The sequence below is a fragment of the Myotis myotis genome, unplaced genomic scaffold, assembly GCF_014108235.1.
Source record: "Myotis myotis isolate mMyoMyo1 unplaced genomic scaffold, mMyoMyo1.p scaffold_m19_p_6, whole genome shotgun sequence".
Classification (NCBI taxonomy): domain Eukaryota; kingdom Metazoa; phylum Chordata; class Mammalia; order Chiroptera; family Vespertilionidae; genus Myotis; species Myotis myotis.
The window spans coordinates 88,098,092-88,168,917 of NW_023416368.1; the positions used below are offsets into that span (position 1 = coordinate 88,098,092).

General features: G+C 51.6%; 1 protein-coding gene across 1 annotated transcript; it reads right to left on the reverse strand.

Moving 5' to 3' along the window:
* Positions 1-1,012: 1,012 nt before the first annotated feature.
* Positions 1,013-51,910, reverse strand: LZTS1 (leucine zipper tumor suppressor 1). Its single transcript, XM_036314218.1, has 4 exons — positions 51,733-51,910; positions 8,854-9,329; positions 7,029-7,829; positions 1,013-4,581 (listed from the first exon to the last, which is right to left on the reverse strand). The coding sequence occupies exons 2-4, from the start codon at positions 9,196-9,198 to the stop codon at positions 3,910-3,912; spliced, it is 1,818 nt and encodes a 605-aa protein (XP_036170111.1). The 5' UTR covers positions 9,199-9,329; positions 51,733-51,910; the 3' UTR covers positions 1,013-3,909.
* Positions 51,911-70,826: the final 18,916 nt, after the last annotated feature.

A 70,826-nucleotide genomic window follows, 5' to 3' on the forward strand; every position in this document is an offset into this window, starting at 1 on the left:
GGCGTGGCTGAACTCCAGGGGAGGGGGCTACATGGGTGGGAACAGTGGGAGACAGGCCAGGGGGTGTCACCAGTGCAACAGCCTAGCAGCCTTGGGCCACACCGCGGAGGAAGACCCGACAGTGTCACCCCAGGCCCGACATGACCCCTTTGCCTTGGAATCTGACCGATGCGGGATCTAGTTCCAGCTTGGTCACCGACCTTCCTGGGGCTGGAGGCTCATGGCAGCCCGGCCTCCCTCCCTCGCCAACATGCTCCTGGCGCCTGTGTGGGCGGGAGGGACCCTGGATGGTGTGAATGCCTGTCCTGGGATGAGTTTCTTATCTTTCCCTCCTCCATGTCTCACCCTTGCCCCCAACCCCTGCTGCCTGCCACCTTCCCTGGACACTCTGATCAGTCCCCTGCAGAGGCACGGTCTTCTGTCCACTGTCACCTGTTCCACAGGCTGCCTCGTGTGCCCAATTCCCTTTCCACGGCACCTGCCACCTGAGTAGACCCCCGTGAGCCTAGGACCCAAGCCCAGGGAAGTAGGTGGCACTTGTCCAGGTAAATGAGGCAGGCTGACCGCGGGAGGCTGGCCAGGTGGCCCCTGGGGTGCCTGCACCTTCCCAGCTGGGAGGCCCTGGGCAGTGGCAACAGTGGCCACTCTAGACTCCTGCTGAAGTGGCCACGTGCAACAGACCAAGGGGCTGGCTGGTGAGGTGAGCATCCGGGCCGAGAGGCAGGGGAGGCCTTAGGTGGGGCTGGGGGAGGGGCTCTCTTTTGGAGGGGCCCCTCCGCCTTTGCAGAGGACCATGCCCCTTGGTCTCCTTTTCCAGGGCCCACTCATAGGTAAGTTGGTGCAGGGCCCAGCTGGAAGTCCAGCGTTCCCACCAGCCAACATCCACCTCATCAAGGCCTCCCACCATCCCCAGTGGGAAGGGCGGCACCTTTCTTGTTTCAAATGGAGGGGCCCCAAGGCTGCCTGGCCACAGCCGGGGAAGGAGGGTGGCTTGAGTAGATAAAAGCGGCCATGGAAGACATGAGAAATGGCACTCTTTATTCATAAATAAAAACATAAAACCACCAGAAATAGTTTACATGGCCAAAAGGGGCATCAAAAATAAAATAAAACGAAGCTGTCGAAAGCAAAGCAAACAAAACAAGAAGCAACCGAGAGAAAAAGGACTGTACATACTCTTCCGGACGCCAGCCCGTCCCAAGGCCGCCCGGCTGGGGATGCCGGCTCTGCCTGCAGACGCAGCAGACGCTCTACACGGGAGGGCGGGGAGCACCACCTGCTTGGGGGTGGGTGGGGGGAGATGGCTCCAGCTCAACGCCCCTCCTGAAGCTGCTGCTCCACCAGCCCAGCCTGCCTCACCTCCGGGCAGCCTGGCTAGGGCGGGACCAGGCCGGGGCAGGGGCAGAGGCTCAGCAGCTGCCTCTCAGGGAGAGAGGGCCCCCGGTCACCACAGAGCTCAGTGTCCACATGGGCGGAGTGTGCCCTGCAGTGGGCGCCCGCCCCTGAGTCTGGTCATCCCAAGTCCCCGAGGCAGAGCCCCCTCCTCCTCGCAGAGGTGGTGCGGCTGCTGCGCTCTCTGCAGACAGCTGGAGCGTTTTCAGGCCAGGCGATCTTGGGGGCGCGAGCAAGCCAGCCAGCAGGAGTGCTCAGAGGGAAGGGCCCTGGGCCAGGCTGCCTGCTCTGAGGCCCAGTTGTCCGACCTCCCCAGTCCTGCCAGCCTCTGCTGTCCAGAGCCCCGACTGGAGAGGCTGGGTCTGGCGGGCACGGTCCAGGAGAAGGAAGCACAGTTTCCACTGGGAGGGGACAAAAGCCACGCGGTGGTGAGGTTGCTATGTTACAAGTCACTGATGCACCCTGGTGCCACTGTGGGCCATCCTGGGGCCTGGGGCTGGTGGCAGCCCAGGGAGGAATCCAAGGGTTGGCTGGGGGCAGGGCTGTGGGGTGCAGGGCACGGTCATACCCTGGTTAGCACCCACCTCTTCTCAGGTGAGGGACTGCTCTTTGGGAGGGGTGTCGGGGTGTCTCCGGCTTGGGGAGGGGCCAGTAGCCCCTTTCTCTGGCCTGTGGGGCAGTCTCACTGGGAGGAAGGGCCCAAGGCCCGCTGGTGGAAATGGAGGGATGACGGCACAGCACAGGGCATGGGACACCTTTGACTGGGGTTCTGCACAAGGCCCAGTGGCCAGTAGGGCCCTGCAGGCAGGGAGGGGGCTCTTGGCCTGTGGATTCCAGGTTTAAATCTGGCTTATGACTAAGAGCCATGGCTTCCAATTCCAGAAACGCTCCTCCGTCGTGTGAAGGCAGCAGGACAGGCACAGCGTAACCGGACTCGGGGAAGGAATGTGGTGGGTCCTGGAGGGACCGGGGCAGGAAGAGGAGCAGCTTCATTCCCACCAGGAGTCTGTAGCTGAAGGTCAGAGGTCGGGAGACAGAGGGGGACCGGTGTGGAACAGCCGAGTGCCCCGGGGAGCCCCCCTCCCCCGACAGGCAGGCATGAGGCACGGGCACCCAGCAAGGGCTGGCTGTCCTAGGAACAGCAGCTGCGGCTAGAGTCAAAAATAGAACCTGGAACAGCCTGGCTGCCTGCTAGATCTGGCTGGCTTCTAAAAAGACAAGAAAGAAAGAAAAAGAAGAAAAAAAAATTCTGAAACAAGCAACTGAGAAACTCTACCTTTTCTGTGCTCCCCAGCGCTGCACATCCTGAGAACGGAGACCCCGCCTCCCCCGGCGCCGGCCCAGCTCCCAGCAGCTGCAGCCTCTGGCTTCCTGACAGTCCGGCTCTAGGGCTCGGGGTGGAGGGAGGCCCGTGTGGCCCTGGGACGTTCACAAGGCTGTGTCTCCCTGCCTGGGGCTCGGGCCCCGGCACTCTGGGGACCCCTCCTGACCAGGAAGGACTCTTGTCTGAACTTGGCCCTGGAGCCGTGAAGGGAGCAGGCGTGCCACTGCCCAGGTCGTCCTGACCATCTTAGTGGATACAGGTTATTCTGGATCCAGCAAAGGCTGGGTTCTTGGGAAGAAAACAAGTTCAAAGTAGCCGCTGGCCAACTTAGCCAGGTGGGGAAGCCGCGCCTCCAGACCCCACCAGGAACTATCCCAGGCTCTCCTTGGGACAGCTGGAATGCCACGCCCACCCGTGTCCCCGAGCCTGCAACCTTCCCTTCCCAGCACCTACCCAGGTATCTATGGCTTTAAGAAAAGTGGTCACTGAGATCAAAGGCCACCGGCTGCTCAGAGGCGGCTCACCATGTCAGCAGGCCCAGCAGGGTCGGGTCAGACTACTGAGCTTCTCCCTCTGCCCCTGGGGTCCTCGCTGACCGGGGCTACCCAGCTCTCCCCTCCTTTCTGTGGCCGGCATCGGCACCGGGGCAGCGCTGATGTGGCCAAGCCAGCTTCCAGCACCCCGCCCCAACCCCTGCGCCTCCTCAGCCAGAGGAAGAGCTCAGGTGATGACTGGGTCAGATTACAAGGATTCTGGTCACAAATGGCTTCGTTCTATTCCCAAGGCATCCCAGTGTGTCCGGGGAGAAAGACAGTGGGAAGAGAGGAGGTCGCTGACCTTCGTGGCAGCCACCACCATCCCTGGGGAAGGGTATCTCTAAGTATTTGAATACAGGCCAAGGTGTAGGGAGACCTTGACCAAATGATGGAGACGCCTGGCCCATCTCTCGGGAAGGCTAGAGGTCTGGTGGGCGGCAGAGTGGTGAGCACTGCGCCACGGGAAAGGGGAGGAAGGCCAGAGGCAGTCCCTTCTCTCCCCTCTGCTTCCCTCCCCGAGGATCCCAGGTCTGTGCCCGGGCAGGCTTCTCTCAGAGGCTCAGCTGTTGAGCAGGGAGGAGGGGAGGGAGCCCTCCTGGACAGCCCTGCATCCTGCCTCCCAATGCCGGTCCCGGCTCTCCCCTCCCAGGAGGCCCCTCAGATCTCGGTGGCTATGATGTCCTCGTAGGGGATGTCGGCCCCTTCAAGGTCAATCTCCAGAGCCTCCCCGGCCCCATCTCTGTGGGCCAGCTGCTGCAGGGCTTTCTCCAGGCGCTGGTTCCGCTGGTACATGGCCAGGTAGCTCTGCTGTAGCTGCTTCTGGTACTGGATCACCTTCTCTTTCTCCTCCTTCCAAACCAGCCGCTCGTGCTGGAAGCCTGAGGACATCTGGTCGTGGCCTTGCCGCTCCTCCTTGAGCTCAGCCCGCAGCCGCTCCAGCTCCCGCTGCAGGGCCGGGATGTCCTCGGAGAAGGTGGGCCCCGGCCCGGCCCCCAGCACCGGCCCCCGGGGCGTGCAGTCCCGCTGCAGGGCGGCCTGCGCCCGCAGGTCCTGCAGCTCCTGCTCCAGCAGGTTCACCTTCTCCCGCAGGAGCTCGGACTCGTTCTTCTTGCGCTGCAGCTCGTTCTCGCAGACCTCCAGCTCCAGGCCCTTGGTGCGCAGCGCGCCCTCCAAATCCCGCGTCTTCAGCTCCATGCCCTCCAGCTTGCCCCGCGTGTCCTTCAGCTGCGCCTTCAGACTGAGGATCTCACTGGCCTTGGCGTTGACCTCCATCTGGGACTCCTTCAGCTGCTGCTTCAGGAGGGAGATCTCGCCCGACTTCTGGCACACCTGCCGGGGGTCCGGTCGGGGTGGGAGAGAGGAGAGAGTGGGAGGTGAGAGGCCGTCGCCGGGGGCGGGCCACAGCTCCGCTGCCTCACAGAAGGAAGCTGTCCTGACAGCTCCCGGGCATGCTGGTCTGAGTGACCATGAAGGCCAAACCCCTCCTCGAAGCTCATTTCATTCTGTAGCCTGACTCGCTCTGTCCACATTCCTCCCTCACCCCCAACTCAGAGTCAAAATCCCAATCTATACCCAAGCCTATAGTCACGTGCAATCAATGACCAGAGGTTTAACCTGCCCACTGCTGGCATCTCCACCATCCACATTTAACATCAGTGGTATCGACTTCCATGTCTGCCCCATCTCCATCACCATGTTTATGCACATACTCTCTGACCTCACCCCTGCACACACCCAGCTCCCTTGTCCTCCCTACAGGACACGTTCATGCACTCACCCCCTGATGAGCACCGCGCCTGGCTCCGAGACAGGGCCCGGTTCTGATCTTCCGATCTACCAAACGATGGGCGACTGTGTTCTGCCTGCCCCCATGCCTCCCCCATTTCTATTCCTGTTCCCCAACAAATTTGGCCAAGATCCACGACCACCACCTAAGGCACGGAAGCAGACCGGTGCGTTTCTGGGTCTGGGCCATTCAGGGCCATGAGTGGCTGAGAAGAAGGCCGAGGCACACCTGGGTGTGTGTCACGGAGTGCGTCCCGCTGCCCCGGGAAGGCTGGTGGAATGAGCCTGGGGCCCGGGCCTCTCACAGGAGGGATTCTGGGAGCAAGACTGGCAGCCACCTTGACATTTCTCACTTTTTCTCAGAAACCCCCTTGTTGTCATGAACTACCCCGGAAGCATCGACTGGGACCAAGAAAGCCTTTCCAGGGCCAAGCCTCAATCTGCTTATGGAGGGAGCGGCAGGAGTGAGGGTTGAGGCTTGGGCCTGGCTTGGGATCCTGACTTGACCCTGAGGACCTGAGTGACCATTAGCGTCATGGCTACATGGTATAGGGATGAAATACTTGAACTCTGGGGCCAAGCTGTCAGGATCAAGTCCTGGCTCTGACACTTATTACGCGGTGGCCGTGGGCAAGCCATTTAACCATGTGCTCTTGATCACCACCCCTCTGTGCCTCAGTCTCCATAACTGAAAAGCGAGGATGAGGAACAGTACCTCCTCCATAGGGTAAGGAGCAGATGAGAGAACCGAGGGCCTGGCACTTACTAAACGCTCTACACATTCCTATTATAACTGTTTGGAGATACCTATGTTATTATAAATGTTTACTTTAATTTATTTAACTGACTGTTTCACTATCTAGCCTGACTGGACAACCTGGGAGCGAGGTCCACAGCCATGTCCAGCTCAGCTCCAGGCTGGACGGACCAGGAGGGATGCCCAATGCCAGAGACGCCCCCGGGTGTCCCCAGAGCTGGCTGAGAAACAATAACTGCGGGAGGGTCTGCTGTGCCCACACGGACATGGAGGAAGGCACTGCTCTCACGGCTCACCTTCTTTCCGCCCCAGAAAACCTGCAAACAGGAAGTGACACCCTCCTCCCCTGCCCAGTCCCTCATCCATCTCTCCCACAGAAGGGATCTTTCCCTCTACTACTGATAACACCTCATTCTGGCTGCCAGGATCAGTGCAGAGAGCTCTAGTGCAAACAGATGTTTGTGCTGCTAGGGTAGTGGTGCTGGTCCAACCAGACCCAGTGCCCCTTCAGTCCCTTTCCACACAGTGTTTGCCTGGGTGAGCCACAGAGCTGCTATGCACACACTCCCGCCTGTCCCAGCGCACCGCCAGGAGCCTCCCGGGGAGAAAAGCTGCCCTCAGGCAGCAGGATGGGGGGTGAGCTGGTTCTCCAGCAGCCAGATGCAGAGGCCTCACTGCCAGGGTGTCTTGAGTGTGTGCATGTGTGTGCGTGAGCCCTTGTCTTTCTGTCCTGTTTCCATCTCAGACACTGGACAGAACCCCCACTGCCACTTCTGGGGGGAGCAGTCCATCCTGTCCCTGAGACCTGCCACACATGGCGGCACTCTCACCAGTGGGTGGGGACCCTCCCCTCAAAAGTCACGCATCCTAGGCTCTCTCGTGGCTCTCGGACCGACATGAACTCGGGTATGGCCGTGCTTCCACTGAGCCTCCTGTGAGCAGAGGAAGTGAGCCGGCCCTCAGATACCCGCTGGGCCTTGCTTCTTATGGCTCCAGCCTCTTGGTCAGTGACTTGGTCAATAAATTCAATCCTGGGGGCCACGAGGGCCTGAGACAGGGAGAGAGTGAGAAGCGCAGACTGACTGCATCCCTAATACGGGAGTCCCTCGTTTGGGTCATGAAGCTGGCCCTTTAGCTCGGCGTGCTTGGCAGTTTGTGTCCACACACCACTGGCCGGGACCTGGAGGAGGGGAGGGGCCGGGCACCAAACAGGGCGAGCCCTCCCCAGTCTTACCTCCCACTGGGTCTCCTCCAGCGCGGGGCCGAAGCTGGTCTTCTCCTTCTCGTAGGACCGCAGCTTGCTCTCCAGCAGGTCCTGCTCCTTCATGAGGCTCTCAAGCTCCTGCCGGAGCTGCCGCTTCTCCTGCTGGAGCTGCAGCACCTGCAGGTGCAGCACCTGCTGTGTGCGCTGGCCCTTCTGCGAGGCCTTCAGCCGGCTGCTGCTCTTGGGCTCGGGGCCCTCCAGCTCCTCGGGGTAGCGCCACGGCCGCTCCTCGTAGGCCTGGCTGGAGGCCAGCTCCTTCTCGTCAAAGCTGCGCCGCAGCTTCTGTAGCTCGCCCTCCCTCTCCAGCAGCTTCTGCTCGAGCTCCTGGATGGCGCACTCGTCCGTGGAGATGGGCGAGCGCACGCAGGAGGAGCCCCTGTCCGCCTTGCTCGGGTGGGCCAGCTTGCTGCCGCCGTCGGAGAAGGACAGCGCCTTCAGGCTCATCATGTTGCTGTCCTGGAGGAGGATGCCCTGGGTGATGTTGTGGGCTGAGCCCCCAAAACGGCTGGCGGGCCCCACGGCGGTGACCAGCGGGTCCAGCTGGTAGCTGCTGCTGGTGCTGTGTGTGGGCAGGCTGGACATGGAGTTGCGGCCGGAGTCGGACAGAGCCCCGGAGCACTGGCCAGGCCTCAGCTCCTGCTCCTTGGGCTTGTCCGAAGGGGCGGGGTGCAGCTGGTGGCCGGTGCTCTCGGGGGAGGCGTGCAGGACGGCTCCTGATCGCGGCAGCACCGGCTTGAAGGCTGTGGGCCGCACCGCACCCTTCTCTGAGGCCTGGGGAGACAAAGAACCACATGACCTTGGGTCTCCCTGTCCACCCAGCCACGCGGCACCCTTCTTAGTCACAGCCCTAGGCGGCCTCGCCTGGTGCTCTGAGGCTGCCGAATGTGTTGCATTTCTCAAGGAGAAGCCGCTCTGTGCCATGAACTGCCACCTGCCACCAGCTCCTCTCAGCCTCCCGAGATGAACAGCTCCGGCTGTCCTGTGTGGTGCCGGCAGGGGCATGGGGCTGGGTGGGCACGGTCTCCCTGTAGAAGTCCCTGCTCACCTCTATTGCCCTTCCAGCAGACACCGGCGTGGCCTCCTCAAAGGGTTGGGAGGAGCACTTGACATAACCCTTTCCTTGTCATTTTCACTGGTAGAGCATTTGCATCTAGAATCCCTTTCATCTGAAAAGCTTAAGGCTCTATGCAGACACACGGGGCTTCCTCGGGTATCAAAGCCCGTGAAGTGCTGGGGCTGAAGTAGGAACATGGTTTTTGGCATCCACTGGTGGGCCCCATGAGAGCTTAATCTGGAATGAGGACTGGCTTTCTGGAGTATGTAGGACTCTTTTGCCCTCATTTCTGCTAAAGATGATGGCAAGAAACTCACAGCCCTCATCCAGCCAGCCAGCCAGCCGGCTCCTGGCCCGGCTTGAGACGAGCTGCCGCACCACCAAGCAGCACATGAGGATCTGCTAACAAAAGAAGCTGCCAGCTCTCCAAGCAGACTCTCCATCTGCTCTTCCGGGCGATACCAGAGCTCCCTCTCCTTCCCATGCACTTGGAAATGCTGCTGGTGGTCTTGCCTTGACCATCAGCTACATCCGGGAGCTCAGCAAGCCTTTCATTTCCCCCTGCTCTTTGCTGAATGGCTCACCTAAGATGGGCCAACCTTCGGTCTCTGCAGCGCGGCTGAGCATTTCGGACATCTAAATGTCTAGGTCACCGCCACCCCTCCCTGCCCTGTGTTCTCCACCTGTGTTGCTCTCCCTGCCATTCCAATCCACCCGCCCTGACCAGGGACCCCCACTTACCATTTCTAGCTGATTGGAGAAGGGCATGAGCTTGGGTGGGGTAGATGGGCCGAAGTCCACCCCAGCCTGGCCCCCCAGGTCCCCACTGGACAGTGCAGTGTAATCGGGGTGGTGGGCGCCCCGGGCCTTCTGGCTGACTTTAATGTAGAAGAAGTCTTCACTCTTGCCCATTTTGGAGCTGGACTTGCCATGCCCCGAGTCCTGGGAGAAGCCGAATCTGAGCAGCCCGTCCGAGTAGCGGTTGAGTTTCTTGAGGTGGGAGGATTTGCGCAGCTTGTACTGCGAAGCGCGGCAGTGCTTGCTGTGGAAGCCGTGGCCGGAGATGAGGCTACTGACGCTGCCCATGGTGACGCGGGGTGGGGGACAGGCTGGGCTGCGCGGGCACCTGGAGTGGCTGTGGCAGCGAGGGGCAGTCCTGGCTCCGGGAAAGGACTGCGGTCATAGCAAAGGCCTCCAGAGCCTGGGAGAGCGCGGATCTGGAAGAGACACAGGGCAGGAGTCAGCAGGGCTGGCCATGCGGTCCTGGTGGGACCGGAAGAGGAGTCCTCACTGCTGGCCCTGGCAGTGGAGACATGCAGACATGCATGCGTCTGAACAGAAGCCCAGCCCTGTCCCTAGGCTCTCTTTTCTTCCTTGTCCCCAGATTCAGCAGCATTCCCTTGAGGGTCTGCTTCCCAGGGCGCTATTCTGAGCGGGGGGGGGGGGACGACACTGCGCCTGTGCCTGGGGGCTTGTGTTCAGGGTAGTATGGATGGGCCACGGACAGCGTGCACCATCTCAAGTGACAGAGGTGCTATGGGATAAAGCAGAGCGCGTGGGACGGAATTTGGGGGGCTGTTTATACAGGGAGCACCGGGGTGGCCTCTCTGTTGGGGGTATCATTTAAAAAGACCCCCCAAAAATGGGGGAGCAAGCTGCATGGGAATGTGGGGGAGAGAGCAGCAGCTCGGAAGCAGCCCGCGTGCAGTCCTGTGTCCCTGCGGTGCGGCGTGCCTGGCACACGTGAGACCAGTAAGGAGGCCAGTTGGCGGGAAGCCAGTTAGCAGCAGGGAGGGAGGGGAAGCCAGGGGCTAGCAGGCCCGGGTCACACAGAGCCTGGGGCCCCAGGGCTTTGGCTGTCACTCTGTGTTACTCTGGTGGCTTTCAGCAGCGACACCATGATCTGACTGAGGCTGTGGAGGGCCTGGATGGACGTGGTGGGCCGATTATGCCAGGCGAGTGATACCATGGCTGGGCCAGGCGGTAGCTTTGGATTACACGTTAGATTTAATTTTAAGTTTTAGCTGACAGGATTTGCTACAGGTTCATATGCAGGGAGCAAGAGAAAGAGAGGAAGGAGTCTAGGCAAGTAAGTAGAGTAAGTATGTTTACTGAGATGCAAAGACCACAAAAGGAGCCAGTTTAGGATGAAGTGGGAGGAGAAGCGTCGGGAAGAGGGAGAGGAGTGCTGGAGAGTGGGCAGCAGGACGGGCGGGCGCTGTGTCGGCTGCAGATTTCTGTGTGAACGTTGTTGCGGAGAGAAGCCAGCTATGAGAGCAGAAGAGGCCACGGAGGAAGCGAGGGCAGGAAGAGAGAGAAGTCTGAGGATCCGCTCGGGTGGTAGGAGGTGAGGCGTGTGCGGAAGAGAAGCTGAGAAGCTCCCAGCTGATGCAGGAGGCCTAAGGGAGCCACGGAAAGAGGTCGTCCCGGAAAGAGGATGGAGCCAGTACCGCTGAAGTAAGATGATGGCTGAGGACTGGCCAGCGGATTTGGCCATGGGGAGGTCATCGGTGGCCCCAGCAAGAGCAGTTTTGGTGGAGTGGCGGGAAGAAAGGCCTGACTGGAGAGGGTTCCAGAGAGAACGAGGAGGGGAAAATTACTCCCTTGAATGTTGAGAAGTAGTGATAGGAGGTTTGGATTCCCAGTTATGAACCCTGCCTGCTATTCGGTTTCATATACTAATGCTAAGACACATTTTTTTTTAAAGTAATAGGAAGGCATCTTATAATAAATGCTGAAAACAATAACGATGACCTTGCCCCTCATTGGACAGAGGAATGAATACATTGGGACATCAATAACAACACATGATGATCCAATGAAGAAAGACAAAGCTACATGCTTAGTAAAATAGGAAATCAGAAGGACCCCGCACTCTTTATCCTACTCTAAATGATACTGCTAACCCTGAAGGGGCAAAAGATGTCCAGGCAGGTTATGGAGAGTTGTGTGTGCACAGTGGGAGGAGCCAGAAGACTCCTCAACTCTGCACGTGGAGGCTTGGATTCAACTGTGCATTGCTATCCTGAAGAATCAAGTGGTTATGCATGAATAAATGTGTTCTATGTTCCATTAGTAAAAACAACACAGCAAAACAAGTTGATGGTCTCTTAGAATCATGGAACCATAGCCATACCTACTCCAGAGGTTCATTATAAGGGATGTGTGAGATACCACCATAAGCCAATGGGTATGTACAAGGCATTCAATAAATGGTGGGCATTTTCATTGGTATCAATTATTATATTATTACCATTGTTCCCTCCAGCATTCATCAACCCTGTTATCTTCAACGCATCCCTTTTTCCAGAAGGAGTTCTCGCTTTTCCACATGCGACTTTCTTGCATCCCAATCCCTGACAGTGCTACCTACGCGTATGGAGTTCCTCTGTTCGCTTAACGGGTGACAATGACTAAATATACTTCTCGTCCCCCAGGTCACCCATCTCTTGCTTAGCTAAGACCTTCAGGGCCTTCAAGGCAAATATCCTTCTGTTTTCCATATGTAGGGAAGCTAGTTTAGGCCAGAAGACTCTCCTGCACTCTGCACAGTATACCCCTTGGGCAACTGGTGGCTTACTCTTCTCCATCCAGTTGCACATTTTGAGCATCTTTATGGGCAGTGTTGTGGAGATACGGCAGATCTGGATTTGAAAATCAACTCCTCTGAGGTTTCTTTGCTTATAAAAAAAAATAATCACTCCTTCAGAGGACCAGCATGAGGATGAAGCAAACCAACAGCAGTCAAGGGCAACGCTCGCCCATGGTAGGCGTGCTGCAGGTGTGTGATCAATGCAAGGACAAGACGGGAGTATTGCCCTCGAGAAGCGTAGACCAGTTAGATTATAACTAGTGACAGGCTCCACGGATCTATTTGTGTGCTCCATCGCCAGCTCCTCTCACCTGCACCTTCAGACAGACTCCAAATTTGTCTTCCCCAGTCTGAAGCGGCACAGCCATCACACACCCTGGTGAAACCCTGCCAGGCTTCCCATTGTTCTCAGAATAAAGCAGACTCCTCACCAAACCCCGCAGGCCCCTGGCAGGCCTCGGTTTTGCTCCAATCACATCTCACCCCATTCTTCCCCTGCTCATAACTACAGGTACAGCCCTCGACTCTTTTCTGTTGGTTGAACACATCTAGCCTTTTCCCACCAAGGGCCTTTCACCCCTGCTGTTGCCTTTGCTGACAAGTTTCTTCCCCCAGCTCTTTACACAGAACATCCTCTCATCCATTAGTTCTCAACCCAGATATCACCTCTGAAAAGTAGTTTTCTCTGGTTGCCCTGGAAAATTCCATCTCCCCCATTACTCCCTATTACCCCAATCTGTTCATTCTTTCATAACACTAGCTTAACCTGTAATAATCTTCTTTTTAAATGTGTGTGTTGTGAATGTATCCAACAGGATATAAGCTCCATGAGAGCGAAGCCTTTGCATCTCTAGCTCCTAAAACAAAGATGAGGAACATGAAGCACAGGCTCAGAGAGGTCGACATGGCCCCTTGTTATTTGGTGACCAGTGACCCTGGGGGAACCTCGACCCAAGTTCCATGAATCCGTGCTGCAGACACTGCTGAGGCTTTTAGGTGAGGCTCAGGGATGTTAGGGTCAGTCCTGGACAGCAAAGTGAGTTTCCAGGGTAGGGGAGAGAAAGCCTGGAGGACAACTCAAGGTCGTCACTTCTGGCCATGACTTCATTTCCCTTTTGGGTGGATGACAACAAGGTTTTGAGCACAGGTGAGCCCCTTTGCTCCCTGAGCAGCAGCCTGGATGCCTTGTGAAGCACAAGCACTGCCCTAGGCCCTAGGGGATGGAGAGGAAAAGTCAAATGATGCGGGAGCAAATGAGAGGAGGGGGTGAAGGATGGTGGCCTCTGGCCTCCGGCCTCCGAGTGCATCCTTAGCCCCTGATCCCTGCCCTCCCTCCACTCCCCAGGTCATGACACACAGAGGAGCTTTGAAGTTTGAGATTATCCCCAGATCCACTTGGAGCTAAACTAATTACCTTTGAATGCCTGGACTCGTTCTGTTTTTAACTTGGAGAGAACTTCAGAGAAAGCTTGGCTGTGGTCCAGCCCCAGTTTTCCGACCCTCCCAGCCCCGCAGGACTATCTCTGTGCTCACAGGGAAGGAGCACATTTTCATTCCTGGGAAACAGACCCCACTGGCCAGGAGCACATACTCAGGGTGGAAATGAGCACACAGATCTTGGCGATCAAGCAGGAGAGAAGGAAGAGGGAAGGACTGGGGAGGGAAAAGGAAGGAACCGTGGAAATCACACTGAGCATGTTGGAGTAACTCTGTTCTGCATGACCTCCTACTGACTTCAAAGAAGGAATCCAGCAAGAATTAGACTTCAGGTCCTAAGGGAGGAGAGAACAGCTAGTGGAAAAGGACCCACTCTCCCCCCATGTTATACTCAGAATCTGACCTCGGAGAAGTCAGGAGACTTCCCCCAGACTCAGTGCCAGCCCCTCCTTACCCTCCCTACCCCGCCCCCCCCCCCCCGGGGGCAAAAGACTGAGGCTGCTACACAAGGACAGACAATGATCTGGATCCTGGGGCACCCTCAGCTTTGGGATGCTTCTACTCCAGGGGTGGGCAAACTTATTGACTCAAGGGCCACAATGGGTTCTTAAACTGGACCGGAGGGCCGGAACAAAAGCATGGATGGAGTGTTTGTGTGAACTAATATAAATTCAAAGTAAACATCATTACATAAAAGGGTACAGTCTTTTTTTTTTTTTTTTAGTTTTATTCATTTCAATGGGCCGGATCCCGCCCGCGGGCCGTAGTTTGCCCACGGCTGTTCTACTCCCACCATAGTTGCCTTTCCTGACTCCATTCTGCACCCTCCTTCCCTTCCTGAAACATGGAGATAGAGGCATAAAGATGAAGAGGGGCCTGTCTAGACTCAGGTGAGAAATAACACTACACACCCTCCCAACCCAAACCACAGGGAAGAGCAGCTCTGGCTTACCCACACCAATCCAAACCTCTGGCCCGCGGAGGGTGAGGCTCCATATCTGCCCTCCCCTCTCCCCCAGGCCTGGAGAGGTCACCACCTGATCAGGATGCTCAGCCTCCAGTTGCCTCACTCCTCAGCCCCCCATATTTCCCTTCCTGCTCTGTTTTCTCTCCCTCCTTTGCCCTCCTCATCTATTCTCCTCCCTACACCCTCCCAGGGAACAGTCCTGGTGGGAGGGTCAACGAGACACCCACAGCCACACCGCAGGGCATCTCTGCTCTCCTGCCAAAGAGGTGCCACCACCCAGCACACACCCACAGGGACTCACAGAGCTCGGGGAGGCTGTGCCAGCTCCGTTGTGTAGCTTCCTCCAGCACCCAGGCCGAGCTATGCTGCCCACTCCCAGGTCCACCAGCAGGGTGTGTCCCAGTAACTGCTGTGCAATGTCACCTGCAGGCTGAGCCTAGATGATGGGGCTAAGTGTGGGGTTCATTTAATCATTTATTTGATAAATATTTATTCAGCATCTGACAAGGACCAAGTATGCAAAGTGCAGGGGGAGGGAGGAAAGGAGAACAGTGAGCACATAGACTAAAAAACAAAAGCCAAAGAGAGAGGGAGGGACAGGTGTGCCCGCGCATTTACTGCCTCCCTGGCAGTACCCAGCGAAGACCTCTGAGACGGCATTCAGGAACAGGCAGCCTGGTGACACTTTTGATAGAAAGGTCCCTCGGGGAGAACAGCAGTGCGAAGGCCTGAGGTAGAGAGCAGTGGTTCTCAAGTGGGGTGACTTGGCAGGTTTGGAGACAGTCATGACTGCTATGACTGGGATCTAGTACATGGACACAGCACAGCCCCTATCCAGTACATGTGACAAAAACAGCCCCTACGACAAAGAATTATCTGACCCAAACTGTCAATAGCACTGAGGATGAGAAGTCTGGTTTTAGAGGAACAGAAAGAAAAATTTTACAACCTCAGCCCTGCCATTGACGGAGTGTGACTTAGAGCAAGTGCCTCGAGCGCTCCACGCCTGTTTCCTCACTTGTAAAGTGGAGGCCACCACGCCTGCTTTGCCACAGGACAGCCGTACAGACAATGGATGGTCACTGGCACCAGTTCAGCCCCAACAGGAACCCCAATTTGGGGTGAGGCAAACTTAATTACTGCAAGCACCTTCAGGGTGATGCCGCATGGCGGGTACTATACAGTATGGCCCTGGGGCCAGGCCCTCGCCCGCTAGGAAGCTCCGCTCTACTCACAGGTGCACCACGAGACCTCCAGCGTTTCAGTTCCAGCAGGGAAACCCAGTCTTCAATCTTGGAAAGCGTATTCTCCTAGCCAATGAGGACTGGCTTATATAGACAGACATTCCCACCCCTGGCCGGATTGGTCAGAACAGAACTGCTCTGATTGGATGCGGAAAGCCTCAATCCCATTGGTTGAAGTAGCAGGAGCTCCTCTATAAGGGCTGGCTCACAGGGCAGACACACAGGACAGGCGGGCGGTTTTGCAGCCGAAAGGTGGGCAGAGGCTTCTCCCCAAGTGCAGTTTGTTTGAGAGGCCCCTGTGCAGAAATGGCTGGTAGGCTGTTTTGTGTGTGTGTGCGTGTGTGTGTGTGTGTGTGTGTGTGTGTGTGTGTGTGTTTGTGTGTTTAAATTTGAGCTCATTTAGCCACCAGGAGCTTTTCTTAGCAGGTGTCTTTTTTTTTTTTTTTAAATTCAGGGTTCACAGTCTGAACATGAAAGGAAGTTAGAGCTTAGCTCGTATTTGGAAAAATCACCAGTGCTGGTTATTGTTAGTGTTGTTTTTCATTACTCTCCAGGCCAGTTCGCTGAGATACTCAATTATACAATAGATGGCTTATTGCAGGAGCGCCTTGCCCTCCCAGATCAACCTGGCCGGCCTCAGGGGTCTGAGGGCTGTGGCTTCCCCATGATGCTCCTGTACCAGGGAGACACAGACGAGGGGCCAGGCGTCACCCTCCCTTTATTGCGGAGCTTCGCCGGCTCTGGGCTGTTTCCAACCACAGCATGAGCGGCCGGCTTCAGCTCAGTTCTCCTGAGGCTTCTGGAGAGTGAGTGGGAGCTACGGACCCCTCCTCACCCGTGCCTCCCCGCTGAGATTTGCCATGACGTCTCAGGGTTCCTTGGCCCGGAATGCCCCTGATTGACCCACGTTAAACAGATTAACATATCCTGCTCTGGGGGATCAAATGTGAGCTTGGGGCTCTGAGGAGGGACAAATAACTTGGTCTTAGATTCTTGTCTTAACTAATGACTCCCGGCTTTCCTTCACGGATTGGGGAGGTGGGAACAAGGAGAGGAAGTGAAACTAAAGAAACTTATCACCTCAGTGCAGCCTGCCCCTCCCAAACTCAGCCTCCAAGGCCTCGCAGCCCCCCTTCCCAGGACTGGGACAGGCTTCAGACCTACTTCAAAGAGGGTCATAAAATGAACGGAGGGGCCAGGCAGGCGGGGGCAGCCACCGGGACCATGATGAGCAAGACTCTGGGTGGACACCTCACCAATGCTCGCCCGGGTCCCGACATGTCGCTATTTGAGCTTTCTTCTTCCATTTAATTTTAATTGATTATTAAAATACCAAAATGCTACAAAAATAACCTGGGTCGCTCATGCAGAATTGACAGCTATTAAAATGTTGTCATATTTGTTTCAGAAATAAAACATTTAAGTTGCAATCCCATTCCCTATTCCTTCCCTCTCACCATTACTCTCTCCCTGGGGTGGGGGTGGGGGGCCCTATCATGAATTTCCTGGGTACATTTTTTGTATTACACATATTTTTAACATACAAGAATATTCTGTATTGCTTTGTTTCCCTCTTTTTATAAATGGTATCATGTTGTGTCATTCTGCAACGTCGAGTGTCTTATTTAACCTTTTGCATGTTGGGCCCCACTTATGCTGCTCCTTCATCTGCTGTGTAATCGTCCTACCACATTTTGTCGACCATTCCCTACTCAGGTGCTTCCATTTTGTTGCTAAAACCCTCTTATATATGATTACTTCCCCACATGTGTGGACTTTTTGTAAGATTTACTTTCTTTGAGTCTTGGAAGACACCTAGTGTTTAAAGCCCCTCCCCTTTCCACTGAAACTCGCAAGACGAGGTGGTATCTGACACCCATATTGGCCAATATATCAGAGGGCAACAAGAGTGGGACCAGAGCCCCAAATCCCACTTCCCCATTTTACTCCAGGGTGGGGGAGGCATGTCACTGTTATCAAGAAGAGGGTGCCATGGGCAGAGCGGAGGTGGGAGGGAAGGAGTCTTGGCTAGAGACACTGTCCTGCTGCAGGTGACAAAGGACCTGCTGCTCTGAGGCAGCCTGGATACGGATCAAAATTCCATAACGCTGAAGCTGTGCAGGACCTTAGAGAGCCTGTACCCCAACTCCTTCAAGACCCACAGAGGCCAGGAGCAGGGAAGGGACTTACCCAGTCACATCGAAAGTTCTGGACTTGAGACCAGCATGCTTTCCATTTTACCAACAGGGCAGGACTTCCATTTTCCAGACCGGGGGTGAGCAGCTCCCTGTGTGTGTGGGCCAAATGTGCAAGGGAGTGTGTGTGTGCACACGCATGCGCGTAAGGCTGCCTGATACAGATGGGATTCTATCCTGTGAGCTCTCAGCCCTTGGCACAGCTTCAATGAGATGATCCCCCTGGGGGTTGGTGCCTGGGAAGGCAGCGGAAGCAGCTGCGGGCAGGCTCTGCTTGGGCCCAGCCGTGGGGAATGGGGGAGCTGACCTGTCTCCAGCAATGGCTGACGGTTGCTGGGCTGGGCCTAGAGCTATGCCTGCAGCTGTCTCCCTCACTCTGGGGGCATCACAGTCCAGGACAATTCCTATCTTAGCCTGGGAAGCCACGCCTTTGCTTTCTCAGTTCAGTTCTATCTGTGGAACCTGGATAACACACACTCACTATTATTCATTCCCACTGTCCTTCAGGGTAGACCACGTGCCAAATATCACCTAGGGTGCCTCGAGAAGACAGGCAAGCCTGTCACAAAGAACTGGAACTCTCAGTGAACCCTCAGCTTCCTTTCAAAGGAAGAATCTTAGGTCTCCCCACCCCGGGCAGCCTTGAAGACCAGAGGAAGTCCCTCCACAGGACGCAGACACTATGGCGCTCAGACCACTGGGCACTCGGTGACAAGGCCCGGGGACCGCTTTGCATCAGGGATGAAGGGTTCTCTCTTCATTATCGTTAAACCTCCCTGAAGGCAGCAATGAGAGCAGCTTCTCTGTGCCCCACACAGTGCTGAGCACAGTGCTAAGGACACAATACGTTCTCAGTGCATGTTTTAAAGTATTTATCGATTTCAGAGAGAAAGGGAGCGGGAGAGAGAGATAGAAACATCAATGATGACAGAATCACTGATCGGCTGCCTCCTGCACGCCCCTCACTGGGGATCGAGCCCTCAACCCGGGCATGTGCCCTTTTGCCGGAATTGAACCTGGGGCCCTTCAGTCCGCAGGCCGATGCTCTATCCGTTGAGCCAAACCAGCTAGGGCTCTCAGTGCATGTTTTAATAAAATCAGCTCTCAGGGGTCACTGGCTGAGTTTGCGGAAGGGCAGGTGAGGCCCAGGGAGATGTGGGATTAGGTGGGGTCTACAGAACTAGAATCCAAATCTGGCTTCAACCCAAACTTCCAGCTCTTAGACTGACTTTGAGTCAATGGTCATCTTGGGGAGAAGGAGATTTACCCTGTCCCTCTTGTCCTTCACATCCCAGTCCTGTTCAAAGGTTTCGGCCAATCCCAAATATATGAGGCAGTCTCTGTTTCCAAGCGGATGGTGGAGAGACAAGACAGGCAAGTGAAAAAGCAGCACTAGTTGAACTAAGGATTATAGCACATGAGTGGTATTTAACGTTTTCTTTATACAGAAGTGAGGTAAAAGTTCTCACTCTACTGTCTGCCTATTATGGACTGAATGTCTGTGTGCCCCTAAAATTCATGCATTGAAGCCCTAACCCCCAATAGATGGTGTCAGGTGATCAGCCTGGGAGGTGATTAGGGTGAGATGAGCATGCAGGTGGGGCCCTCGTGGTGGGATTAGTGTCCTTAAGAGACTAGAGAGCTCCTTTGCTCTCAATCTCTCTCTCCCTCTGTCTCCCCTCCCACCATGTGAGGACACTGCAAGAAGGTATTTTCTACAAGACAGGAAGAGAGGTCACACCAGAGACAGAATCTGCCATTGCCTTGACTCTGGACTTCCAGCCTCCGGAACTGTGAGAAGTCAATGTGTGTTGTTTAAGCCCCCATTTTTAGTATTTCGCTATAGCAGCCCAGCTAAGACACTGGCCCCTCTGCCCCCACCGGACACCCTGGCGGAAGATGCCACCTAGGTCACCCTATTCCTGGCATTGTCCTTATATCCTTCCCTCCGGCTTCTCTGTCCACATTGTGCTGATCGCTCCAAAGTGCTCAGACCTGCTGCTGTTTGGGGATAGTTCTATAACGGAATAATGCTTGATGGAGGTCAGGGAAGCTCAGCTCTACTTCCGGTTCTGCCTCCTCCAGCTCTGAGACACGCAGCAAGCAGTTTCCGTTTCTAGCCCTGCCCACTGTGACGAGGGCAGAGCCTATGCCTGCAGAGCTATGAGTCCATAGGAGGGAGCCATCAGGCACCATTCAGCAGGTCCCTATATGACGTATATGCCACCTGCATGATGGCATTAGGTCCTTGACAAAGGCTCACAGATTGGAGGATCTGTTTTGTCACCTGGCATAAGGTTTAACCTTCCTGCATCTCTACTTCCACATGTGTCAGATAAGCACAGCTGTATGATACCTACCTCACTGAGGTGGCATTCATATGATTAAATTATATATACTAGAGGCCTGGTGCATGAAACTGATGCACGGGGGGGGGGGGGGGGGGGGGGGTGTCCCTCAGCCCAGCCTGCACCCTCTCCAATCTGGGACCCCTCGAAGTATGTCCATCTGCCGGTTTAGGCCCGATTCCTAAACCAGCAGTCGGACATCCCTCTCACAATCCAGGACTGCTGGCTCCCAACCACTCGCCTGGCTGCCTGCCTGATTGCCCCTAACTGCTCCTGCCTGCCAGCCTGATCACCCCCTAACCACTCCCCTGCCAGCCTGATCGATGCCTAACTGTTCCCCTGCCAGCCCGAATGCCCCTAACTGCCCTCCCCTGCCTGCCTGGTCACCCCCAACTGCCTTTCCCTGCCGGCCTGGTCACTTCTAACTGCCCTCCCTTGCCGGCCATCTTATGGCAGCCATCTTGTGATGACATGGGCGTGGCCATCTTGTATGAGAGCGTGCAGTCAATTTGCATATTACCTCTTTATTATATAAAAGGATATTAGAGGCCCAGTGCACGGATTCATGAACATTGAAAGGAAATTAATTAGAAGGTGGCTGGTGGGGTGGGACTGGGCGAGATGTGCTAGACATACCTGGGAGCCAACCTCTTGAGGTCCCTCCCAGCCGGCCACACCCAGGACAGCGCTGGGGCTTGAAAGGCGTCTGTGGAGTGAGCGGGGTCCCTCCAGCACGTGGGGTCCCTCAGCCTGGCATGCGAGGATCAGGCCAAAACCAGCAGTCCGACATCCCCTGAGGGGTCCCGGAGTGCGAGAGGGCACTCTGCAAAGTTGCTGTTGCTCGGCAGCTCCTGCATTGAGCGTCTGCCCCCTGGTGGTCATTGCATGTCATAGCTACTGGTCAGACAGTCAAATGGTCAGACGGTCACTTAGGCATATATATATATATATATATATATATATATATATATATATATATGAAAATGCTTGACCACAGTAAGAATAATACATTCGATAAATTTACACCAAAGTGCTTGTGAAATTATAAAACAGTGTGGAAAGATGCTAAAACTAGATCCTCATGTCTTGAAGTTAAAGGAGGTCTTTAGGGAAGGATGACCACCCCACCCCCAACCCCATCTTCATCTCCTTGTGGAGAGTAGGGCCGGCCAGACCTGCCTCTCAGCCTGCTGGAGGGCAGTGGGCTTGCAGAGTGTGGGAGTAGTCCAGTAGCATCTGCCTGCTGGGGCTGGGGGTGCTGGGATGGCCCCCAGCAGCTCTGCAGCAGAGGTCTCCCTGGGGCTAAACAGGGCTCATGCCCAGGGATTACCTGACTCCCCTTTCAAGATGACTCTCCCCCTGACCCTCTGTCCCCCACCCCAGCACACTGCCTGACTCAGCTTTCCTTATCTGGAATTCCAGTGTTTATATTACTGTCCTTGACCTCTCCTGCCATTTGCTGCTCTGGATAAGGATTGGGGGAGAGGGGGGCTGGAGCAGGGTTGAGCCTGGGAGCTGGTTAATCATTTCAGCCCAATCTGCAAGCCTCCCCATGCTTGCTTTGCTGGTGCCTGGAGGGCTCCATGTGCAAAGCTCAATGCATATTTTCGGGTGAATGGATAAATGAAAAAGAGGTGAGGATGGAGGAATAAAGAGGTAGGGGAGTGTGGGCAGTGCAGAGAGGCTGAGGGGAGCAGGTTGCAGGTGGGCTGTGAGCAGGGGCCCACGCAGTTCTCAATAAGTGCACTTGGGTTCCGTGGAAAGGAGCAAGTGAAAGGGAAATCGCTGGTAGGCTGAGTCATCCCATTGGGTGAACAATCGGAAGCAATTCTGCTTCCCACTGCTGGGAGGAGTCAAAAGCCATTCCGCCTGGCAGCCTTTTGTGTGCAGATCTCAGCGGTCAGCTGCTGGCTGAGCCTTCCTCCTCCCCAGTGGGCAGTTTGTATCCTAACAGTGCTGATTGATGGCTCTTCTTAGGGACATGATTGCCCACCAATCCCAACCTGCACTTCTCTTTTCCAAAATTAAACTACAGTTACATGCAAAGCTCATGCAAATTTCACCCCTGCTGCTGTGAGTGAGTGCAGCGGCTGCTCCCACGGGAGGCAGCAGAAGGTGAGCCTCATCCATGCCTATGACTGGGGCACCATGGGACACCAAGGCCCACTTCTCCTCCTTTAACTTCTAAACAATGGTGACTCCGGTGATCAAAGGCATAGCCTGTCTGATGGGGATCTGTGTGCACAACCTGTGACCGTTCCTGACTGGTCTCTACATGTCCCGAGTTAATCCTCTCTTTGTACCAACTGATGTGTGTGGCTAGGGAATTCTGACTTCTGTGTCACCTCTGTCCTGATTTCTTACCCTCACTGTGTCCTCCTCCAGGGCATTCCTGTTGGGGACCTAGAAGCCTTGCAGCCGCTGATGACAATCAAGTAACCCTGCTCCCCTGTGGGAGCCCACTGCCCCCACCGCCCTGATAGTGGGGTAATTACTGCAAAGCCTGGGGAATCCCTTAGGGTTGGCCAACGGCTGCTCCTGAAGCCCCTCATTACTGCCCCTCACTCTGTGATACTTTAACTGGTAGGCCTTACCATCTGCCATCCCAGAGTTGCAGAAAGGGGTTCTGAAGAGCCACGTGGAGATGCTGGGACTAGAAGGTCGCTCCAGCTTCGCTGCTGCCCCTCCTTGTGTTTCACACTCCAGCGATGCTGAATGGCTCATGGTTCCCCACATTGCCTCTCAGTGCTTTTCCACTCGGTCTGCCCTCTGCCAGGAAGGACCTCCCTGACCTGTCTGTTTCTCCGGGGAAGGTAGACAATCCCCTCTTTTTCTCAAATGTGTCTGAAGGAGGCAATGCCAGTCCAATGCCCTGTTTGGAAATCAAACCCAAGGCCACAGGTACCCATTCCCTGAACTCTGGGGGAGGAGGGAGGGTACACGACAGCGGCTGGAGATTTCAGAGAACGTGAGATCTGGGCAGGAGGAGGGACCTCTAGCTGGGGAATCTTAAAGAACCCTCAGCAACATCTGAGGTGTCCCCTTGAAACTGTTTTGAGCTGGTATGGCAAAATGAGTCACCTAATCCCTCAGTGTCTCTGTGGACATTAACCACATCTACTTCATGCGATTTCTATGCGGATTCGATGAACAATGCAAGCTGAACAGACACTCAGTGCCCAGCACACCCTAAGCACTCAGTAATTGTTAGCTATCATCCTTGGGTATCCTGAACCCTATTCACCTCAAGACCCACCTCGAATGCTGCCTTTCTGTGGAGCTTCCCACATGAATTCAAGGCCTGTGGCTCTCTAGATGCTCTTGGCCATGGTTCTTAAAGTACGGCCCCTAGCCCGGCAGCAACAGTGTCCTCAGGGACCTTGTTAGACATGCACATTCTCAGGCCACCCCAACCCAGACTCCTGGCCCAAACATCTGTGTTTTAACGGCCCTCCAGAGGATTCTGATGCAGGATAAAGCTTGAGAACCACCGTTTTGGTATTTTCTTTGTAATTTATCATTGTATTGATCATGTGATTTAGCCTGACCTGAATGATTAAAAGCTCCTTGAGGGTAGACCTTGTCTTATATTCTGAGGAAATGTTGGGTAAGTCCATGTGAATTTGAGTTAGATGAACATTTTAATTAGATTTCATCTGAATAATTCCTAACCTTGCATTCCCCCCCTCCCCACACCCCTCAACCTTCCCATCCATCTAAGGCCCTGGGGAAATTCTTACCCTCCCTCACTCAGTAAGAGAAGATTTCTGCCTCCTTCCCTCCCTCCCTTCCTCTCTCCCTGTCTCCCAGCCTCCCTACCTCCCATCTTCCAAGGCAGCCACTCAGGGCTCATGAAAATGACAATGTTGAATAAGGGTGGAGAGCACGTCTGGAATGTTAGGCAACTCTAGATATTTAAGTTTGGGTCAGGGGTGTAAAATATATCTTTTTAAACATTTTTTATTGATTTCAAAGAGGAAGGGAGAGAGAGAGAGAGAGAGAGAGAGAGAGAGAGAGAGAGAGAGAGAAACATCAATGATGAGAGAGAAACATTGATTAGCTGACTCCTGAACGCTCTCACTGGGGATTGAGCCTGCAACTGGGGCAAGTGCCTTGACTGGGAATCAAACTGTGACCTCCTGGTTCATCGGTTGACAGCTCAACCACTGAGCCATACCAGCTGGGTGGGGGTAGGGTGGGGGGCGGTATAAGATATTGAGCTGTCCTCTCAAAATGCAAAACCAGGGCAAGGTAGTGTGGTCCTAAGCCCCTTGCACCAGATTCCTTACAGAATACTGACAACCTGCTTGTTGTAACCCATGGCATTACAGTCAGGTGGAAGAGGGCCAAGGGCACAAGGACTCCCTTTAATACCTTCCCCACTGCCACTGTGCTGGCTGCGGGCTCCTTCCACAGGCCCTGTGGGCAGTATAACTGGAAGCTGGGGGTGACTATGGCCAAGGAAACATATGTGCACATAAACAGGTGATTTTGCCAAGCTGCCAGCCACTTAGTTCTCTCTGTGTCCAACGAAAGCCACTAGTTTGCAAACATAAGCTTTCCCAGAAACACAGAAGCTGTGAACATAGCACAGGCTATTGGTAGGGTGATCATGTAATTTGGACCCTTTAAAGAGTAAATGGGGGGCACTGGTATTAATTACACTAGGCCAGTGGTTGGCAAACTGCGGCTCAGGAGCCACATGTGGCTCTTTGGCCCCTTGAGTGTGGCTCTTCCACAGAATACCGACTTCTGCGCATGGGCCACGAAGTTTCAATCGCACTGTACATGCGCGCCCGCACGTGGTATTTTGTGCACTAAAGAGACACACTCAAGGGGCCAAAGAGCACATGTGGCTCGCGAGCCGCAGTTTGCCGACCACTGCACTAGGACAACAGACATAAAATGGGATGTGTAGTTACTTTACATATCAGCCATATTTCTTTCCATGAGGGCCAGGCCAGGAGTGAGGAGATTGAGAGAGGTTTGATGTCTTTTGGTTCCCTGCCCCCTCCTCTCAGCTACTTAGTGCTCAGTTGACTACAAGGGACAAGGAATGGGAAGCAACTAGGAACCAGGGAGCGCCAGCTAAATGGACCGCTCACCAGGTGCTCTGCCTACAGTATGCCTAGGGTGCTGTGGCACCTTGTACCTCAAGCACTTAAACAGTGGGTCCTTATCTCATCTGTCCTCACCACAACCAGGGACAGGTATTGTAACAGAGCTCCAGGGTCACAGCTGGAAGAGCTGGTTCTAGAACCCAGGACTTCCGGCTCATAGGCCAGAGCTCATCCACTGCCACCCAGCCCAGCCATGGGGCAAGCAAGGGGAAAGGATGGATATATTTGGCTGGGCAGGCATGGCTGTGTGTCGCCTCACAGGACCTGTGTCAGTAGTTGCTCTGATAGGTAGAGACATCTGTCACTGTGGGGTGAGCTGCTGGGAACACGTGTACCTTTGTTCAGTATTCACAAGGATTTGGTGAGCATTTACTACATGCAGTCACCATCAGGGCCCATAGACACAGCAGTGAGCAGAACAGAGCCTGCCCTTCTCGACATATACAATCGTCTCAGAAAGTGACAATCTAGCTTGCATTCAAGGCCCTGTACAATCTAACCCCAACTTCTCTTCTCACCTCACCTGCCACAGTCACAAGCTACACCAACTAAGCATGCTTCCCGACTGGTCCAGGACACAGGGTCACTGACATGCAGGGATCAGCTGACAGCTAGAGTGACCTCCTGGCCAGCATCCCTGAGCTCTCTCAAGGGTCCATGTAGCCCTTTCCCTTCTTCGTGTCTTTGCCATGCCGCCCCCTCCCATCTGAGGCATAGTCCCTGGCCTCTCCTAGATCATCCCTCCTGGTTTCTCCTGCTCAGAAGACTCAGCATTGCTGACTAGTGCTTTTGTCACCTAGAGTAAACTCTTTTTGAGACCATATTCTGATGGGCATACCAAAAAAACCAAGAGCCTCCAAGCAAGCCTTGGCTCTTGCTGCCGCCTTTTGTATTTCTCAAGTCAAATCTACTAAACCGTCTCCACTCTGCAAGCCTGCACCCACCTCTGCACTTGACTCCTGCAGGTCACTTCATCCACACAATACAGAGACCACTGGAAGCTCTGAAGGAAAATCTCTCAATTCCTCAACGCAACTGACGTGCTTCTTGCCTCTTTGTGCCTCTCACTATGGCATGCCCTCACGTCAGGTCATCCTTTCAGCTTTGCCATGATTCCATCAACTCCAACCTTCTCAGGGGTCTGGCTCCAAGAATTATGTTCTCTTTTTCCTATTTCAAGGTCTTGCTTTTTCTTATTCTCTTTTGTGAGCACTTAAAGATGCACAAGTCTGCCAACTCAAAAGCAACACATTAAATCCTAAACTCACTTCCCCTCCAGGAACAACCATCATTCCTCCCATTCACAGCCATGCTTCTTGAGAGAGAAGCTATACTCATTATTGCCACTTGATCATTTCCAACTTGTCCTCAGTCCACAAAGGCCTGACTTCTGTTCCTACCAACCCTCTAGAACTGCTCTCCAGGGATATGGCTAAATCCAAGGGACACTTTTCCATAGTTATCAAACTTGACCTCTTAGTGGCTCCATATTTTTTTTTTTCAACTCCATCCTTTGAGACAATCTTTCCTTGGCCTCTCCTTTGTCACGTTTACCTCTTTCATCCTGAAATGGTGGTTCTCTTTGGGATTCCATCCCGAGCCTGTCCTCTGCTCCTGGTGGGCCCTTCCTTTCCCGTGGTTTCAGCTGTATCCGCCTGGTGATGAATTTTGGATCTGTGTCTGCAGCCCAAACCTCTCTCATGAGATCCTGACCTGAACATCTAACTGCTGCCAGGCATCTTCCCTTGGATGGGCTACCGCGTCTCACACTCAGCACGGTCAAAATGGAATATAGCAGTTCCTCTCCCCTGCCCTCACTCACCTCCCCCGAACGTGTCCTTGCTTCTGGCACAGCCAAGCCAGAAATCTGATTCCAAGAAATCTGACCAACAGTTGGGTATTAGACTTATCGGGGTTGTCACTTTGTAAGTTGTATAAATGTTTAATCACTATGTTGTCACCGGAAGCTAATATAATATTATATGTCAACTGCAATGGGGGGCGGGGGCGGGGGGAGAAACTCGACCAAGCCAGGAAGCCTTGATTCCTTCTTCTCTCTCACCCCCACCTGAATAATCACTAAGTCCTGTCTTATGATGGAGTTTCCTCAAAGCCAGCATTCCCCTCTAACTCCACTTCTGCTACCTTCATCTAAGTTTCTGCCATATTCCTCTGGGGATATTAATTGGCCTGTTATTTGCTCTTTTCCAAGGTCTCCCAAGGATTCCCTCTTGCCCGAAGGATAAAGTCCAAGTTCCCTAACATGGCAGAGAAGGCGTCCTGATTATGACTGTTCACCCCTGCATCTTCCTGCTGTGTGGCACCACTGCGTCCGCACCCCTCCTGCCCTCTACCCATTCTGACGGGTGGGAGTCGGTGTGCAGAGGTCTCCCACTGGCCCTCTCCCGGGTTTCCCTGTGCTGCTCCCTAGGCCTCCGTCCCTGGGATCTGCTGAGAAGGGCTTCTGTGAGGCCTTCCTGTCTTCAGCACGCCCTCTGCTTGTTCTTACAGCAGCGTTAATCACACCATAGTGCAGGGCCTCCTGACTCACATCTGTAAGACTGTGTTTTATTCAACACTGCATCCCTAGCTTCTAAGCACAGTACCTGCCCCGGAGTCCAATAAATGTTTGTGAAATGAATGGATAAGCATGAGTTTAAAATTCATATTCTATTTTATGGTTCCACGAGCAGCGCCCTTTCCTAGCTCAACGCCATAAAACACGACACAGTGGGTTTATAAACATTTTCAGCTTAACCCCCACCCCAGGGGGCTCCTTGGACGGCACTAGGTAGCCTGGAGCAGAGCTCTGACAACCCTCCATGCTCTAGAGAAGCCTTCCTTGTGCCTCAATGGCTCCCAGGTCTGAGTGTTTGGTCCAGGGCCTGGGGTGGAGGGTCGGGAGTGGGGGAGGGGTGTTGGGGTTTGCAAGCCTGTGTAAGACCTTCCTCATGCTGTAAGAGCACAGCTGCATGACTGGACCTGCAGGGGCACACATTTATGCACTGGACTCAGCATCCTATTGGTATTGGGGTTTTCTAAGTTGTCTGTGCTCTGAGCTCCATTTTGTGCAGAGAATCTGGGACTCACAGACTGACCAGCTGTCCAGATTTGCCTGGGACTGTGGGAATCCTGGGGTGTGAGAATTCAGCACTGACACCGGGAAAGTCGCAGGAAAAACGGGATGGGTTGGTGGCCTTATCTAGTCGGAAATTGGAGTTAGTACAAAAGAAGATTGAATTCGTCCTAGTGACATCCTGACCTGACCCTCGGCCTCTCACTGAGTGGCTCCCTGGGGTGATGTTATAGAAAACAAAAGTAGAGTAACTGCTTGTGTGTGTGTGTATGTGTGTGTGTGTGTGTGTGTGTGCGCGCGCGCGCGCGCGCGCGTGCGCTAGCACACGTGCAAGGGGTTACCTATCAGTGGTGTGATGCTGGGCTCCTGGAGGGAAATGTCTGTAGGGCCATGAGTTGAGGGCAAAGTAAAAGCCATGTAGAGGGGGTAGGTGAATCTTTAAATTGGGGGTCAAAAGAAAAGCAAGAACTGAGCACATCAGATGGCCCCCATCCCCACTCCTTCCTGACTGAAGCTTTCCTGAAGACCCCAGAGAGAGGTGAGCAGGAGCAGGTCTAAGAGCATTAGGGAAGGGTGGGACCCCAAAGGGCGAAGGGAAATCTGGGGAGGGGGAGAATAGAGAAAAGAGGGAGGAGGAGGAGGAGGAGGAGGAGGAGGAAGAGGAGAAGGAGGGGAGGAGGAGGAGACGGGGGGAAGTGCTGGTTGGCTCCTCTGGGTGGCTCAGTTGGAAAAGGCCTTCATTGTGATGTAAATGCAGTGACTGAGAAGGGGGGGGCGGGGGCTGAGTGTGGAAGGTGAGGGTCCTGCAGAAACATCAGTGGAGATAAAGGCAGAGATTATATCATCGCTGCTGGGTATGGAGATCTGATTCCTTTTGTGCAGATGTCACATGCTGGCTGAGCTGTTATTAACTAAAAGCAGTCAGGGCTCAGTAGTGAGCGGTGTGTGGCTGAGTGCAGTTTAGCATGGCAGAAGCAATCTCGCAGCCTGCAGAAATGAAGGCCGCGGTCAGGGACCCGCACACATGTTAATAGGCAGAGACATCGCTAACCAGTAGCCACCCACTCCCCCCATCACCACCACTATCAGCACAAGAAGTAAAATAAAACAAGTGTAAGAGGCCTGCAGGTTATCAACAAATAATAAAATTCTGAAGTAGGCTTTCCTTTTATCCATTTTAAGGTACAATGGCTTGAAGAGTGGATAATTATTGGAGGTATGCCCAGGAGTGAAGGAAAGTATGTAAGGTTGGTATTAATTTTTTTTTATGTTTATTTTTTGCTGGTATTAATTTTAACCAAGAAACGAATGGTTTCAGAACTGGGCTTTGAACCAGGCATTTTCACTTTGGAGGTCACCCTGAGTGGGAGGGAGGAGGGAGAATGCTAGAAAGTCCCCGCAACCCCAGGCAGGCACACTGTCCTAGAAGCACCCCCTTCTCTCTTTCACCCACTGCAGAGCCAAGAACATCCTGCAAGAGCCAAAACAACAGGACTCGTCAGCGTTTTGGAAATTTCCCAGAGGGGCTATCGGTGTCTGTTGCCAACTCTGACTTGGTGCAGTTTGGGAATTCTGGGCCTGCAGGGAAGCTGGCTGGAGGACAATGTGTGAGAGCCTCCCGTGCAACCAGGCGTGTCCGGGACAGGCGTGCAGAAACAGCCCCATTGACTGCGAGCGGCTGGGGCTGTCTCGTTGAGCACAGCGCCTGGCACATAGTTGGAACTTGAGAAATGTTCATGGAGCAAATGAACGAGCAGACTTCCCGCCTTAGGTCTCTTCTCGCTCAAATCGAGCTTCCACGTGGCAACACTACAAGTCGCCTTTCTGAAACACAGACCGGGCGTCAGGTTGACGTCCTTTTCAGCCTCTCCCCTTTGGAATAAGTGTCCTAACTTCCTTCCTCAGGCACCTGTGCGCCCAGGGCATTCATGACTCTACGTGACCTGGGCCCCAACCCCTCTTTCCAGTTCTGTTCCACCTTTTACCCTCCAAGACCACTCTGTATATAATAGAACCCGCCTAGCCTTGCTCAGGTCAACCTAGAATCTCTTTCCCAACTTCCCGTGACCCCAGCTTTCAGCTTGTGATAAGCCACTCTTCAGAGTCCCACTCAAATACCGCTTCCTCCAGGAAGCCCTCCTGCATCTCCCCCTGCCTCTTTATCAGTCATTTCACACCAGGGGGCCTGACTCCAGCCTCTCTCTTAAATTGCTGGTTCTTTACCTATCACCCTGCAGTCATAACTGGGCTTCTTGAAGACTAACACTGTTTTATTTGTCCCCACAGACTCAGTTCAATGATTCGTAAAGGAAGGAGGGAGAGAAGCCAGAGAGGCTTAAAGAGGTTGGAAGAAGAAACGTTAATGGGGTGGCGCTAGGAAAATAAAGAATGGCAGACACCTAACCCTTTGCCTCAGAAATTGCTGTAATTGGCACAGATTTCCTTTTCCCGATTTAGCTTCCATCCCAAGAAGCAGAACTGCTACTGAAAGAGGGGGGATGAGGGAGCCTCATTCCCCCACCCGCACCAAGTTCCACCAGAGAAAAGCCCAGACCGGGTGTCCCTCCTTCCTCAGGGTCTTCCCTTAGCCCTGACCTGAGGGTGCTCCTTCCTTCCCCTTTCATCTGCCCAGGAACAGGGCCGATGGGAGGGCTTTCTCTCCGGCAGCCCTGCTGTGTCTGGTGTGACAGTCCCCTCTCATTTTCTGGATGTGGACACTGTCCGGGCTGGCACCCTTCCTTGGGAGTCCAATTGTCATTCAGGCCCCATGAAAGGCCCCTTACAACTCGCTCATTCACTGCACCGCATTGTTCCTGTCCATTCACTGGCATTCATGGGGATAATTCCTCCTGTGCCACGTGCATGGAGGCGCGTGCACATGCGTTCAGACCCGTGTTCCATTAGCCGTGGGGACACTTGAAATAAAGGGCAGCGCTGCCTGGATGCGCCCCGCCCTCCCCCTCCGACAGCTGGGGCAGCCACTGCGCAGTGTTATTTCAAGAAGCAGCCGGAGAACTGGGGGCCTCCCCACAGCTCCCTTCTCTAAACAGCGGCAGCTACATCACTCAAGACCCGCGCTGCTCTCCCTCCCCAGTGCCAGTTAGTTCTGAGGTCCAGCCTCTGCCTTCCTCTCAGCCTGTGGTCGGCAAACCGCGGCTCGAGAGCCACATGCGGCTCTTTGGCCCCTTGACTGTGGCTCTTCCACAAAATACCATGTGCGGGTGCGCACGTACAGTGCGATTGAAACTTCGTGGCCCATGCACAGAAGTCGGTATTTTGTGGAAGAGCCGGTATTTTGTGGAAGAGCCACAGTCAAGGGGCCAAAGAGCCGCATGTGGTCCAAAGGTCTCCACAAGCCAGCTCTCAAGGACCTTCCAGGCTCATCTGCTGCCTCCTCCCTCCACAGAGCCCGACCCCACCATCCGGGGCTTTGCTTATGTCGTCTTGGAATCACTGCGGAGGGGCCAGGCGGGCGCAATGGCAGAATGCTTGTTCTGTCTCAGCAGCTCAGAGGAATCACTCTTTCAACATTTTTTAAGGTAATGGTTAACAAGACGGCTGTTAGGGCCACGAAGAAGTCATCAGAGGAAGCAGGGCAAATGTCAGACCAAGAAGGAGACAGAGGCGACAGTGAATGGTCTATTCTATCTGCCAAACCAGAGCCCTGCTTCCCCCACCCAGGCCTGGCCTCAGAGCCAGACTCATTCTCCCAGATGTCAGAATCCCAATTCTCCCCTGAGCACTGAGGCCCCACTAGAGGCTCCCAAGACCTGCTCTAGTCCTGCCCTCCAATAGGGAGACATCCCTGATCCCCACGGGGACCCACACTCCTTCTGATGCCCGTGGGCTTCTGGGTAATACCCTCAACTGGCACTTACCAGGCCCCTCCATGTGCACGTATTGTAACCACTAGGTGAGATCCCAAATTTCTGGAGGGAAGAGGTGGAGCTCACACCCCGTAAGTTCACAGGCTTCTGGTCGGCGGGTGCAGATGCCTGTCTGCTTGCAGAGTGAGAAAAACCTGTCCTCTCCCCGAACAGGTGAGACTTCGTGGGCAGTTGCTCTTGAACGGGGCATTTTGTAACCAAAGGAGTATGGGCTTTTGGGTCAGACAGATGTGGACAGCACGCATCTTGGCTGCTGCCCAGCTGTATGGTCTCGGGGTAGCTGCTTAGCTCTGAACTCCAGTGTCTCTGTGTGCATTTGTAAATTGCAATTGGGTTTGCAGCCTTGGCATATTACAAGTTGGGCTAGCCCAGGGGTGGGCAAACTTTTTGACTCGAGGGCCACAATGGGTTCTTAAACTGGACCGGAGGGCCGGAACGAAAGCATGGATGGAGTGTTTGTGTGAACTAATATAAATTCAAAGTAAACATCATTACATAAAAGGGTACGGTCTTTTTTTTTTTTTTAGTTTTATTCATTTCAAATGGGCCGGATCCGGCCCGCGGGCCGTAGTTTGCCCACGGCTGGGCTAGATCATTCCATGTCGTAAGGGGCTGTCCTGTGTATTTAGGAAGTTTAGCAGCATCCCTGGCCTCTATCTATCAGATGCCAACTATACCTCCTCTCCACCCCTCTCCCGCCCAGTTGTGACAAAAATGTCTTAGACACCGCAAATGGTCCCTGGAGACAAAGTCTTTCTCAGCCGAAAAGCACTAATATGTACGCCCTGGGGTTGTTCTAAAGATTAGACAATGTGATCGTACGTGTAAAGTGCCTGACACATAGAGTAGATGCTCCATGAAGGCTGGTCCCATTTGGTATTTTAAGAAAAATCTGGCAGTTTGCCTTCCATCCTCACCTGCCAGGGGGTGTCCCTGGGCCTGGGAAGTGGGTGGAGTGGGACAGCTCTGGGGAAGAGCTCAGTGGAAGGTGTCTGAGCCCAACCATCTCTCCAGTGGCTTCGCTGGTCTCGGGGGAGACGGCTCAGGGAGGCTCAGCTGTGTCTCAGGAGTGTCTCAGGGGAAAGAGGTGGCGTAGATGGAGGCCCAGAAAGGTGTCCACAGAAAGCCTTTCCCAAGCAGGCAGCCTGTTTCTGCTTCACTCCCTCCTCCCCAGCTGGCCACTCTGGGGAGACAGACTGCTCTTTCTAGATGAGGGATGGCAGCTTACATAGAGTAGCAGTTTGCCCCAGCAAGGAGAGCGTGTGGAAGATACTGCTGAGAAGCTGGCTTGGCTGGGGCGCAGGAGGGAAGGGCCCAGGACACCGGCTGAAACTGCAGGCCTCAGAGGACTGCCCTCCAGCCTAGCCCTCGGCACATCTGGCCTTCGAAGCTGCTGCATCTTGCCTGCCCAGCTCCAGGCCTCACCGCTGGGGCAGGAAGACAGAGGAAGGGGAGAGGTCTCTGGGGGCTGTACTTCCTTTGTTCCATGGACATCTTCCAAGTCCAGAAAAGACTTGTATGAGAGTCAAAACGAACCCAATACAGGACTCTCAGTGTTGCCCAAGCTATAGCCACCCCGCCTCCTCTGGCTGGTTTCTTTAAACCAATGGTTCTCAACCTGTGGGTCGCGACCCCTTTGGGGGTTGAACGACCCTTTCACAGGGTCGCCTAAGACCATCGGAAAACAATAATTACATATTGTTTTTGTGATTAATCACTATGCTTTAATTATATTCAATTTGTAACAATGAAATTGGGGGTCACCACAACATGAGGAACTGTATTAAAGGGTTGCAGCATTAGGAAGGTTGAGAACCACTGCTTTAAACGGTGGAGTAGAAATGACAATGGACTAGGGCAGTGATGGCGAACCTATGACACGCGTGTCAGAGGTGACACGCGAACTCATTTTTTTGGGTTGATTTTTCTTTGTTAAATGGCATTTAAATATATAAAATAAATGTCAAAAATATAAGTCTCTGTTTTACTATGGTTGCAAATACAAAAAAATTTCTATATGTGACATGGCACCAGAGTTAAGTTAGGGTTTTTCAAAATGTTGACACGCTGAGTTCAAAAGGTTCACCATCACTGGACTAGGGGCTTGAACTTTCTCCTCTGACCAGTGACTAGTTGTGTGGTCCTGAGTGAGTCATTCTCCCCTGCGCTCCCTTCATCATCTCTCTGGGGCCGCGTCAGGACTGCTCTCTCAGATACAGACACTCTGAGAGGCTCTGGTGAGATCAACAACCAAACACACTTTGAGAAGAGAGAAAGGATTGTTGGTGTCCGCTGGCCACCGCCAAGTTCAGCCTCACGCTGAGGGAGCGCAGGGCACAGCAGAGCCATTTAGAAGGGAGTCACCGGATGAAAGGACTGAGCTAACAGGACGAGTGCAAGCCAAGGCGGGTCACCTCTGGGAGGCCGGAGGGAGCGGCCCTCCGAAGGTTCATGAGTTCAGTGTGTAACAGGAGCGGGAGCCAGCCCACGGCCCTGGAAGAGGGGGCTCAGCGGAGCAGATGCAGGACTGTTTACTGTTTGGGTTTAGATTTAACCATGAGATTAGCTGCCTGATCTGTGACTCCTCCTCTGCGCTGCTCCCTCCTCCCTCTCGGAGGGTCTGCATCATCCCAGGCCCACCCTGTGGCCACAACCTTCAGGATGGCCTGCTGCCGCCCATTCTGCACGAAGGTCTTCTGAACACGGATTTCAACACTCTCATCACTTATCTTCCTTGATAACCTTTTCTGCTCCCATGGCCGAGCTCATCAAGGCCAATGCCACCATCTGCTCGTGGTGAAACCTACCTTACCACTTCCTTCCTCGTGGAGAGACTTTGGCCGGGCCTTTTCACGCTGAACCCTTTCCTTATCTCTGGAAATGACCTTTCATGTGACCTCATGTGCAGTGAGGATCGATGACAGAGTGGATGCAACACCATTACGATCCACTCAGGTCTCTTCCCCCTTTCTCAAGCCCATCCAAGATGGTTTTCTCCCGTAGTTTCTCTCAATAGGGATTCTCCCTCCTTCAACTGGCCAGGCAAGTCCTGCCCTCCAGGGCTCACTGACCTTCTCATCCCGATGACCCCTTCACTACGTGCACCTTTGGTACTGAGTCCCTGTCCTGCCTCAGTTCTTTTGCACACAGACAGGAGTCAGTGAGCCCCTCGCAATATGCCTGGGGTTTATCCATGACCTCATTTAATCCTTGCAATAAATGTAGCAAAGTGTCTGGATTCAAGGTCTGTATACAAAAAACAGTTGCACTTCTATATACTAGCACCAAATTAAAAAATAAATTAAAAACGTCCCATTTAGAAAATGTATATGCCTGGGAACAACTAACATTGTACATGATCTCGATACTGAAAACTGTAAATACGTTATGATAAATTAAAGGGAATCTAAGCAGAGGCAGACATATGTCAGGTTCATGGATTCGGAAGACTTAATATTCTAACGATGTTCATTCTCCCCTTATCGATCTACGGGGTCAATATAGCTCCAATAAAAATCCCAGCACTTATATAGGGTGTCCCCCCAAAATGTATTCACACACTTTGAATAATTATAAAGGCAATGTTTATTAAAATACACTTCATTTTCAAAATTGAGCTATCAGCTGTTAAAGTATGCTCACATTTTTGGGGGGACACCTTATATAATAAAATGCAAAGGGACAGGAATAACCAAGACCATCTTGAAAAGAACAAAGCTGGAGGGTGCATGTTACCAGATTTCAAGACTCTGAAGTGAGAGTAATGAAGACAATGTCGGGTTGACAAACAGCTGGAGAAACTGACCACAGGACAGAATAGAGTCCAGAAACAGTCCTGCCACTTGATTTATGACAAAGGGGACAGTGCAGAGCAGTGGGAAAGTAAAGTTACATTTATTAATTGCTGCTGGTTGGCTGGTACCCATTTATAAAAGAAGTGAATTTCGATTCCTACTTCACCCTACACACAAATAGTTCCAGGTGACTTGTAGACAGAAATATGAAAGGTAACATACTAAAGCTTCTAGAAGGAAACACAGAAGAACAACTTCTTTGGATAGACAAACATTTCTTAACCAGGACATCCAAAACATTAACCACACAGGAAAAAATATTGACAAATTAAGAATCTCTCTTCCTCAGAGGGCACCACTGAAATTAAACGGCAAAACAGAGTGGAAGGAGGTGTTTCTCAGACACATATCTGACAAAGGACTCCTATCCGAACCAAAAAGAGCTCATGTAAAACTCTAATGAAAAGGCAGAAACCAAATTAAAAATGAACAAGAGAATTTAAGTAGGCACTTCATAAAATAGAATATGCAAAAGGCAAAAAATGTATAGACAGGCATTCATCAGGATAATGCAAATTAAAACCACGATTACTAGTAAATACCACTGCACAACCATTACCGTGGGTAAACGAAAAAGGCCCATGACATCAAGTTTTGGCGAGGACATGATGCAAGTGGGGCTGTCTCACAGCGCTGGGGGCAGGGCAGACGCCCTCGACCTCACTGAGAGGGAGGGGCTGGCAGATGCACACCTCATGCCCCAGCGGTTCCCCTTCGAGGTGTGCACCCAGGAGACATGTTCCCGAGTTTACTAAAACGTTTACCAAAAGACCTAGCAGCATTATGTGTAAGAGTCCCCACCCGGAAACACCTGGAACCCTCAATCCCCAGTGGAATTGACAAGTATCCCCAGTGGAATATTTGTGCAGTAGCACGTTACGGAGCTAGAGAATGCCAGAACTATGGTTGCATACAACCACAGGACCAGCCTCCCCAAGGATGCATACCTGAGAGTCTCTTAAGAAGATGTTTACAGAGAGGTAAGCGTTGGTGCCAGGGGAAAGAATGGACGTAATCCGAAGAGGAGCAGAGGGGCTCCTGGATATCGATATGTTCTGTCTTCTGCCTCGGGTTTTATTTATGTGAGAACTGTGAAAAGTCATCTGACTGTCCATCCACGATTTCTGGATATTTCTGTATGTATATTATACTTTAATAAAAATGTCACTTAAACAAATTTCTACAAGGTGGTTTATTTCTTTCCTCCCCATTTACCAGTGAGGAGACTGGGGTCAGAGAGAACAAGGAACTGGTCCCAGGCCACCTGGGGATGAGAGGTAGAGGAGGATTCAATCCCACCTGGGTGGGCCCCTAAGCACCGTCTCCTGATGGGGGGACAGTGCTGCTCTCTCCCTCAGTTGCTCAGTTCCTCACAGGGGCTTTGCACCCTCAGTTAGGAACCCTGACCTTCCTGCTTTGTGCGCCCATTGCTGTCAGCACAGGGTTGCACACTACAGCCCAACAGATGCTCGGAGCTATGGACTGAATATTTCTACACCCCCCCCCCCCCAAATTCACACGTTGAAGGCCTAACCCCAAGGTGGTACTTGGAGGTGGAGCCTTTGGGGGTGGGTGGGTGATGAGGTCAGATGGGGTCACAAGGATGGAGCCCCTTGACGGGATTAGTGCCCTTATAAGATAAGAAGAGGAAGAGACCAGGGCCCTCTTTCTCCACCAGGAGGACACAGCAGGAAGGTGGCCATCTGCAAACCAGGAAGTGAACTCTCAGCAGATGCCAAATCTGCCAGCACCTTGACCTGAGACCTCCCTGCCCCAGCACTGTGAGGAATGAATGGTTACTGTTTCCGTCACCCACTGTGGTATTTTGTTATAGCAGCCTGAGCTGACAGAGACACAGGAGAGGAAGGCTGGAAGCTAAATTTATAAACTCACCCACCTGCCCCTTTTCTCTCCCTCACTCCCTCCCTTTCTCTCCTGGCTCTAAGAAGTGTTCCTGAGCTTGCCAGGCTCTTGACTCCGCCTCCTGACTTGGCAAAAAGGTGTCACCTTTAGGATGGGGCTGGCAGGTGGCTTCAGCCGTCCTCCCAGACCTGGGGGTCTCCTTCACTCAGCTGCTCCTCGTGAGACCCTCCCAGGCACAGGGCTCTGGACAGCAGTGTCTGCTCAGCTCTCACCCCTCCTGCTCCCAGGGCTTAGTCCTGGCTCCTCCACTCCCTCAGCCTCGCAGCTCTTTTCTCCAAGAAAAGGAGGGTGGGGGTGAAGCATGTTGGCAGATCGCTGAGCAGGGCTTCCTTCCCGCTGCCTTCCCCCTACCTCCCCCGCACAGCTGGGGATCCTTAAGTCTCTGTCTCCCTGGAGAACCAGGACCTGGAAGCTGTCGGGAGCCTCCTCTGGAAAAGCTGATCACCAGCCCCCCACGGCTCAGGAATGGGGGCGCTGCTGCCCAGGAAAAGCCACGGGAGCTGCCCTCCCCTCCCAGCTCCTCTGCCAGAGGAGGATATCCAAGCAGGACCAGAGGCCGGTGATGCCAAGAGGGGGAAGAGCTTCCTCTTCAGCTTCCAGAGCTGTTTCCTTAGGTTTGGACTAATCACCATGCACACATGATCTGGTGCAAGCTGCACCCCAAAGCACCCCGAGAGGGAGGCACTACTGTGATCCTCACCTGACAGACCCACAGATGAGGCCTCAGGTTTTATACTGGCAAGTGCAGTGCCTGGCTTTGCCCCTGAGTTGTGGTGAGTCGCTATTCTGGTTCTTTATCTCCAGCAGTAGACTCACCCCTGGCCCCTATCCACCCACCTCCCCGCAGGCCTGGGGCTCCTCCAGACCTCACCCTAACTCTGCCCTGTAGCCCAGCCCCTGCTTCATCACTCCCTGTGCTGTGGGTTCACCCTAGTCCTTGGCCCCGCTGCAGCCTCTCCACACTTCTGCTTCCTTCTGCAGACTGGAGCTGACGGCAGTGCCCGCCTCACAGGGCTTCTGTACATATGGAGTGACATTTTAATTGTAAAGGCACCAGGATATAAGCAAGAGCTTAACCAATGGCAGCTGGTTTTTGTTGCTATTTTTAAACATATGGGACTTGGTGACTCAAGACACCGCTGGGCTCTAAGGCTAGGCTCAAACTCCTGATTTATTTTTCTTCAACTCTGCAGGTCCCTGGTCTCCACCATTTTTCTTTCATCATCTAAAGAACTGGGGACATTTCCATTTGGGGCATTTAGAGATTAGATTTTTTAAAAGGTGAGTAGTCACTTATCAATTGTTTATAAGAATTGCTCTTAAAAGTACTCACTGATCTGACAGGTGGATAGTAACACCTCTCAGGCCCCCTGGTGTCCCTGGGCCCCGCACAGAGCCCTCCAGGGAGGACTCCGGACGCTCAAGGAGAGGAGCAGACAGTCAGGAGCTCGCTGTGCAGGGGGAGCAGTCCCAGCCTCAGGCCTTGGTAAACAGAGGGTAGAGGCGAGGTGTGTTCAGTGGTAGCATCTCCTGCTCTGCAGTGCTCGGTGCTCCAGCCACAGGCGGCTCACGGCAGGCAGCCCGGGCCTCCCAGAGGCATTTCTCCAGAGGCATTTCTGTGCATCTCAGCCCAGCCGTCCTCCGGGCTGCAGCGCTGTCTCTGGCCTCCACTCCCAGCCCATACGTCCACCACTACCTCCTTGAGGAAAATGAAACTTCACCTGTGGGGATCCTTTCACCTGAGTCCAGGGAGGGGCAAGCAGGGGACAGGGGCCTGGGCAGAAAGAGTGACCGGGAGGCAGCCAGGGCTGGTTTGCCCTGAGCGAGGCTTAGTCTTGCACAGGGGCTGGTGCACACTGAACACCCCTGGTTTTCTTGCAAAAGGAACCCTCATCGTCACCAACCCCTCTTAGAAGCCAGACTGCCTTCTGCCGGCGCCCTTCTGTGACTCAATGTGGAAACATATTTGCCTGCAAAGGCTGAGCTCCTATAAGGCCTTCTGGTCCTCAGGGAAGTGGGGTCCCCCGCCACTGCGCCCCTGCAGACGGCCATCCCGGCTGCCTCAGAAGCGCTGTGCAGCCAGCACAGGTCTGGGGGAGGCAGGGAGGCAGCACCGTGATGAGACCAGATCTGCAACTGGCTGCTCCCAGAAGTCCCCGTGCCTCCCTGTCCCTGTCCCGGCTGGTTGCTCGGGTTCCGGTGATGGAGCACAGTCCTCAGCTGCAAGTGGAAAGTGTGCGGGACGGTTTGTGCTGCCATGTCCTGGGCCATCTCTGAGGGACCTACGGGGCAGAGACATCTGAAGCAGGCCTGTGTTCCCTTAACGAGTTCCGCGCCTCTGTCAGCTTCTCAGTCACAGAGCACAGGCAAGGGGTGGTTCATCGACTGTCCCAGGGACGGTGAGAGGGCAGTCAGTCCTTCGAACTCTGTTGGGAGGTGGGCAGGCGGATGCCCGATTTAGGGTGGGGGGCAGAGACGGCCCCACGCAAGTCCCAGGACTTCTCTGTTCCTGGGCAGCGCTTTGAGACCTTTTCAAACTCTCCTGGTCCCAGAATAGAGGCTCCTGCGGCTGGGCTGGCATCCCCTCCCCCTGAATGCCATGTGAGCCCACGTTGGTAGAAGCACTGCCTTCTCCCCAGTAGATACCAACACGCTAGGACAGAGAAACCGCGGGACGCGTCAGATCAGAAACCTAGCGGCTGTATGCTGTGTGCCCTGGAGGAAATCCCTTCAACTCTCTGGGCCTCACTATTAAAGTGAAGTTTCTTCTACTTAAAAATATAAGCATCCAGAGGACGAGGAGAAGGCAGTGGAAGGTGCATTCAATGCCCGCTGCTCGTTTCGCGGGGAGGATCGGTGTCTGTGTCCCTGCTGGGGAATGTGTCAAACAGGAGCAGCTGCTCCTTGTCCACCAGGCCCCGCCACCCCAGGTAGGTGCAATAAATGACCTCATTTTCCAGCGCAGAATTCAACTTCAGTTGTCTGCACGCTCCTGTGGGATGCAACCGGACCCTGGGCCTCCTCACATCTGTGCATCCCCCTCAACTGAATGCACAGAGAAGTTTCAGTTTACTTGTTTTTCTTTCTCCCCCTTTCCTGACCTTCCGTGGTGCATAATCCAGAAAACAATCCAAATGGGAAAGACCTTGGCCTTAAAGCAAGAGGAAGGAGGAAGGAAGAAAGAGACATAGCATCTACCCCTTCCATCCAGCCCTTCGCCCTGGGGAGAAACCGTCTTCCAGGTGCTGGAGTGGAGCTGTGGGGTCCTCCCTGAGGCAGAGGGCACTCCCAGCTGAGCCCTGGCCTCTGGGCCTGCCTCCCACCTCCTTCTCTCCTTCCACACGTGGCACAAGCCTAAGTGAGCAAGATACACTTTCAGCACCGAGTCTCACCAAGGACATTCAATATCTCCCTCGCTGATTCTGCCTCATATCACAAGTCAAAATTGAGTCAAATTGACAGAGTGGATGGAGACCCCCAGGGACAAGGTGGAGTGGAACCCTCACATTGTTTTCAGCTACAATGCTCTCCCTTTGCAGAGGAAGCAGATAAGAAGGTAGTTGTCACAGAGAGTGCTGCCTGACTCCAAAGTTGTCCCTCCCTGACCACCGGACATGTGTCTGGACCACAGGCTCAGGAGCCTCTCAAATAGAGAACTACTCCTATGCCTGGCTTCCTTCCCTTGGAGCTGATGGGAAGGGGCTGAGGTTAACACAAATGAAGCTCCTACTATGTTTCATGGGTCTTTACTCATATTGGCTCATGGAATTTTCATAAAAATTCCATATGGGACACAATGCATTTTACAGATGAGAAAAATGAGGCTCAGAGAGGCGAAGTGACCTGCCCAAGGCCACACAGCTAACAGACAGTACGCATAGCTGGGATCCAAACACTGGTCTCTGATTCCTTCTGCTGTCCGCTCCCAAACTTGCCACACTTGTTTCATGGAATCTTCAAGCATGAAAAAGCCCATGCCTCACCTTTAGGACTTGCCTGCTCCCTCTGCTAGGGCTGTGGTTGCCATCCAGGTGAAGATGGACATGGCAGGGGCTGAGTTATTTCTGGAGGAAGGCGCTGTGTACAGGTGTCTTCACCAGAGGCTTCACAGGACACTGCCCTGGCGATGCCCTCCCTTGACTATGCAGGTAGTTAGCAAGCAAGAAGCAAGCCCTAGCTGGTTTGGCTCAGTGGATAGAGCATCAGCCTGTGGACTAAAGGGTCCCAGGTTCGATTCCGATCAAGGGCACATGCCGGGTTGCGGGTTCAATCCCCGGTAGGGGGCAGGCGGGCAGGAGGCAGCCAATCAATGATACTCTCTCATCATTGATGTTTCTATCTCTATTTCTCCCTCTCCCTTCCTCTCTGAAATCAATAAAAATATATTAAAAAAAAAAAAAGAAGAAGCAGCAAGCTCTTGGGCAGGTGCCAGGCTGAGGCGCCTTCCAGAAGAAGGTGGGGAATAGTGTTCTGAGAGGTTTATGGCTGTGGCAGGGGACCCCCTGGCACCCTGTTCCCCTGAGAGTAATGGAGGTCCCTGCTTGACAAGACCTGCCTCCTATCTGGGACTCTCTGCCCATGTGGCATCAACACCCTGGGTGGTTAGCACGGCTGATTGGCACCCACAACCTTTGTGTTTTGTTTGGATTTGGTTTAAAGAGCTCGGATGAGACAGAGGCAGAGAACAGGTTTCTCATTTCTGAAAGGTGCCAACTGGTAGCAACTGCAACTGATAGTAAGCTTCATTGTCACATCAGCTGGGAACTTCTCAGAACCAAGGAAAGGCAGAGGAACGGAGGAAAATAAAATGTCAGAAGCAGCCAGAGAGCAAGAAAGAAGACAGAAGAGAAAACGGAGGTCATGGGTCTCGGCTGTTCCTGACTTCCAGGCATCCCTGGGCCTGCTGGGGAGAAATCCAGAGACTGAGAGCACCCACTGTGGGAGTGTTCTCGTGTGTCCCTGGGACCCACCAGCTGAACACTCACGGCTGAGGGTCTGGTTAACTCTCCTGGCCCTGCAGTCCTCGCTCCCCGTTACCAGTGGGCGACAGGAAAGAGCCCTGAGGTGGGAGCACAGCTCTGGTTCTGCCACGAGCCAGTCTTGGGACCCTGAGCAAGGCCCTCCAGCCGGGCCTCTGTCTTCAGCCGTAAAAAACAAAGAAAGAAAAGCCAGCTGTGATTGGTCCCCGGGCCAAAGCAAGGTGTTAGCCATGTCTCCTGATATAAGTCCTCCACACGGCACATTACCCTGACCTTTGACCGTGGACTAGGAACTCCCCTCTCCTGGAGGCCTGGCTCCCCCACATTTCCAGGCTGCGTGACCTCTCTAGGAACATGAGCTGTCAACGCGCAGACAGGGAGGACAGAAAGGCGTTCTAATAAATGATGTTATTTCTAGAAAGTGTTCCCCCTCACCTCCATTCTATACGCCATTGCTAGATGAGCCTGCTAAAACCAGCTTCGCTACTTGCCAGTCCTCTCCTATGACTCCCATGACTGCTGGTCTGGCTCAGTGGATAGAGCATCAGCCTGTGGACTGAAGGGTTCCGGGTTCGATTCCAGTTAAGGGCACGTACCTCGGTGGCGGGCTCAATCCCTGGCCCTGGTTGGTGCGTGTGCGGGAGGCAACCAATCGATGTGTCTCTCTCACATCAATGTTTCTCTCTCACTTTCTCTCCCCCTCCTTTCCACTCTCTCTAAAAATCAATGGAAAAAATATCCTTGGGTGAGGATTAACCATAAATAAATAATTGAATACAAATTTTAAAAATTAAAAAAAAAAAATCACAGCCAGCCCGCAGGGTCCTTCTCAAATTCTACATCTTGGTATAGTGATACATTTTAAGGTACCTGTCTCCTCCCCCAATTCCAGGCCAGCTATGCCTGGTGGAGGGGTCTCCTCCCAGGCCCTGGCAGAGTGCTTGACAGGGACATAGCATTCTATGACTTTGAAGGAATGGAACTAAAATAGAAAGAACTGTGTTCCTGGGTCCAGAACAACAATTCTTGGAAGTAAGTAGGGAAGAGACAACTTGCGGGAGGAGATTTTGCTAGGGGGGCGGGAGGAGGGGGTGGAAGGCGGCAGATAGACTGGGACTTAAAGATCCCTTCAACCCTGAGATAGTGTTTCTGTGCAGAGTACTGGCCCTTTCTTCAACGCAGGCTCTTTAGTTTCCAGGTAAGTCTTGGACCCTGAACTTGGAGGTCCTGCTGTAGCTCTAGCATAGAAGTAACTCCGTCCAAAATAGAAAGTTTCTAAGTGAACAGATGGCCCAGTCGCTGCTAGGAGGGGGGTCTGGGGAAGCTGAAAGCCTGGCTTCCAGTCTTCCAGGTGGATGAGGAAATGTCGCGTCAGGAAAAGCCCCGCGTCCTGCCCCCAGGCGCCCCGAGCTGGTGCAGAGCCTTCAGGCAGGGGAGGCTGCAGGCCAGCCAGGGAGGAGGCAGGCAGCTGGAGGCCCTCCTGGTCCGGCAGCTCCCTTTCCAGGGCAGGTGGCGGCTGGGGGCTGCCTGGGGCTCGCTTTCCCCCACCTGCCTGCAGTGCGGTTTGTCTGCTGGCGCCACTGAGACGTGGGGGCTGGGGGAATTTGATCAGCAAGGAGGGGGAGGCTGTCTCCCCAAGACGTGATCCCAGTCTAATCCTTCCCTCCTCCTCCGCCTGCTCTGCTGAGATGCCCTTCTCCGAGGCATAGAAGAGAGCCCAAGCAGCGGGGTCTGAAGGTTGCAACCAATAAGGGAGGGTCCTGAGTGCTTCAAGTGCCTTCTGAAGCCCCTCCGCCCCCAACCTCACCACTGAGGTCCGGAGACACTCAGACAGTCTGCCTCTTAGCGACTGGCAGAAGGTCAAGAGCAGGGCTCACTCCCCAGACTTCTGACCCTTGACATTCGGAGTGTGGTTTCCCAGTGTCCCTGCCTCCCTAGCCGTGTAGCGGCTTTTGTTCTCAGAGTTCCCCCATTATCTTATTGGAGAAGAGGGTGGGAGGGAACAGGGGTGGGGGCCCACTGGGTTCCAAGCCGGCGTGGGTTGTTGCTGTGTTCCCCTTCCACCCTGTCCCCGGGAGACCAAACAAATCTTGTCAGGGACCCAGCGAATCTCCTGTCAAGGTCACACTGACCTTGCCCGACGATGTCTCTGCTGTCTGATGTGCGAGCCACTCCTGGTCACCTCCTGCCAGCCCCAGTGTAATGCTGGCTGAGCCATCCAGGAGCCGCACCGCACCGGAGCCTCTGCACCAGGACATGGCGCTCTGAGTGTCCGCTTCCCTAGCGGGTCCACTTTCTCTCCCTGCAACTTCCTCCCCAAGATGGGAGGCCAACCCTGAAGCTCCTCTGTCATTCCTGCTACTCCTGGCTGTCTCGGTCCCCAGATCTGGAGGCCCCTGGGCAGCACAGGGAGATCTGAAGTGGCTGGGTAGGAAGGACCACGGCAGGCTCTCCGCCATCAGTCCCATCCGTTTGGGGCCGAGCCTGACTGTGTCCAGGGCCTGGTGCTACGCACCTAAGGCATGACACTTGCTCGTTCAAGGGGTTTATAGTCTAGGCAGGGAGCAGGGGAGAGATGAGAAGTAATCACACATGGGAACAGATGCTCACTGGGCGTGACAGCACCTACTGGGCGAGACAACTTAAAGAACAGGGAGCTAAGGAGGGTGAGGTCTTTCTCTCCCCACAGATGATGTCCTTTCCACGCTCCAGACCACACAGGTGCTGCCCCTCGTAGTGTGTGTACCCCTCTCACCCTAGAACCCCAGCCGCTCCTCCTACTGAGCCCAGACCCACACACCCATGCTCACTGCCCCTTCCACCCTCCAACACTGTTGGGGTCAGGGGAAAAGGTGCTGGGGCACCCAACCTTTGCTTCCCCGCCTCCTTCACTTTCTCTTAGCTCCTTCCCTCTCTCCTTTCCTTGCCTGCCTATACTCAATTCTCTCTCTTTTCAGCAGGAATATAATGTTCGGCTGCTTTACACCCACTCTCTGAATGCTGCCAGTGAATAATGACTAAGGTGGTGGGTGGAAGTACAGCAAGTTGAGACCAATTTAGCAGTCCAGGGTGCCAGGAGGAGGCTGACTGAGCAGCAAATGGCTTTGCCACAGCAAGGAGAGTGCAGCTGCCCCGGAGTCAGCAGGCCAGCCAGCCTCCTGCACAGCCCTGGGGCCCGGCAGGCACTGCCTCAGCCACCCACAGTCTGTGCCCAGAGTTGGAGCCATGCATGGGGCTGGGTTTGTTCTTAGGCATGATTGGATTTCCAGAGCTATACCCATCCCACCCCAATTTTAGCTCCGCTTCTGACCCCCTTGAGGGGCTGTTTCCTTGTCCATCCCCTGGGCTGCGAGTTTCACCTAGACCTTTCCCTCTACTTCTGAAGGATGCTTTGGTCTGGGGGCATCGGCAGCTCTAAAGGGCTGATGGCAGCCAGACGGACTGCTCTGGGCAGGGCAGAAATGGAGGTCCTGGGGCGTCAGGGAGGTGGGCTGCCGGAGTACACTTCACATCATGCCACAGAGAGGCCAACCCAGATGTGACTGCGAGTGTGGGTACCACAGGAGAGGATGTCTCAGAGGGAGAAATGACAAGACTGGATAAATGAATGAGTGTGTGTGTGAGAGTGTGTGTGTGTCTGCTGGCTGCCATCCTGAAAGCAGTCATCTTCTCCCACAGTGACTCACTGACATGGAAGCAAATCTATGGGTGATCTGGGTACAGTAGCTCTTTACTGCCTTTGTTCCAGGTCCTGGATATAACCCACATCATCTGTTCAAATACCAATTTGGCCTGTCACTTAGTAAGAAAAATCACCTTTCTGCTGGATTGATTAGAACAATTAATGAGCGTGCGCATACACACACACACACACACACACACACACACACGCACACTGTTTGTCCTCTGTCTCTTCCATCTCCCTCCAAACTCACCGCACCCTTTTCCCCATCCATGCTCCATAGGAATCTCTCCTAAATTTCTCCTTATTGGAGGCAGCCTCCATGTGCGATCACCTCCCAAGCCTGGCTTCCACACTCTGCTCACATTGCCGGGGGAGACTGCCAGCCCGTTTTACTTTGGAACTTAGTTAATGCCCATGGTGGGAACACCGACAAAGATGATGGAGTCAAGTTTGGTATTCCAATGAAATGTCATGAATTCAGATTCTGTGAAGGCAAAAGTGCTGTAATTTTAATGTGGAGGGAATGAAACCTTTCGAATTGACCAGCTATAAAGAAAGAACTGGTATGAGATAAAAGTTCATTTCTTAAAGTAAATCTCAAGTAGACATTCCATTACGCTAAGTACTTCCTAGTTTATTGTTTATTGATCCAACATACATGCATGACAAGTGCTTAGGGAGAAGGGGGGCTTAGAAAAAGTGAAGGAAACTCTGATTCCCATCACACTTGTAATTATAATGATTACGAAAGTAACTGAGTTCTCATGATTTTAAAAATATACTTTTTGCCCAGCTGGCATGGTTGAGCATTGACCTAAGAACCAAGAGATCACAGTTTGATTCCCAGTCAGGGCACATGCCTGAATTGCGGGCTTGATCCCCAGTGTGGGGCACACAGGAGGCAGCTGATTAATGATTCTCTCTCATCATTGATGTTTCTATCTCTCTCTCCCTCTCCCTTCCTCTCTGAAATCAATAAAAATATATTTAAAAAATATCCCCCCCCCCTCCGAAGATTAAACATTTGTCAACAATGCAAGGGAGCCTAAATCTGTCTAATTAGTGAGGCCTGATGATGGGTGGCCATAGCCCGGATTGGCAGCCAGGATGGCTGGGTTCAAATCCCAGCGTTCCACTTAAAATCTTGGGTAAACTCTTTCACCTCTGACGAGCTCACTCAGTTTTCTCATCTGTCACATTGTAGAAGAACTCTTCCTACAGAGTCCTTAATAACAACGTCCCTTTTAAGGTGTAAAGTCCTGGACAGATAAAAGGGGCTATTAGAATCATTATTGCAGAAAGCCCAGGAATGGGGTTCACCGTCTGGGGGAAGTCGATGTCTGGCAGGAAGCAAGAGAGTGAGAGAAGCAGGATGGAGATCACAGACACAGAGGCAGCCGTGCCAAGGGCAGCTCGCCCGAAGCCCAACTCAACTGTGCTCGACTGCCACACATCCCCACGCACGGCTCTAAACCGTTGGAGGAAGAGGCCCAGGCCAATCTGCACACTCGTTTGGTTGCAGACAGTTATAAGGTGAGCCCTCCCACCCTTCATTCCCAGCTCTGTCTGGGCAGGGTGGCTGGCTGAGCGGGGAAGGAGGTAACAGGGTGCCCTCAGGGCTCCCTCTGGAAGACAAAGCCCCGTCCCCTCAGCTCTCAGGTTGCATCCTGGAGCTGTGACCTGGCTGCTGTTACGTCTCCTCTCTCCTACCGTCTTGAGGGTCAGTCCGCCACCTTCCTGTCATCTTTGAGCTCACCTTCCTCATGCTGAGCAGCTGCTGTGTTTAAAGTTAGTATAATCCAAGTGTCATTGATTCACGTGTGCTGCTCCCCCTTCCCAATTCTCCTCACAAAATTTAATCTCAGACCATTATTTAGGCATTTCTTAAGATCGCTCATCAACCTGGCACCTTGCATGGATAAGACCTTTAACAAACAGTGAAATGCAGAGTTTTTCAAACTCGAGTCGTGATCTTTGAAAGGAAAACTGAAGTCCTCACAATCCCTGAGAAGGCATGGGGCAACCCTGATAGGAGAAATAATGGGGTGGTCCAAAGAGCATGGGAAGGGAGTCACCAGACTGTGACTGTGTGACCTTGGGCAAATCATGGCCAGATTATCTCCCCAAACATGGTAGCAATTCACACTCCCAGCAGCAGAGTCGAGTGTCCAATTTAGATCAGTGGCTTTCGAAGGCAGCAACACAAAGACCTATTCAAAAGGAAACTCAAAGACCAGTCGTGTAAATTGCCTGAAGATTCCCCAGGCCTTTGGGCACTTCTTTGCTGGCAAAGTCCCAGAGACACCTCATCATCGCCCTGCAACCACTGCCCCCCTGGGGTTCCAAGTCTAGATCACACAGAGCACCTCCCTTCATCATTGTACTTGTCGGTTGACTGGGCTGGAAATTGAGTGGATTGGCAGATAGAGTGGGTGGGTGGGGGCGAGGCTTTCCTTAGGCTCCCAGACTATTGGAGGCAGGAGCTGGGATGGAGAAGCCCTGACTAGGCAAAGCCTCTGAAGGAACTGGCCCAAAGCAGAGGCTGGAGTATCAGAGGCCAGCCAGCCAGTGTGCCCCCAGCACAAATCTGCTATTGGGAAAAGTGCCCCCTGATAAGGGTCTCTCGCAGCTCTTTTCCCTCCCATCACTCCATTAAACAAGCACTGACTAAGGGCCTACGCAGAGTAGCCAGACACTGTACTTTGCGCTGGGAATTCATCACACAACCTCTGCCTCTCAGAATGGTGCTGACTCTTGAGGAGCCAGTGGGTACAGGTGGGATAGCCTGGAATGCCGGCAGGAACTCAGGAAGGCCCGTGACCCAGACTTAAGGAAAGGAGAGGGGGCGGTTTCTTGGAGGAGTTGATCCACATGATCGAAACCAGAAGTGCAAACGGGAGCTAGCTAGGTGGCGGGACTGGGCAAGAACATTTTACAGGGAAGAAACACGTATTTCTACGTTCAAAGGTAGCAGGACAAAGTGCAAGCGCCAGGGGCAGAGCTGAGTTCAAATCCTCGCTCCCTCCTCCATTTGCTATCTCCTCCTCTGATCATCACACATACCCCGCAGGGCTGCGCTGAGAATTAGATGAGATAATGGATAAAAAACACCGGGCACCGGGCACGCAGTGGATGTTATTAGATGCCGTGAACTATTACCCATTACGCTCATCGCTAAGCTGCTTAATGACAGGTTTGCCATCATTACTTTACTCATCTTTGAAGCCTCACTGCCTGGCCCAGAGCCTTGCATTCTGTTGGCACCCAATGAATATGTATTAAGTGAATGTGGAATGCGTGTAAACGTATATACATAAATTTGGGGAATGAGAAGGCCATATTTTACGGCTGAAGCCCATCTACCTCTTGGTCTATACAGGCAGATGCACGGCTTCTCAAAGCTGCCTGGCAAATCCTCCCCTGACCCATGCCCAATGCACAGCTCTCCCAACACCCACACTGCATAGCAGCGCACCTTGACGGCAGCTACCCTACCGCAGGTCTGCTGAGGCACCCGCACAGACACACGTGCACACGCTGAACGGCTGAAACAGGTTCTCCCTCGCGAAGCACACAGGCTGCCATACATGTTCAATAACAAACGTCCTCCCCCTTGTTCTCCCACACCTTAGAGAGACACCCTTCTCTCTCCACCTGAGTTTCTTCTCACAGCGAGTCCAGTGAGTCCCCCATCACATCCATCCAGCTGAGACCTTGTACTTGAACTCCCAGTTGCTAAGTCTAACTTTGCTCCCATTAGCTGTGGACCTCAGGGAAAGCCCTGCCCCGCTGGTGCCTCAGTTTCTCCACTGGTAAACACAGAGAGTGAACCATGCTTCATGCCCACCTGGTAGTTATGCTGTGAGGATAATGAAGATGACAAAGCAGATAACATCAGTGAGATGCAGAGAGCGCCTCAGAAGAAAGGCGCTGGATAAATAGAAGGTGCAGACACCACGCCTGGTTAGCGTACATGCCTCTGCCCACAGACTTGGCTCTTTTCCACCCTGGAGCACAGACACCCTTCCCCCTGCGAACTTCGTCTCTAATACCCACTTCCACGTGCATACACATACATTCTCCCAGCCCCTGCATTTCCCCCAGCATGCCCACAGCAAATTGTTTTTGAACTTAGAGGAAGCTCAGGTTACAAACACCCTTGCTCCCACAGACGGTTCTCAAGGGTCTCTCGAGAACTGCCAAGCAGACAGCTCATCTCTCCATCCGTGGCTGGGCTCCTCTGCTCCCACGATTATAATTAGGCTGCACTTCCAGCAGAGCAGGAGCCCCTTATCTGGTGCAGCTCCTGCCAAGAGCTCCCCAGAACTCAGAGCCTCCTCATTCATTTGCCAGCACCCAAGACCAGTGTGGATGGAATGAAGAGGAAGGACGTGGGGGCCTCAGATGCTCAGTTCCCTACGCAATCCTTGGTCCTGGGAAAGGGAGGGCTCTGGAGCTAACAAGGCTGGGACACTCTCCTAAGGCTGACACACTCGTGGGCGAGCAGCACACTCATTTGCTCCACAGTTCAGTCCTTCCCACTTGGAGCAGGAAAGAGATCACCTGGCTCTTGTTTCGGTGCCTTAAGCATGTGGAAGGGTGTGTGTGTGTGTGTAGGAGTGCGGAGAGTGGGGGGCTGGCTGCCTGTGGTGGGTGAGAGAAGAAAGTGAATGTGGTGTGTGTGTGTGTGTGTTGTGTGCATGTTCAGGACTGATCCTGGTGACTTGCAGTACTAGGGGGTCACTTACATCCTGGGGTCATCACCCCCCTCTATCTACCTCATCCCCTCTGACATGCTCCTCCAGGGAAATACTCCAAACCTCTAACTGCATCAGTGTCCCTGCCCCTGATGCGGACACAGCCCATCACCAAAGTTCAGAAGGCCAAGTTCAGGGGCCAGGCTGCAGCTGTCAAACCCTCTGTCTGGGGCCAGGGCCCCTCCAGCCTCACCATCACCTCTGGCTTCCTCATCTCGACACCAGTGTCACCCAACACTTATGTCTATCAGATTCGGGGCTGGGAGTAGATACACCCCGTCTGCGGGAGACAGAGATAAAGGCAGAAGGACAGACGTACCATTCTCTCCTCTGGGCTGGGACCAGCCAGCAGACCCACCCTGGCGGAGGCGAGACCCTGACAGTTACGCACAGAGACAAAGACACCTAGACAGACCTGGCGCAGACAGACAAAGACCGACGGACGCGCGGACGCGCTGCACCCCTCGGGGAGCGCGGTGTCCCCGGAACCTGGGCGTCCTCCGTGGCAACAGACCCTCATGGAAGGGAGCGAGACCCCGCGTTCACCGCTCCTTACCTGCCCCCGCGCCTCGGGCTGACTTGAGAATTATCTTTCAGGGCTTCTGCAGTTTGTTTTCGTCCCTCTTTCCTCAGCGGTGCGGGGTGGCTCTGGCTCCCGGGACGAGGCAGGCGGAGAAACTTCGGCCGCTCCTCCCGCGCGCTGCCCGCCACCCGCCCGCTCCTAGCGCGCCTGCTTCTGCTCGGTGTCCCGGAGCCGCGGGGCGAGGAGGCGGGAGGGGCCGCAGGAGGGGCGGGGCGGGGGGAGACTGGCACTTCTCATTGGCCAGCCCTGGCATGGGCGGAGCCTCGGACGGAGCTGGGCGGGGCCGGAGCCGTGGCCGGCGCCGCTCATTGGCCGGGGCGGGGCAGAGTCGCGGCGGGCGGGGCGGGGCCGGTCATTGGTCGGAGCAGGGCGGGGCGGGACTAGCGCCGGCGCCGCTCATTGGCACAGGCGTGGCCCGCAGCCCCGCCCTCCTGCTCCGGGCCCTTTGTTTCTGGATGACAGCTGGGGCTGCTCGCGACCCCCAGGCTCCTGGGCGTTCGTGCGGGAGCGAGGTCCCGGGCCCCCATCTCTCCGCTCTCACTTCCAGCAACACCCGCCGAGCGGCCCTGCCTGCTCGGTCTTTCTCTCCTCCCTTTCTCCCAATGTTCCCATCTTGCTCTTCTCTCCTCCCTTTCTTTCATTACCTGCACTCCGTTCTGACTCCAGGTTTCCTTTATGCATTCCTTCTCTTTCTCCTCTTCTCCGTATTTGCCATCTTCGTTATCACCCCTTCGTATTTACTAGCATCCCTTTACAAGGTTTCCTCACTCCAAGCCCCAAGTCCCGCCAAAAGGCTGTATTTCCAAGGTTCAGAGACTTGACCAGCAGCCTGGTGAGGGGCACTGCTTCCCCAGGCCAGGATTACAGACCGGAGCCCAGAGCACTGGCGCTCTTACTCCCAAGACATTTCAAAGGCAAACTTTGTCAGTTCCCTCCCAGGGACTGCGTTTCAGGGAAAAGCTGAGGCCTGTTTCAAGTTTACAGCTATTAATTTCACCCAGTACCTTTCTAACACTATCATTTTCTTTACCACACTCACTTTCAACTTTTCGTAATTGAGCTAGGAGGAAAACCAAGCTTACAAGCTTCGGTTGGACAGTTAAACGGGGTGCCAGGTGTTGCATGAAGCTCTGGTTCTGAGGGTGCACTAGAGCTAATCCTTTAAAAGCCAGGCCTGGCTGTGCCCAGGCAGCATCAACCTCAGACAAAAGAGGGGTGTGTGTGTGTGTGTGTGTGTGTGTGTGTGTGTGTGTGTGAGAGAGAGAGAGAGAGAGAGAGAGAGAGAGAGATTTAGTAGCTGACCTCTGACTGTAAGTAGAATGGAGGGAATGGAGGAAGACAGCCCTAAGGGAAGCAACACCCTTTTGTTTCTGCCGCCCTTTGCTCAATACCCTGTAGGAGATCCTCACTAGATCTAGACCCTTCCTGGAGGCAGCATAGCCTGGGGTCTGAGAGCACAGGCAGGTTCTGTCCCTTATCATCTGTGTGACCCCAGCAGTGCTTTAACCTCCTTAGATCTCAGTTTTTTCATGTGTGACATGGGGGTGGCAATTCCCAGTATGTAATCTCCTGAGGGCGGAATCTATTCTCTTGTGTTCATGGCTGAGGGAGTTGGTCTTGTTTTGTTCATGGATGCATTCCCAACGCCTAGAACTTGCCTGGCATGTAGTAGGCACTCAATAAATATTTGTTAAAGAATGAATTCATAGTTTGTAGTTTGTTGTGAGGATTCAGTGGGAAACCTGGCATATGGTCAGTACTTACACATGGTAATTATTACAAGTAATACTACAGCTTCTCAGTGTCAACCCCAAAGGCTACTCAGCCCTCTTTGAACTTCACCTCTTCTCTCCTACCTTTGTCTGTACTTGTTCCTCCATTTGAAAAGCCTTTCTCTACCTGTCAAAATTTGAGACCTACCATGCACACCTCCTCTGATCATCCCAGGCAGAATGATGGGCCCTTTATCTAAAACCCCATGCTTCCTGCAGCCCACTCAGGGACATAGCATATGCATGCTTGCTTGCATGGTGGCTGGGACTGTAGGTCTGCCTCCCTAGGGTGTGAGCGGTCCTTAGTCAGGGACTGGACTCTATACTTAGCTCCAGAGACAAATGCGGTGCCTACCAGGTGGCAGTGTCTCAGGAATATTTGCGGAATGGGTCAGTATTGACCAAACACCCCAGATCCTTAAGTAAAGGGTAGAATCTTGGAAAGTACAGTAAGGGATCAGGGGGGACTCCAGGCTTCAGTTAAACTCATTTTAGTGTCTTCAGATGTGGAATTCTATGGAAGAGGCAAAAGGCTTCTGGAGGCCTGTTGCTCCTGGTTTGGACCCCACCAATGACTACTTAAATGCTGTTGGAAAAGCCATGTTCCTGGCTAGGCCTCAGTTTCTGCCCCCGCCTCCCCCTCTCTCCCAGTGTTCCCATTTTACTCTTCTCCCCTCCCTCTTTCCTTTTATTACCTGCGCTCCGTTCTGACTCCAGGTTTCCTTTATCCATTCCTTCTCTTTCTCCTCTTCTCTGTATTTGCCATCTTCTTTATCCATATTTCTCCCTCCCTCCTCTCCCTTCTACTCTCTCTAAAAATCAATGGAAAAAATACCCTAACTTTAGCTGAGGATTTAAAAAAAGGAAGAAACATCCTGTGCAAGGGATGTTTCAGAGATAAATAAGGTGCGTTGACCATGGAGGTGGAAGTAAGGAAGTGAAATGGACAGAGGAGAGCTGTGATGGTATAGTGTGTGTGTGTGTGTGTGTGTGTGTGTGTGTGTGTGTGTTCATAAAAGCCTCAGGAATGTGGTCTCCAGGAGCACAAAGCCATAATTAGCTCCCTGATTCAGCTGTTTGGTATGGTAATGCAATGGCTGGGTGTGTCTGCCCCTAAAACCCCTGGTGAGATTCTCAGTGTGGCTCCTCTTCCTTCCTTTGTCTCCTGAAAAAGTGCTGCTGTCCCTGGGCCCTGGGTATCCCCTTTGGACATCTGCATCACTCAGTCTTGCCCTTGTCTGAGCTGAGTATAGAAAGCTGGGTTATAAAGCATGTTCTTATAAAAAGTCTTCATCTACTCATCACCTAAGATCAAGTAGTTTACTGTTCTGGTTTATCATTCTGTTCTTCATCTCTGGAACCTAGGATTGGCCATACAGAACAGGTCCAGGGACCAGCAGCTTGTCTGGCTTAGAAACTTCCCTGCCTTTCCAATGGACTTATCACAGTTCAAATAATTGTCTGCCTTCTTGTTCACCTTTGACTCTTCTGCAAGTTTCTCATTCAAGACCACTTGCTTCTTATTCAACATTAAATCCCCAACACATTGTTGGTATTTGGCAAACACTCAAAAAACACTTGAATGAGTTCTATGGAGGGGCCAGGGTGATGTTTCAGAAAGGCATGGACTCAGACACAGAAGATCCGCACATACTCCCACTTTTCAAACGTGTTCTCTTGTCATAACCTTTTCAAGACTCAGTTTGCTCATTGGTAGAATGGGCCCAATAACATTTGCCCAATTTGTCTTGTGGCAATGACCACAAAGATGAAAAGAATTAATACAGTCAAAGGTGGTAAGAAAAGTAAAAATGTTAAATAATTGTTTAATTTCTTTTAAGTCTAAAAATCCAGGGCCTTGTATTGGGAGATAAGAAAGTCTAACTAGCCCTGGCTGGTGTTGCTCAATCATTAGAGCGTCGGCCCACGCACCAAAGGGTCTGGGGTTCTGTTCTGGTCCAGGGCACATACCTTGTTGCAGGTTCAATTCCCAGCCCCCAGTGGGGGGATGGGGGGGAGGCATGTATGCGAGGCAACCAATTAATATGTCTCTATCACATCAATGTTTCTCTCTCTCACTCTCTCTCTCTCTTTCCCCTCCTTTTTCCTCCCTCCCTTTCACTCTTTTTAAAAATCAATGGAAATAAAGTCTGACTATATTTAATTGAGGTTGGGTACTTTCTAAAAGTAGATGAAAAAATATTATAATCCTAGGTCATTGAGAAAAGCTTTCAGGGAACAGGGTTCCACTACACCACCTATCTCCCAACTAACCAGAAAAAGTACAAGAAGGCTTCTTTTCCTGCAGTCGAGGCCAGGACTTCTGACCTTAGAGGACAGTGTCCTGTCTCCCTCCAGGGTACAAAACAGATCCCCAAGAGTTGCCTTGGATGTGTAGCTCTTTTAACCAGAATTTACCTTTCTCACCTGTGAGTCCTGGGGCACCTCCACTCTTATCTCTGGGCTTCAACAATCTCTCCCTTGTGTTGGGAGGAAGAGCTCCTCCTTGGCTTGTCTGAGTGCTAAATGAGATAAAATGCAAGAGGGATTTCTCATTTCCTAGGAAGTACTACATGACTTCAAGGAATTGTTTATCACTACCATTATCCTCCTCCTCATCAGTAGCATAATTATCTATAGCTATGCTGAGTATTAACTTGTGTTCAGGCTCAGGCAACCAGGGAAGTTGTAGAGGGAACAAATTCTTAGGTGCCCTAGGGGAAACTCACTGACCTCAGAATTCCTGCCCAAGGGTGACTCATCCCAGCTAACGTGCTCAAGTTACCTCCGGAAAGATGTCCACCCCACCCTTTCATTGCAAGGAAAACTGAGTCCAAGAGCAAGAGAAGAAAAGGACCCCGTTTCACTGAAGCTAGGACCCCAGGGGTTTAAGGCATGTGTCCCCCACCAGCCCCAGAAACCGTGTAACTGATGCAGTGCCTCAGTGTGGTTTGGTTTGGGCAGTGTAGCCCATAGGCAGTCCGCCTTCCCCTGAGAACAGTGAACCAGACATCTTGGCGAATGTAAAAGCAGGACTCAAATAGCACTAACTAGCTTCTAGTGCAAATATCCTTTATTTAGCCTCTAGTTGACAAGGCTCATGATAATTCTTTAGCAAACCTGTCAATATAAATGCAGGATTGAACAAGATGACAGAGAAATAAGAAGGAAATATTCAAATTTTACTTTCCCCCACCCCCAAACACCATTTCAAAAGGATACAAGAGGCCAGTGGTTCTCAACCTTCCTAATGCCGCGACCCTTTAATACAGTTCCTCATGTTGTGGTGACCCCCAATTTCATTGTTACAAATTGAACATAATTAAAGCATAGTGATTAATCAAAAAAATATATATAATTATATATGTGTTTTCCAATGGTCTTAGGCGACCCCTGTGAAAGGGTAGTTCGACCCCCAAAGGGGTCGCGACCCACAGGTTGAGAACCATTGCAATAGGCTATTTCTAATTCAGTATCCTAGCTCTGAAAGGTCCTGGCCCATCATCTGTTCTGGAATCTATCTCTTCCATGGTTTGGACTAGTTTGTCTAAAGCTGTGAATCAGGAAGATGTTTCCACTTACAGCTAGCAAAAAAGCCAAATCAAACTGGCTTAAACAATAGAAAAATGTCATGAAAGAGATAAATTCAGAGATCAACTCCCAGGTTACTTCATACCTTGGCTTCACAGTGGCATCAGAGGTCAGGTCTTTCCATCTCTCTGTGCTGACAATCCAGAGTACAGCTCTCCTTCAGGATGGTTGCTTCATGACTGCAACCATCAGTCTGGTGGTCACACCCAGAACCAGCAATGGGCTGAGGAATAAAAGACCTTTGTTCCTACATCTCTTTCCTAGGATCAAGGAAACCTTTCCTGGAAGGCTCTCGGCTGACTCTGGACAGGCTTGGCAACATCATCTGACAATCATTGGCAAGCTCAAGGAGATTACCATGGTTGGCTTTGACCAATTGGTTAGGGTGGAATAGATACAGGGATATATCTGTATATCTCATCTTTGTCTTCAAGGAGAAAGGGGAAAGCTGTGGAGAAAAACACTAGTAGTCATTGCTGCCTATTATGCACCACGTTTTTGCTGGACACTTTTGTCCATGGCATCTTATTTAATACTCACAGAAATCATTATCACTATTTTCTAAATGAAGAAATTGCAGCTCAGGGCTGTTACATGATGTGCCCCCAAATTCCATCACTAGGATATAGAGAAAAAAGGACTGAAATCAGGTCCAACCAAAGCCTTTGCTCTCTCTGCTGATCCAGCTGGCTGTCTAGAGTTGACTCTTCTCAGCTCTACCCAAGTCTAGAGACCCCAAACTGAGCCAGAGCCTTCCTCTTATCAAGTTTACTCTTCTTTGCTTAGCTCTAAACACCTCTACAATGTGACCCCACCCTTACCTATTCACCCCTTTTTTCCTCTTCCCCAACGTGTACATCTCCTCAGTTCCATGCTGCTTCCCATCTCCATCAAGGCCAAGTCCTCCTCCTAGCTCTTGCCCTCCTTCAAGCCAGAATGAAAACGTCTTTAAAGACCCTTCCCAAGCCCTGACCCAGTCCTCCTGGGTCCCCCATCCCCACCCCACTGAATTCCCATTAAAGAGCCCATCCATGTCCTGCTGTTCTTTCCTTCATTGTGCACGTTGTAACGTGTGTTCTGTTGTTTCAGGTGAATGAATCTCTCATTTTCCTACTAGATTTTTAAGTACTCAGCTCAATGCCTGGCACACGATGGACACTCAACAAATATTTAATGATAAATGAAGGCAGGGACCACCTCTTGTTTTTCTATATCCCTAATAAGACACAGCTTGCTGCTGAGCACATGGGGGGTGACTAATGGGCTAATTGACTTTGGGCTAATTTCTCCCCAGGGCTGAGGAACAGCATGCAGACAAAGAAGTTGGCATGACCTTTGTCAGTTCTGAGGAAGGCCTTTGGCAAATGGGTCCTAACAAGCTTACATTTGCTGTAGCCCTAAACTCATTTAAGCAAATAGAACACATGAGACCAGGACTCCAGGGAAATCATTTAGTTACCCCATGGGGAATGTTGGCTCACTCATTTCCTCCTCCCAGGAGAGAGAAACAAATAGCAGAGGTTTTTACATCCTGTGTGTTGAAATTTAATTTACACATCGACTCAGTCATTTCTCAGGAAGTCCTAAATGGAAAAGCCCATGCTGTCCCCTAGGAGTTGGTGGGATCAGAGACGGGAGAGTCTGGGACAAAGGATTGTCCCGGGCTTGGGCTCCTGCTGGCCCGCCTGGCTTTCTAATTGAATCCTCCAGCTCCCTGCACCTCTCAGCTAGTACTGCCATTGTCCCCACATGTCTTCTGGGATTAACCTCACTCCCTTTACTTTGTACATCAAATTCTCTAGGTGTCAGCCACATACTTTGCTTTATTTCCTGACTGAATGTGGTCTCTATGAGAAGGCCTCAATCTTATCACTGGCAAAAATAGAGGAGGAGGGAAGGGGACAGAGAGGAGGCAAGTGCCGACGGCTGTCTCAGGTTATCTCCAGGGTCCCTTCTAGCATTTTCTGACTCTCTTTAGTTGGCCGGTGGCTGGGAACAGCTCAGGACTGCTGCAGGATTGCTGGGAGAGCATTTCATCCAGAAAAGGCTCTAGGTAAACTTGGAGGAATTTTCCCTTTTGCCTTGAGTACAATCGAGGCAAAGTGGGAACCAGCATCCATTAGCCTGAGGTTTCTGGTACCAGTGCGTCTGGGAGGGTTTGATACTTGCGATGTGTGTAGCACAGCACCCGCCAGACAGGAACCCCCTGCCGTTGTTGTTCCTCACCAACTGCCTCCCCCAATACAGACCCAGGGCCTTTTCTACCCTAAATCTCCCCATTGGAATCAGCCGCCTGATTTGGCCTGAAGCAGACTCAGCAAGGTGCAAGGGGAAGTGAACAGCATTTTGAGTCTAGACTGGGGGTGAGGTCTGGGTTTGAATTCAGCTGTACTTAGTAGCTGCATGACCTTGGCCAGTTCTCTTGCCCTCATATCCTCAGCTTTAGTGACATTGACAGTATAATTCCACAGGCAGGGATACAGGAATGCACATAGAGCCGATTAAATGACATTTACTACAGTTCTGGGGGCTACTGGTATTGCCATAAAATAGAGCTCTTCACACCAAGGTGTGTATGACACACAGCTTCATGCTGCTTCCTTCCCAGCTCCACCCCCACCCCTTCCCTAAGGGGGAAAGTGTTTGAATTTTATCAGAGAAGATAAGCTAAATGAGCGAGCTTTCTGGCCCAAGCTGTGGGCAGAGGAGGTACTGGGGAGGTCAGTGGGGCTGCATCTTGTCCTTGAGATCCCAAGGTTAGGTTCCCAGCAGAGCGGGACTGCTGAGTGCGGAGGAGCTAGCTCAAAGTCAAGGGCAGGCAATGGGGAGCCGGTCCAAAATGGCAGCTTGAGAGGAAGTCTGGGCTGCCTGTTCTGGAACCTCTCAGAGCAGTGTTTAGAATGTTCTCTCATTAATCCTATTTAAAGCCCGGCTGCTGAGAGGGGAGGCGGGGAGTCCTGTTTCAACTTGCAGGGAGCGGTGAAGTTCCCTGTGCTGCGGGGCTGAGCCCAGCGCTGGGAGGGGGCAGGGGGCTTTCTGGGACCACCTGGAGGCCTTTTAGAGAGCTTCTGAGGCTTCCCTGTAGATCTGCACTTCCCTGGGGCGATCCCTGCCTGTCCCAGTCGGCCTGGCCTTGACCTGTGATGAGGGAGAGGCTGCTTGCTCGGAGAGCACAAGTGTGGGCTGCAGGCTGGCTGTGCGGGTTAGGAAGGGGTTAGGAAGGGGCGTTGGTGACAGGTGAGGAACTCTTCACTGAGGTGCAGGTTGGGGAGGTGGGACAAAAAAAGAGAGGGCTCTTGTGCAAGCGTGTTTCTGGGAAAGCCCCTCTCCCTCCGGGCATGGGAAGTCTCTAGGTCTAAAAGCTGATGACAAACACTCCCAGCTTCTGTCACTGGGGTTCTCCTGGAGAAGCCAGATGCAGGGAAAAGAGCCTCTATCACCTTGAAGGGGAAATGTGTGAGCGAACCTGCTGTTGATGTCAACGTAGGGTCAGCCTTTTGCAATGTTTGCCTCTGTGGTATCGTTTCTGGGAGACTGAAAAGAAACTTCCTAAGTCTATCACAGTAAATGAGAGTCAATGCTTGAGATTCTTCCAGGGCAAGGCAAAATCTGTGAGTATATTGTCCAAAACCCAGAGTTGATGGGGAGCTCTGACATTTACTAGCTGCATGACCATGGGTGTCATTTAATCTCAGCTGATATTCTATAAAGTGGGGAGAGAGCCACCCCAGCACCCACACCCCCATCTGTCATACATACGTCCCTGAGTTGTCACCAAATTTGTGACCAGGTCAGGTGACAATGTGAAGGTTCTTTTAAATTGCAAGTCAATGTATACCTGTGGCAGATGCACCCCTTTTACTCAGCCAGACATTAAGCTTGTTCCCTGTTATTCTGATAAGCTTTCAGGGCTGACCACTGGAATTCACAGCAGAGATAAGCTTGCTCTCCTAGTTGCTTCCTCTTGTTCTGAGGACCCTTAATTTAAAAAAAATTAAATTGATTTTGAGAGAGAGAGAGAGAGAGAGAGAGAGAGAGAGAGAGAGAGAGAGAGAGAGATCAATTGGCTGCTGTACAGCTTGGGTATGTGCGCTGACCAGGAATCAAACCCACCACCTTTTGATGTACAGGACTATGCTCCAAACAACTCAGCCACATGGACCCGGGCCTGAGGACCCTTCCCTTGCCTGGGCCCTTTTTGGATTGTCTGAGAAGGTGTCATGATCAAGGTCAGACCCTGTCTTAGTAAGATCTGCACACCATGATCATGAATGGATTGGAGAGAATCAACCCATGGAAAAGGCAGCAGCATCCAACGATGTCTGAAGACTTAGTAGCAGAGTCATGTGCTAGTAGGAAGCCGACTTTGTAAGCTCAGGGCCAGCACTGGTGGGACCAAGTGACCTATGTAAAGGCACTTAATTGTTTTGTATCTTAGTTTTTCCTCTCAGTAAAATGGGGATAATAAAGCCCATCTCGTGGTTCCATTTGGCTTGCACAAGGGTGACAGGGGGTTGGGAATGAAAGGCTGCAAAGGAAGGTCATTTAGACCCCGGCGACTATCAGGCTGTCCTCGATAAACGCCTATTTGGCGGTGCTCTTGCTGTCTTGAAGCACAGCCAGCCTCACTATGATTTGCATGAAACTCCCACAATGCCAGGCGCCATTCTCATTGCCTTGAAAGCAGGAAAGCAGTTGGGCAGAATATGCTATTTTAGGGCTTAAAACTGAAAAAAAAAATCAATGTGAGCATAAGGGATAATTTAACAGAATTGTACTCATGAGGAAAGGGAAGAGACATTATATATTAACTTCGAGTCAGGTGGAACTTGACATTTATGTACCAAGTGAAATCACTACAACTAAAAAGAACAAGTTAACAGCCCTATTATCACCAGGCAGGAAAGAGAGAGAGAGAGAGAGGTACAAAATTTCTCTAAGATGTCCGGAGGCAACTGAGGAAAAACACTTGTTTTAGCCTGACAGCATCTTGGCCTGGACTTCAGGAGATGTGGCTCTTCAGAATCTCCATTCTCCCTCCAGAGCAATATTTGTAGAGCACTTTACACTTTTGAAATCCAAACATTGTCTCATTTGATCTTGGCCAACCTTTTAATGGAGGAAGGACAGGTCTTATTATCCCACTTAGCAGCTGAGAAAACTGAGGCTCGGGGAGATTAAGTCACATACTTAACAGGCCGCAGATTAAGGCAGAAGCCACCTCTTTCTTTGATTCACATTCTTCATGTCCAAGCTGAAACAGTCAGCCTGCAGTTAGAATTCCCATAAAATTCCAAATTCCATAGAACTGATGGAGCTAAATGTCATCCTTGTCCAACCTCACCCAACAGCACACATAGCAGGTGGCTAGCCAACTCTGCTTGGAGATTTATGTTAACAGAGAACTCACTATTTTATGAGACAAACCATTCTATGTTTGACATCCGTAAATGTTGGGGAGTTTGGTGAAAGAAAAAAAAAAACACCTCTCCCTAATGTCTGACCATCATTTAATAGGCCACTAAATGTTGTATCCTGAACAGAACTTAGAAAGGATGAAATGATGGCTCAGGTCTAAGTGACGAGACTACTGTGAGTTGGGAAGTGAGCTCAGGGCCGTGAGTACCAGTCAGGGCCTCTTGTGCCTACCACACCACGCTCTCTGCTCCATGAGCAACCCAGACAAGCTTTCTCCTCTTCCACCGGAAAATCTTGCACGTGCTCAAAAACCACAATCCAGTCCACGTGGGTTTCTTTCTTTCCAAATTTAATGTTGCCATTTTACTTTGCCATTATTCATATGATGGTGATTTTTTTCATTTATTCAATACATGTTTCAAGAGAACCAACCATACCCATCACTGTGCCAGGTGCTAGGAACAGAGCAAGAACAAGACAGATATGTCCTTGTGTTCACGAAGCTTACAGTCTGGCAAGGAATATGGTCACTGAGCAAATAAAATAAGATGTGGTGAATGCAATGCTATGGGAGGTGAGGTGCTGCATGGGAAGGAGAGGGCGTCTAGGATCTATGTTGGGAGGTCCACCTAAATTGTGCTGCCATTGACCATTCTTTAAAAAAAAATGTTTTTATTGATTTTAGAGAGAGGAAAGGAGAGGGAGAGGGAAATATCGATCTGAGAAAGAAACAATCATTGGTTGCCTTCCATAGGCACCCGACCAGGGATTGAACCTGCAACTTGGATATGTGCCTTGACCAGCAACCTTTCAGTGCACAGGAAGATGCTCAGCCAACTGAGCCACACCAGTCAGGGCTGCCACTAACCACTCGTGTTGCTATGTGCCCACATGCTGTCTAGTTAGGGACATTCTCCCTCCCTGTCCCTCTCCTCTCCCCCCTCTCTCTCATTCTCCACACTAAAATTATGGTAAGGCAAGCTAAGACTGAGTTTGCTTTTTCTTTTTTCCCCCCAGATGCTGGATTTTTAATAGGTTAAACTCCTCTCAAATCTTTACAATCTACTGTCTGGACAGACCTGATTAATTTTTTAAATTGAAATGAAGCAACTCACAATTTACTCATATTACATCTGATCTGTTTGGTTTGGGCCCAAGATTATATTCTGTAACAAGTTCTTCTTGTCTCTTCCTATTACAAAGATATGTTTGCAGGAACTGGAAATACACTCATCTTATCTCAGTTTATGGGCGCTTATTGTAAGGACAAGGAAAGCTTCTGCAGACCCCCATGAGGGCTCTCAGAGGATGGAGAAGAAGTAACCACAGCAGCTGCAAAAGGGGACCCAGCCTGGGGACCCATGTGACACTTAAGCAGTCTTGCTCCTCCACCTCTCCTTTCTGCTCCTTTGTCTATTTTTTCCTTCCTCCTTCTGCCTGTTTTTTTTTTTTTTTTTTTTTTTTAATTCTTGGTTTCCTGTTGCTCTTTCTGTGTTTCCATTTCTACACTGTTCTGCCAGCTGCTTTTGATCTGATTTAAGACAGCCATCCTTCTCAAGAATCAAGAACCCTTACAGCCCTCGCTATTTGAGTCAAGCTCTGTCCCCAAACTGATCAGTGATGGGCAGGACTGTGTGGCATCCCTACACACAAGGGATCTCTCAAAAGAGACAGGCGGATGTGCAGCCCCAGAGCAGAGCCTCTTAAACTCTAAAAGTGTCTGAGTGCCTCACCGTTATCTCCTCACCTATTCTGGCATTTCATTCTCTCTTAAGATATGTTTTTGTTTTCTGGGTTTTATCCATTTGTGTTTCCGTTCAGACCTGATACCTTCCCTTTCAAAATGAGCAGTTTCACTTTCCCTCTTTGCGGATGTGCTGATAGCAAAGATCATGATCCCAAATACTTGTCACATTTAATCCAAATGATGCCCGGGATAAGAGGAATGTCTTATGCATCAAAGAAGATAGTATTCAAACTTCCAGTTATTCAATTTCTCTTCTGGTTCCTACACCCAGCCTTTGAAGGACACCAGGGAAAGGAGACTTGGGGCTGGTTCTCTGAGGGTGGAGTCATACGCCTCTGTGGTCAGCCATTCCAATACTTTTTGTTTGGGAGAATGTCATAGTTTCTGCAGAACTTGAAGGCTGCCATTCGAAATAGTATCTGACCAAGTGTTCATTAGCTACTGCCTACTGCAACCATGGAATAAATGCAATTACTCCTCCAGTTGCTAGTGAGCGAAGAATGAAGGTGGCCTACTAGTGGCTGGCCTTCATAATTTCTCAGCTTATAGTATATCTACTAGCGGCCCAGTACACAACATTTGTGCACTTGGGGAGGGAGGTGGTGGTCGTGGTGGTGGGATGGTGTCCCTCAGCCCGGCCTGCGCCCTTTTGCAGTCCAGGAGCCCTTGGGGGATGTCCGACTGATGGCTTGGCCTGGCAGTTAGACATCCTTAGCTCTGCTGCAGAGGTGGGAGAGGCTCCCACCACTGCCGCTGTGCTCGCCAGCTGTGAGCCTGTTTCTGGCTGAAGAGCACCCACCCTGTGGGAGCACACTGACCACCAGGGGGCAGCTCCTGCGTCGAGTGTCTGCCCCCTGGTGGTCAGTGAATGTCATAGTGACTGGTAGTTCTGCCGTTCGGTTGATTGCATATTAGCCTTTTATTATATAGGATAGACATAACAGCATAATTAAGATCAACAAAGAAAGCTAGGTCCTTTAAGTATGACATTAAATTATTATTCAAGGATAATTGTGTCCTGGCATCAATATACTCCTATTGTTTTCTTGTAATTTTCAAAGTTTGGAAATTTATTAGAAATGCAAATTCTCAGGCACCACCCCCACCTACTGGATCAGAAACTTTGGGGCCAGAGACCACCAATCTGTGTTTTAACAGGTGGTTTTAATGCACACTCAAGTTGGAGAATCACTGCTTTCAGTCTGAGAATGAGGGACATTTTTATAAATATTACTAAGCAAGGTAAAGGTCAAAATAGATGTGAATTATAAAAAAATAGATGTGCATTATATAGAGATTTATAATTGCAAATAAAACTGTGTGTATGTGCATATTGCATGTATATATATATAGATATTTAATATACATCTTACATTTATATATTTCACATATATACCAATATATATATTTATATTTTATGAAATTATTTTTATAATGTATGGGAAATATTATAAAATATATAAATATTTTATTTATAATGTTTATAAAATTATCCTATATAATAAAAGGCTAATATGCAAATTGACCAAACTGTGGAATGACCAGTCACTATGACGTGCATTGACCACCAGGGAGCAGGCAGGCCACCAGGGGAGCGGGCCTAAGCTGTCAGTCAGACATCCCCTGAGGGCTCCTGGACTGTGAGAGGGTGCAGGCTGGGCTGAAGGACCCCCCCACTCCCTGAGTGCATGAATTTTGTGAACCAGGCCTCTAGTATTTTATATATTACACACAGGTGTGTGTATAAGTATTTAAAATAAGCCTTGTCAACTACTATACAACTTGAAGATGATGTTCTTTTGAGGGTTTAAATAGGACCATTCTTTTCTACTTTGCATTCACAACCAATTGTCAATAAGACAAAAAAAGTGGATGGAGTTAAAAACTCATCACAACACCTTTATTACTAACAAAGCCCAGATTGGAGAATGTGGATGGAGTCAGTGGGTAAATGTGCTTCTTAATATACTGAGAAATGCTCCTGTGGGGAGACAGAGAAAAGTCAGGAATGCCACACTTCATATCAAGAATGGGGACAAAGTATTTCTCTCTAACAACCCTGGATGTTTAACCCATGGGGTTTAGCCCTTAAACCAAGAGTCAACCAAGAATATGGCCTCCAGCTCACTCTCCCCAGGCAGGAGATCAGCACTGAATCAGAACAGCGGTGCTTCCCCCCCAGTGCCCACTTCCCAGAACCAGCTGTGACCTTTGAGTATCTTCCTGGGACCTCTGATGACCCGGAAGGCTCTGAAATGGGTTTGAACAGTCCACTAGTTAAATAAAACCAAGACTTCTCTGTACTCATGGTTGAAAACTGACTCACTTTCCTATCCCAAATTATGTCAAACCACATTTTCCAACATAGCATAGCAGGTTCTTCATTGAGATTAAATAACTCACTGAGATCTTCCAATTATAAATGTATAAAGACAATTCCATAATAAAATGGGAATTGTCAACAATTTAGGAATGCCCCAGATTTTACTATAAGTGCCCCTCATTATATTAAATTTCCAGGGAGAATTTGAAGTTCAAAGAGTCAATTTCCTTGGCAAGTCTAAGTTCAAAGAAGCTAATATTCATAATCAAATTCACTTACTTTTATAGGTTGAAGTTAAGGAAATTAAAGTCTGAAATTCATCCTCTTCCATTTCTTACTGTGTTGAGACTCAGCCAGAGAACTTCCTGATGGTTGGGTTGAACTGGGGTTCCTTCAGAAGCTGTACTCTGGATTCTCGATGGATGGTGAATTCCTTCAGGGCCTCAGGAGTTTTATTAACCCAATGCCTAGCCTCAACGACCTCACTTTTAAAGAGCTTGATCAATTAATAGAACACATAGCTTATCAAGTGCAGACCTTGTAGATCCCCATACCCTTGACAAAGATTCTCTCCTGGACCAAACTCTAAGCAGGCCCCTCTAAGAACTTTTTCAACCAGGCCCAGCTCTTGGTCATGTTTTCAAGAGCTCAATTTTAAAGATTTTTTAAATATATATTTTTATTGATTTCAGAAAGGAATGGAGAGGGAAAGAGAGAGAGAGAAACATCAATGATGAGAGAGAATCATTGATCGGCTGCCTCCTGCATGCCCCCTACTGAGGATTAAGCTCACAACCTAGGCATGTGCCCTTGAGTGGAATTGAACCCGGGACCCTTCAGTCCACAGTCTGATGCTCTATCTGCTGAGCCAAACCAGGTAGGGTAAGAGCTCAATTTTAGCAAGAATCCCGCTAGGTCAGTTCAGCCAGAATTCCCCATCCTTGATATCTGATCACCTGCAATTTCTAATCAGGTTCCTCATCCTCCATCATCCCCAGGTGATGTCTGATTATTCTGGCCAGGCTTCAGCAATACTCCTGTTAGGACAAGTTAACCAAAATTTCCCCTTATTTCTGATGTTTCCTCTTGGTAATTTTCCATCCACTTGTAATCAAGTAAAAGCTTGACCATCTTGAGAAAGTACAGAATTCAGGCTTCTTTTATGTCAGGGGAAGGGGGAATGGGAGGGGTTTGAGGTCAGGAGGTGATTGAAGACTGCAGACATCTGGACATGAGCAAGGGTTCAAGGGGAATGGTGAAACTTCAAATTCTAGTTGTGATGGTCCCAGTCATGAGATACCTGTAAATATTTTGATAAACAATCATTATTTTTATACATACCTTCCTTATCTCCTTGGGGAGGTACTTTTGAGCAGGGAGGTTGTTTCAATAATTCCTAGGCTACAGGTCAGATTCCTTTAATGATTAGCATATCTATGTGCACAACTAAGCATGTTATGGGAGCTGGGCAGGCTCGAACAAGATGCAGTTAGAGAGACTGATTATTTTATTCTATTACACACTGACTCCCACCGGCTTCTTGGCTATATATCCTGCTTTTCCTTGTATCCGAGTCGAACCCAATCTCTCTCCCCTATTGCAAAACCCCACTGAAGTGGTCCCTATATTTCTCATGATATTTCCCCTGAATAAAGTCTGCCTTACCTTTCTTTAACAAGTGCTGGAAGGAATAATTTTTTTCTTTAACAGCTCCAGTTAACAGAACCATTCAACCTCCAGCAGCTATCCTAAGCAAAGTTGTGTTCTCAAATTCCAATATTTAGTGCTGCCCAAGGACTATTCTACCTGAGGGGAGGGGAAAGACAAACGGAATCTTGGCTTCTACTTCATCGTTCTGTCTCTGGGTGACATCAGTTGTTTGGAATCCACAGCTGATGAACTTAACTTCAACTGAAGGAAAGCTCGCAGTCAGAGATTAATTTTGGCAAAATGCATTGATTTTGGCACTGTGTTTACCTAAACTAGGCAAGAGTCCGCCTGTGCATACTGCCTGCACTCTCTGAGAAGGGCATTGAGACACTGTTGTCCTCTTGCAGAGCTTGCAAATTTGCATAAGCATTGTTCCTCCAGCCCTGAAGTCCTGGACTTTCAGTGTTGCATTGAGGGTGAGCCCCAACTGGTAGCACAGCTTCTGCTCTAGCTCCTGAGCAGACATTTTTAGTTCCGGGTCACACAGGAGGATATTACTGTCCCTTATTTTAGAATTTTTAGGACCAAGGACCTTCTGAGCATTAGTTTCAGTAGGAAATTCACCCTCTGCTGATTCTGGCCAGGAGCTACTGGACTTCTGAACCTTTGCCCCTGTGGCCTAGAAAGCACCCATGCCTTCATCTTGACTTCTCAAGACACTGTATTTTCTTGACGTGTGAATTCCATAAATTTCTTGGCCCTGTTCCCTCAGGACCCGGACCCAATGCCCACCGACATAACTGTAATACTTTGAAACACACCTGTTAACACTTTCACTATTTTCTTCTCTTGTACCAAAGTATAAGCCTCATGAATACAAGGTCAGTTCTTCCAGGCACACCTCTTGGACCCTGTTAAAGAACAAAATTCAACCTAGTAAATTTGAAGATCTAATTTGCTTTATTAAGCAATTCAAATGAATTGGGAAGCATCCCATCTAGCAACTAAAAGGGTGGGGCAAGGGAACTATTAGCAAAAAAAGAAAAAGAAAGGATTATTTTTAATCCAGAAAGTCTTTGGGGGGAAGAAAAAGGCAAGAATTTTATCATGCAGATTTCCTCGTCTTCCTATAGAGATCAAGAGACAGATTACCTCAGTGGTGTTGACCAGAAAATTCCAGACTGATTAAGATTACATTTCTGGTTAAGGTTGAAACTGCAACCAGGCCATGGGCATTTAGCACAAGTGATACCATTTTGGGCTGTGCTTTTCTCTTAAACAACTCTGACCCCAAATGGAATTTGGGGAAAAGGTGGCCCTGCCAATCTGAGCTGACGTTAAGGATAAGAAGCTAGAACCCAGTTAATGTCTACAACACACAGGAAATTGCTCTGCCTAGCAGTTTCAGAGGAACTGACATTGTTCTGCCTACCAAGGCCTGCAAAGTTCTAACCCCCACCTCAGCCTGGCCTGTGACACAAGTCCAAGCTGCTTCTTCCTAATGAATTGCAGCAGCCTGCATGGGGACTACTGCTTCTCTGCTGAGGCCAAGATGGCCACATGGGGCTGGCTAGATTGGCGTGTGCCCTGGTCAACCATGGGACCCAAGCACCTTTGCTGAAGGCAGTTATGACCTGGGCATCGTTTGCTTAAAGTGCCTGTCATTCAATCTTGACTCTGTGGGTACAGCCACTCTCCTGTGAACAAAACCATCATAAGCTTCTGATCAGGGTACAGTGTTAAAGGCAACTGGTAAAAACCCACAATGGTAAGAACCCACTGGCTCAGTGTGAACCTCTACAAACGTCTTCCCTGGGCACCCTGGCCCCACCAAAAGCCTTCCCCTATGTTATTTTGGCCTGAAAACTCAATTTCCTGGCCCATACAACAAATGATGGGGGTCTCTGAATGGGCTCAGTTCATGACACCTGTTTTTTCCCATCTCAGCTCTGATGCAGATAAAGGCAAAGTCATAAGACATGGCTCATATCTGTGGGCAAGTGGATTGCATAATTCCCTGAATTATACACACAAATCATCCATTCACAGAGAATGCCAGTTTGCACGAAGACTCCCACCATTCTCCTTCTTTCCCCCATGACCTACGATCCATCATGGAGCAGAGGAGCCTTGTAATTCCCTGTAGGTTGCTCACTCCCAAGAGGAAAAAATGAAGAAGTGAGTTATGTTGACAAGACCTAGTGTATTCTTTTTTAAATTCACTAATACAATTAAATTATACCTTCCCCCCTCCCCCTGAGAAGTGAGAAGTAGAGCGAGACCAGGAGTGTCACACTCCGTATGGAAGAAGCATCGAGAGCAGTGTTTCTCAACCTTCTGGCCCTTTAAATGCAGTTCCTCATGTGGTGACCCAACCATAAAATTATTTTCGTTGCTGCTTCATAACTGTAATGTTGCTACTGTTATGAATCGTCATGTAAATATCTGATATGCAGGATGGTCTTAGGCGACTCCTGTGAAAGGGTCGTTCGACCGCCAAAGGGGTCGCGACCCACAGGTTGAGAACCACTTATCTAGAGTGAGAAGGAAATGCTCACCCCACCCA

What these genes read in the sequence shown, in the direction of transcription:
- LZTS1 (XM_036314218.1), bottom strand. Translation starts at nt 9,198, where the DNA reads ATGGGCAGCGTCAGTAGCCTCATCTCCGGCCACGGCTTCCACAGCAAG. An exon ending in TCTCCAATCAGCTAGAAATG is followed by an intron (nt 7,830 to 8,853) that starts GTAAGTGGGGGT and finishes TTGTCTCCCCAG; the next exon opens with GCCTCAGAGAAGGGTGCGGT. An exon ending in TGGAGGAGACCCAGTGGGAG is followed by an intron (nt 4,582 to 7,028) that starts GTAAGACTGGGG and finishes GACCCCCGGCAG; the next exon opens with GTGTGCCAGAAGTCGGGCGA.